At 39.3% G+C, this 72,089-nt stretch overlaps 1 protein-coding gene across 1 annotated transcript; it reads left to right on the forward strand.

Annotated features, from left to right (window-relative positions):
* Positions 1-270: 270 nt before the first annotated feature.
* On the forward strand, positions 271-8,483 carry ESM1 (endothelial cell specific molecule 1). The gene is made up of 3 exons (XM_004058839.4): positions 271-1,044; positions 4,113-4,262; positions 6,823-8,483. The coding sequence occupies exons 1-3, from the start codon at positions 447-449 to the stop codon at positions 6,924-6,926; spliced, it is 852 nt and encodes a 283-aa protein (XP_004058887.3). The 5' UTR covers positions 271-446; the 3' UTR covers positions 6,927-8,483.
* Positions 8,484-72,089: the final 63,606 nt, after the last annotated feature.

Genomic DNA, 72,089 nt, shown 5'->3' on the forward strand with positions numbered 1-72,089 from the left:
CCACATTGTACTGGAAGCACAGCTATATCCACAATAGACTTAGATATATGTGACATGAATTGCTTTAGAAATAACATTTGAGGAGGGGGTGAGAGGAAGGAAGAGAGGGTCTTAAAAAATATCCCTATCAAAATATTTTCTTTCTTCTAAGTATTGAAAAGACACAATATAACCCTTTCTTCTTTCAAATGATCTCATAGCTATTTGTTGAGGGGAAATACCAAATGTTTATTATTTTTTTTGAAGAAGCTTCTTCGGTCCTGATGATTCATGTTGATATCATTTTCCTCCTGACTACAGAGGCTCTGAGACAAAGCTACACCTCAAGTGATATGCCAGGGTCAGAACAATTCCCGTCCTGAAGGAGGGTGTGCAACCTTCTTTATCCCTCCTTCACAGACGTCCTTGAGCCCTTGAGACGGATGTGAGTGAGTTTTTCAGTCCTCATGCAAAACAACCATCTAAACATAACAGATGACATCAGCTTGGGCTTTTCAATTCCTGGATGGCAGCAGCGTGTTAATCCAGCCTTCATCCTGGATTTCATAAACCAAAACAAGAGAGCCTGGCAGGAGGACAGCGCTGCTGCTGGGTTGAGGAAATTGATGACGGGAAAGCATGCGGGCAACCCAGTGTATAAAACTCATAAACGTGTAGGCAGAGGCTCAGCTACCAGTTTGGACGGCTGCTTCCCACCAGCAAAGACCACGACTGGGGAGCCGAGCCGGAGGCAGCTGGGAAACATGAAGAGCGTCTTGCTGCTGACCACGCTCCTCGTGCCTGCACACCTGGTGGCCGCCTGGAGCAATAATTATGCGGTGGATTGCCCTCAACACTGTGACAGCAGTGAGTGCAAAAGCAGCCCGCGCTGCAAGAGGACAGTGCTCGACGACTGTGGCTGCTGCCGAGTGTGCGCTGCAGGGCGGGGAGAAACTTGCTACCGCACAGTCTCAGGCATGGATGGCATGAAGTGTGGCCCGGGGCTGAGGTGTCAGCCTTCTAATGGGGAGGATCCTTTTGGTGAAGAGTTTGGTATCTGCAAAGGTAAAGAGTGACCCCTTACCTCTCCCCTCCCGGGGCATGCTGAGAGCTTTTAGCCAGCTTGGGAGGTGAGGTGGCTTTGCTCCTCAAGAGTAAGAGGGAAAAGGCAGGTGGATTCTTGACAAGGCACCACACAGGTATTGTCATGGGTAGAGACTGAAGGATAGCTCCAAGTAGCAACTGAAACCAGTGTGCAGGAAGACACAGAAAGAAGTGTGGCATTTTACTCGTTGCCTTAGGAGATCTCAAAAAGAAAACTGCAATGGAAGATTGTGTTGGCTCCTTTTCTGGAAAACTTTAGAAACTTGACAGGTAATCTGTTAAGGATGGCTTAGGTGCTCTCTCCTCTGCGAGGCAGCGATTACAAAGGTCTGCACTAGATAACCTCTTGGGATGGTTTCTAGCCCCAGATTTAGTGATTCTTTGATCTTGAAAGGGTCCACAGGATGGAGGGCCACTCTCAAGATCAAATATTTCTGATAAACACAAATGCACTTTATGGAATAGAGTGAGCTTAAGTCATCTAACAAAATAACTCATTCTTCAAAGAGGGTCCCCTGAAGCATAAAACAAACCTCATCTGACTTTATAAAGGTTTTGGTCATCTGGAAAAATAGCAGATGGTGTTAAGACAAGGAAAAATAACAATAGAGAAAAATAAAAACTGGAAGTCTGTAAAGAATGAGGTTGACCACTTGTACACTTAAAGAAAAACTTCGTCAGGTTGAAATTTTAGCTAAATAATGTAGTTAAGTATTTGTAGAATTTATTTTAAACATAGTAACTAGTTTAAAATATTTAACATTTTAAAAATGTTTAGAATAAAAAGAATGATGATTTAAAAATACTCTACGTACAGATATCTCATGATCTTATTATGAAGAGCTATTATTAAGAAGCAACACATGCTATAACCCCATCCATCAGTTGTATAATACAAGGAAGCTTTCAAAATTATAAAAAGGACCGAGAAATTTCTAAATAATTATTATGTTTTATGTATTTAATACATTTTTTATGAATGATATTTATCCAGTATTGTGCTAATCTCATTAATTCTCCTACTTCTTAGACATATGATGTATAAATTAATCATCTTTTAATTTGCAAGACATACAAAATTAAAAAAACAAATTCTTAAAGTATTAGGAGAGTTTTATTTTTTGCTTAGTTTATTTTTGTTTATATACAATAAGAAATAGAATATTGAGAAAATATTTTGTTTGGTGAACACATATGCATGTCTCTTTCAACTGAATAGGATCTGTATATTTTGTAAATTACGGGGCTTATTGACCAAGAAAACAGTACTTCACATAAGGAAATTAGGGAGGAAGTGGTTAACACAATCATACTTATGATATAGCATGTATATGCAGTGGATTGCTTTTTCTCTTGGCATAATATGCCTTTGTACATGTGATTGTAAATGTACATTACATATGGGCAAAGAAACAAGCTGTGTGGCGTCTGGAGTCTAGCACTGTAGTATTCTACTGAATGATCAAGATACTAAAAAGATCTTTAAGATTGCTTCTTTTGGCTTTCTTCAGGTTGCTGATGAATCTAGTTTTAAGCATTTTTCTCTCTGCTGGAAATAGGAGACTTTGTGAGCCTTAGCAACTCGAGATAGAGATAATACATTTTGCAATCATCTCCCTTCTTCAGCTTTTTAAAAGAACATCCACATGAAAACTGTAAACTTCAGCTGCGTATCCAAATGTCTTCTAAATATTCAGATGTCTGTGAACATCTTGCCCAGATTAACAATCAGCAGCCAACACATATTTAATGAACACTTACTATCTGCCCAGCACTGTTCAGTACATCAGGGGATACGCTAGAAGTATCTCTGGGAATTTGGCTAAAGTTTTAGTTTTCAATATCACTGCAGGCACAGTCAAATCCTAATCCTGTGTGCTTTTCTGGAAGAGGGCTTTTCAGGATCCCTTTTTAAGATCTCTTCTTCCCAGCAAAGAGAACAGTGTTCAAAACCAGGTTCCTCTGTGATCTGAACCATATTGAAAAGAGCACTCATAGATCTCTTTAAAAAAAGATAGCTCATTGATGATCTACTTGGTCAGTCAGTGGAGTATTAGACTGCTAGAGACTCAGATGGCTCACAATTTGTTCTTTACCCACCTGTGATTGTACATTTACAAGGTATTTTCACAACAAGAGAATATTCTATATCTATTCTGCTGGCTTTTAAAGGTTGGTTAGTCTACTGAGATGCTGTTTATCCTAAAAACAGCATTTTAAATAATTTTATGCATTTTAAATAAATGACTTTGTCCTCTTTATTTCAATGTAGGATGTTTTGGCATAAGTGTAAGCACTGGAGCTCTAAAAGCTTCTAGTTCTTGGTAGGTGTACAAACCCTCAGGGTGTATAAGCCCTGAGCTTTCTTGCTCATTTAGCATCTTGCATGTTAGCCTTGCAGAGGATTTTACTAGGGAGTCCTCTTAACTACTGAGGGAGTCAGGCAAGTTGTATGACATGCCGTTTCGACAAATAAGGAACTTGATAAGGGTTGGAGCAGATGGAAGATTGATTGCTTCATGGTGAGCTAGGATGATAGCTCTCTCCCTGGTTAGTTTGAAACTCTTTCCTATACACTTAAAATAGTAAATTATCTGCGAATACAGTAGATTCAAAGATAACATCACATTTTAAAAACTCTTTGAGGAGCTGATGCATATATGTCTGTTCAATTTCCCACCTTTGCTGAGCTGTTACAGAGGTCATCTGTGAGAATTTATTGGTATCTAAGCAGAACATCACCAGAATGAAGACTGGTCCAAGGAGACTGGCTGTGTGTAGCTGTCTTCAACTTAACTTTACATCACAACACTAAGCCTGAGGCATCCATTATCTGTTCTTAATGTGTGATTTCATATTTATGACTCAAAGTTTCGACTTTCAAATCCTGGGTTTGGAGAATTGGATTTTACTTTACAGTCAAGATTCATGAGGTTGGTTCAAATCGGAAGGCTATGCACCCAGGGCTGTTAGGATGGAGACGTATTTACAACAAGCAGCGTCCTCTCCAACCTTTCCTTTGTCCCCAGACTGTCCCTACGGCACCTTCGGGATGGATTGCAGAGAGACCTGCAACTGCCAGTCGGGCATCTGTGACAGGGGGACGGGAAAATGCCTGAAATTCCCCTTCTTCCAATATTCAGTAACCAAGTCTTCCAACAGATTTGTTTCTCTCACAGGTAAGCACTGATTCTGGTATAAGCATTGGAAGAATAGTCTCATTTCAGTGCGAATAACTTAGAAAATATCTGTGAGTAGAATAAGATGTGGATTGGAATGATTTTATTTCCTTTGCTTTACACAGGGGAACGGTGGGTGGTAGCTGAGTTTGGTTGCTGTTGCTGTTTTCTGAAAAGAGCCCATCAATAATTTTGAGGTTTACATATAATTTCTCATAAAGTTTACCTGGTTTAAATATGATTTATAGGAGGATAAATATGATTGATTACCAAAAATCTGTAATAAAAAATAACCAACTGAGATATACAGAGTTCTTTAAATTCTTCAGTGATCTGTTATATATTTACTAGACAAAACTATTTATCTCCCAACTTCACATAGAAAAAGTACTGTGAGGAATTTATTGGATAAGCTTTAAGAGTCAAGATAGAAAATATAGAACGTTTCTTTTTTTTAACCAAATGAAAGCATTTAAGTGGAATAATTCCAAGTGTGTGTTTTTATGGATTTTGGAGAGGATAAGAAATAGTATGTGATTGAAATTTTGGAAATGAATGAAACTGTAGTAATACGTGTTGCTTGTTAGCCCGTGTGTATTTCTTATACAGGTGTTAGAATGTGAGGAATACACAACCTATGAGATGGTGCTATGTACATATTTGTTTGTTTTGTTGAATAGCTGGCCAGTACAGGAGAGTTCCATTAAACTGAAAGTAGCTCATTTAAAGCAACATGCATCACTAAAGCTTAGGCCTCCATTGCACAGAATGGCGATTGTAATTAATAATTCTTATATATTTCAAAATTGGTAAAATAATAAATTTTAAATGTTCCCATCACAAAAAAATAAGTATATGAGGTGATGGATATGCTACTTAGTTTGAGTTCATCATTCCACAGTGGAGATATATATCAAAGTATCATATTGTACCCTAAATATATACAATTATTATTTGTCAATTAAAAACTGTATTTAAAATTATAAAAAATAAATAAATAATAAGCCCAACATATAGTCACAGAGATGGCTAGTATCAACAAATGATATACTTTTTCCCGCCACAGCTATAAATAACAATTCAAGTCCATTTTACTTAGTTTTTGTTTTTGGTCTTTTGCATTTCGAGTTAATAAAATATAAACTATTTGGCAAAGGTGCTTGTTTTCTAATTTTACCTCCTTCTTACGTATGGGTCAACTAAACACATTAAAATGAAGCGGAAATATCGTGCTTTTAAGTGAATTATTAGTTTTAAGTATGGTGATGCCCATAACAATACTTACATTATAGGTTACACAAAAATATTTCCACATCAAAGTTAGGCATTGAGATTCTTATCAGAAATATTTGAAAAAAGCAGTCAGTTTCTCTCTTTTCTGACCTAGGGTATTTCCTTTCATTAGCTAAAGGTGCAACCAGCAAAAGATGATTTTTAGTGTGATCTTGGTAAACCTTAGTCAGGTTCAGGATGGAGAGCAGAAAACCCTAAGGACCTCTTGGAGAGGCTGCCTAGGGGTCTTTGTAGTCTACATGTGTCTTTGAGACTACATGAGACTTCCAGGTTCATGCACTGGAGTTTACAGGAGAGGGCTTGGGCTTCACTCCTGACACAGGCTTCACATCACCTCTGCACAAACCGGTTTGGGACCAGCCTTTGAGAGCAGGCTAAATGGCTGCAAGCTTCACCAGCACTAGGACCCCCAGAGCACGAGCTTGTCTTCTCCAACTTTCCACCTGCTGGCTACAGCACTCTTGTCAAATGTGCTTCCTGTCCACAGTGTTCCACTTGGTGTTCTTTTTTTTGGCAGTGAGCTTCCCAAGTTGGGAATTCACAAGTAAGTTTTTGTGTAGGAGGGTCTTGGGGGAGTAAGATCTGGAATGTTTCATGGACTTAGACACATTTGTCTGCTGGGCCACGCTAATCTTCTTAAAGCATTCCATATCAGAATGTGCACTGCCAAAACAAGCACACCTCACTACTCCTTGAAGTAGAAAATTTCATTTTAGCAAATTTCAAATATTACAAACTTTTCTCATATGTAGAGTGAGAAGTGTCTTTATGAACGTTCTACCCATTGGTCTGCCTTTTGCCTTCTGGATGCAGCAAAAGTTAATCTGTCTTTCATACCAGTTAGTGTAAGAATCTAACTTGAGACCTGTTTGTACAACATTTGCCTATTCCATAAGTATTTATTAAGTGCCTACTATGTGGCAAGCACTGTCCTAAGTGCTGGAGATATAGCAGTGAGCAAAATAAAGTCCCTACCTTTGTGAAACTGGAATTCTAGTGGTGGAGTGAAATAATACACAGGAAAAAAAGGCAAATGCATGTAGAAGATAATGTCAGGTGACGATAGGTATACAAAGATAAGTAATTCAAGGGGTGCTATTGTATATAGAGGTGCTCACTGATATAGAGCAGTGAATACAGTTAGCATGGAATCTTAAATTGATTAAAGATTTCATTGTAAATTCCATGTAAAACAAAAATAAAGCAAAACTGTGTTGTCTTTGAGCTATAGATGTTTGGACAAGATTTGTATTCCGTCTACTTTCAGAGCATGACATGGCATCTGGAGATGGCAATATTGTGAGAGAAGAAGTTGTGAAAGAGAATGCTGCTGGGTCTCCCGTAATGAGGAAATGGTTAAATCCACGCTGATCCCGGCTGCGATTTCTGAGAGAAGGCTCTATTTTCGTGATTGTTCAACACACAGCCAACATTTTAGGAACTTTCTAGATTATAGCATAAGGACATGTAATTTTTGAAGACCAAATGTGATGCATGGTGGATCCAGAAAACAAAAAGTAGGCTACTTACAATCCATAACATCCATATGACTGAACACTTGTATGTATTTGTTAAATATTTGAATGCATATAGATTTGTTAAATGTGTGTGTATAGTAACACTGAATAACTAAAAATGCAATTTAGGTAATCTTACATGGAGACAGGTCAACCAAAGAGGGAGCTAGGCAAAGCTGAAGACCGCAGTGAGTCAAATTAGTTCTTTGACTTTGATGTACATTAATGTTGGGATACGGAATGAAGACTTAAGAGCAGGAGAAGATGGGGAGGGGGTGGGAGTGGGAAATAAAATATTTAGCCCTTCCTTGGTTGGTAGCTTCTCTAGAATTTAATTGTGCTTTTTTTTTTTTTTTTTTGGCTTTGGGAAAAGTCAAAATAGAACAACCAGAAAACCCCTGAAGGAAGTAAGATGTTTGAAGATTATGGAAATTTGAGTAACAAACAGCTTTGAACTGAGAGCAATTTCAAAAGGCTGCTGATGTAGTTCCCGGGTTACCTGTATCTGAAGGACGGTTCTGGGGCAGAGGAAATACATACACTTCCATAAATAGCTTTAACGTATGCCACTTCAGAGATAAATCTGAGAAGTATTTTACCCACTGGTGGTTTGTGTGTGTATGAAGGTAAATATTTATATATTTTTATAAATAAATGTGTTAGTGCAAGTCATCCTCCCTACCCATATTTATCATCCTCTTGAGGAAAGAAATCTAGTATTATTTGTTGAAAATGGTTAGAATAAAGCTATGACTCTACAAGGTTTTCAAACATCTGAGGCATGATAAATTTATTATCTGTAATTATAGTAATAATAACCTTAATAAGCATAAGAAAAACAGAGTCACTCTGGATTTCAAAAATGTCAAAAAATGAGCAACAGAGGGTCCTTATTTAAACATAAGTGTTGTGACTTAGGTGAATTTTCAATTTAAGGTAGAAAATAAGTTTTTAGGAGGTTTGTAAAAGAAGAATCAATTTTCAGCAGAAAACATGTCAACTTTAAAATATAGTTTATTTTCATATTCTTTTCTTTTAAACTTGGTTGATAAGTGGAATTAGGAGTATATTTGAAAGAATCTTAGCACAAACAGGACTGTTGTACTAGATGTTGTTAGGAAATAACTCAGAAGTATTTTATTTGAAGTGAAGAACTTATTTAAGAATTATTTCAGTATTCGCCTGTATTTTATTCTTGAAGTTGGCCAACAGAGTTGTGAATGTGTGTGGGAAGGCCTTTGAATGTAAAGCTGCATAAGCTGTTAGGTTTTGTTTTAAAAGGACACGTTTATTATTGTTCAATAAAAAAGAACAAGATACAGCTTCTCTGTGTTGATTTGTGATTTTGTTAAATTGCTAAATGTTATTTTAACAATTCATTCAATAAATAAGAACTCTCATTCATATTAAAGGACAAGCTCTTCAACAGAATTTTCTGCTCTGGATAAGCCTCTTCTATCAAAACAGGGGGTCAGGATATTTGCTTCTCTGCCTCACATTTTTGGTCTACTGATTTTTTAGAGTTTCCTAAAAGTAGGTCCCAATATATTAACTCATTCTGCAAAACAACAACAAAAGGTAAACACTTCTGTTGGCATCATTAGTTAGATGCAGAGCTAAGGCTTGAAATAACCATTTCTATTTTGCTACCTGTATGGCTCTTGAGGTCCTAGACTTAGAGCATTTTTTCTTCTTTGTTTTGTGTTCTCTTCCTGGATTTTGACATTTTCAATGGTAGAAACTTTGCCGTTAAACAGCTACTGAGTACTCCTTTGCACTCTTCCATGTTCTGTGGGGAAACCCATTATAATTCAATCTCAATCAGTTGTTAGCTGTTTTACTGAAGATTACAGCTCTAAAAATGTCGAACAATTTTTACTTTTATCAGTTTAAGTTTCTCATTCATAATTAATAGTAGCATTTTATTTTCATTTATTTTCTAATATTTTTGAAGGGGGTTGCTTTTAGAAAACATAGCCAAAGACAAACCTTTCAGTACCTATGAAAGAAGAGAGTATTTTATAGCTTTGAAGCTTGAGTATCGTATTCAAGAACAGTCTATGTTCATTCTGCCTTGTGGGCAAATTATGGAAACATTTTAGGTGAATTGATAAAAATGCTAAAAAAAAGTCTACATAAGAAAAAATTCTGTTTGCTCGAATTAATATATTTTGTAAGATGATAGAAATTGGGTGTGAATGAGATACAAAGTTACATGAATGTCAGATATTTACATTTTTATTAACTGAAAATCTCTATTTTCACCTATGGGCAAGAAAGTTTGAGGCTACTCTGGTAGGGAGTGAGGTTATTTAAAGAACTACCCTCTTGGTTTGAACCCCGGGCCACAGTCCAAATGCTTCTTTGAGGAAGTGTGGAAAAAGAGCTAGACTGGAGCAGGACTGGCCTCTGTTTCTGGTGCTGCAGTAACCACCTGTGCAATCATGGGCAATAAAATCAGATGAAAGTGGGCCCATTTGCTCTGAGTGGCAGGCATGTTTTCTAGCTGCCCAGCTTTATGGTACTGGGGGCTCTTCATGGTTTTCACCCCAAAAGCTAGTACCTGTCTATCCCAAATTGCTCTGTAGTCTTACCACTAATCTTCATAGCCATGGTCTCCAAAATCTTTGGGTCTGTACACCCCTGACTGCACACTTTGCTAGTGCAAAATTTTTTTGAGCATGTAATTTCAAACTATATACACTCTATCGTATTAATATATTGCGTTCATTATAAAACATACACTCCAACTAGACATTTTTAAAATGAAGAGATAAGAGATATAAATAGAAGTTTTGAAATTTTCTTCCCACACTTCAATGTACCATTCCAGAAAACACTTGGGAAACAAGAAAATTCCATAGATCAATGGGCCTAATCTCATTTGATATTGGAGAGAAACTAAGCTGAGGCATAATAAATATTTCTGGAATGAATGGATGATTGGATGAATGAATGGGTGGATAGGTAGATAGATGAAGGTAGGGAAGATGGATGGGAAGAGGGATGGATGGCTATTGGATGAATGGATGACTGAAGGGATGGTTGGTGGAAGGATGGATGAATGAATGAAGGGATGGATGGATGAGTGAATGAATAAAAGGATGGATGGGTGAAGGAATTAATAAATAAAGCTTGTAACAGGCCCTGTGTCTTCACCAGAGCAGCAGCTGCTCAAGAAGAAGACAGCCTTTCCTTCCCTTTCACCTGTCAGATCCCCGTCTGCCCAACTACTTATCCATCCTGTTGGGTTGTGAGGTGATTGCAAATGTTGGGGGCCTACACAGTTAGTGAATCGGACAAATAGGGCTGTTCAAGACAACAAAGACAGGAAGTGCTTCTCCCTCAGGCACTGGGGATATCACCAGTGGTAGCAAAAACAGTAAGGTAATTCTCATAGTCAGACCAGGTTGTCATTTCCTGTGAAAGGCAATTTGGGAGGACTGACTTTGCATCCTGCATTTTATTCCCTCTTTCATCCTGGTCTCCCTAGGAGTAACGAATCTATAGATGTCATTCAACACCATACAGAAATTTAGAGGGAGAAGTGATTATTTCTGATTTCCCATCAGTTATCCTAGTCATTAAACTGAGAGCTAGCATTAAAAGGGTGTCTGACATAGGGTGGTGGTTCTCAAACTTTAGCATGCATCAGAATCACCTGAAAGCCCTGCTGAAACACATATTGCTGATTCAGTAGGTTTGAGGTGGGGTCCAAGCATTTCCCATTTTAACAAGTTCTCAGGTGGTGCAGATGCTGCTGGTCTAGGGATTTATATTTTGAGATATAAGAAAATCTAGATTTGTCTAGAAAGGAGATAAACTAAGGGGTGATCAAAACTAATCATTGTTGGCCTTATGAAGGAATGCATTGCAATGTATCATAACTAGCTGGTATACTTAATTTTTTTGAAAACTCTTATTTTAGAGGAGGAGGCAGGGTCTTGCTCTGTTGCCCAGGCTGGAGTACAGTGGCACAATAATAGCTCATGCTAACTTCAAACTCCTGAGTTCAAGTGATCCTTCCCCGTCAGCCTCCTGAGTAGATAGGACTACAGGCACACACCACCACACTCAGCTGATTAAAAAAAATTTTTTTTATAGAGACGGGGTCTTATTATGTTGCCCAGGCTAGTCTTGAATGCTTGGCTTCAAATGATCCTCTTGCCTCGATCTCCCAAATCACTGGGATTGCAGGCATGAACCACTATGTCTGGCCTGTTTGAAGATTCTTAACTGTTTAAGCTGCTGAGAAGTCAGAGAAACTTTAAGCTAAACTGTGGGAACTTTGTGAGGACAAATAGAGGAAGAACACAAAAGGAGGATGGAAGTAGAAGAACCAGAGACTTGGGAAGTAATGAAGTAATATAGTCTCATAGAAAAAAAGACATTCAAGAAGAGTGAATGGTGTCATGTGTCATGGAAAGAAAAGGCAGAACCAGAGTCCTTAGGTAGTCCCTTGTGACCACAGTGGAGCAGTGTCCATGGGGAGATTGGGTGAAAGCCAGACAAGGGTGTGAATGCTGCATGGGAAGTGAGCACTTTTTCAGAAGGTTGTCTGGGAAGGACAAAGGTTTAGTTTGCAATTAGAGAGAAAATGGAGTTACAAAGGGAGTTTCTTTCTGTTCACCCCAAAGCCCCACCCCCATGGTTAGAAAGACACCATTCTAAGGTCAGGACCATCAGTCAGAAATGAAGATAGAGACTTTCTGTAAGTGATGATATAGTTTGGTTTGCTTACTTGAATTGGTTTATAAAATTCCACTTATATTGACTTTTGAGACATAACACTCACAAAATAGATGCATTTATACACTTCCCAGCCCCTGAGAGAATATAGGCATGCATGGCAATGTCTTATTGGACTCCAGAAGGAGGCCTCAAGGCAATCTAGTCTAAACCTTTTATTTTACAGATGAAACACCTAGATCCAAATAAATTCAGTGATAAAATCTTGTGCATGGTGGTGAAAATTCTACTAATTAACATCGTCCCACATTTAGCCATTTAATTTTTAAAAATGAAAATACTAAACATTTTTAGTTTATGTATTCTATATCTTAAAATATACATATATATGTAGGTTTTAAAAAGTATACATTCTTTTTTTTTTTTTTTTTGAGACAGAGTCACACTCCATCACCCAGGCTGGAGTGCAGTGGCACGATCTTGGCTCACTGCAACCTCCGTCTCCTGGGTTCAAGCGATTCTCGTGCCTCAGCCTCCCAAGTAGCTGGGAATACAGGAATGTGACACCATGTCTGGCTAATTTTTGTATTTTTATAGAGATGGGGTTTTGCCATGTTGGTCAGGCTGGTCTTGAACTGCTGATCTCCAGTGATCTGCCCGTCTCGGTTTTTCAAAGGGCTGGGATTACAGGCATGAGCCACTACACTCAGCCCAAAAAGTATACATTCTTTTGTGTAGAAATTCCACTTCCATGATTTTATTCTAAGGAAATACTTTGTTAAAGTGTGCATAAGTGTATATAAAATAAAAGTTACAACATTTTTATAGTATTGGAAAATTGCTATTGGCAAATAATCTGAAAAGGTCATTGATACAGCATTGGTTAAAAAAAAGACAGTATAGCCAATAATTGAATATAATTTAGATATTGAAAATGATGAGGTACATATATCATGATTGATGATGTACAATGTGTTAATTCCAAAGCAGAGAGAGACCATATACTGAGTTCTGGTCATTGGTCAGGTAGTGTGGCTGCCAGAAGGAGTGCACATCATCTTTCTTGACTATACCACAATCAGAGTGTGGACTCCTAGATTTTCATGACTCCCCTCTCCGTAATTTGAGAGCAGCTGTTTTTTAAAGTAATATTTTTATCAGATTTCCCTAAAACATTCACCTTAATATTCATGGAAATAACAATTCTCTTGCATTGCTAGCTTACTGATGTATGTAATATTTAACTAAGTTATATAATACTGATAACTGCACAAACAGGTTTGAGAACAAATGCAGCAGACTCAGTATGCTTTTAAAATTTTTTTAATGGATACATAGTATTTGTACATTTTTATGAGGTGCATGTGATATTTTGCTACATGAGTAGGAAGTGCAATAATAAAGTCAGGGAATTTAGGGTATTCATGATCTTGAGTGTTGGGTGCATGTGATATTTGCTACATGCATAGAAAGTGTAATGATCGAGTCAGAGTATTTAGGGTATTCATCATCCTGAGTGTTTATCATATTTGTATGTTGGGAACATTTCAAATCCTCTCTTCTAGCTATTTTGAAATATACAATACATTATTGTTAACTGCCGTCACCCTACTCTGCTATCCAACATTAGGGCTTATTTATTCTGCCTAACTCTATGTTTGTACCCATTAACTGACCTCACTCTTTGTCCCTACCACTTGCTCCCAACCATTCTCCGTCTCTCATTCTACTGTCTACTTCCATGAGATCAACTTTTTTTTTTTTTTGCTCCCACTTGTGAGTCAGAACATGCAATATTTTTCTTTATGTGCCTGGTTTATTTCACTTAATATAATTTATAAGCTGTTGGTAGGAATATAAATTTGTATGCCCATTACAGAAAACAGCATGGACATTTCTCAAAAAACTGAAAATAGAACTACCATATGATCCAGCAATCCCACTACTGGGTATTTATTTATCCAAAGGAAAGGAAATCAAAGGAAAATATATCAAAGGGATACCTGCATCCCAATGTTTGTTACAGCACTGTTCACAATAGCAAAGATATGGAATTAACCTAAGTGTCCATCAATGAATGAATGGATAAATAAAATGTGATATATAATGTGTATACATAGTATATATAATGATACATATCATGATATATATGATGATATATATCATGGTATATCATGGTGTAGATCATGGTGTGTATATATATCATACATATATAATATATAATATATATGCATATATTATCCATATATATATATATAATGGAATACCACTCAGCTATACAAAGAATGAATTCTGTCATTAACATCGACATGGATGGAACTGGAGGACACTATATTAAGTGAAATAAGTCAGGAACAGAAAGACAGATATCACATGTTCTGATTCATATGTGGGAGCTAAAAAAAGTTGATCTCTTGGTATATTTTCAATTCAACAGTGGTAGTGCAAGTAACAGGTACATCCCAGGTGGGGCGGGGTTGGGGGGTGCTGCCAGCCTGGTCCATCAGTGCACTCCATGTTGATACTTTTGTGTTTTGGGGGAGAGAATGGACAAGGTTGGTGATTACAGTGAGATGATTAAGTGAAGTTTGCCTAAAAGCACTTCTACTGTATATTAAGCAAAAAAAGGTAAGTTACAATGCCATATGAATAGTCTTATTTTTGTGAAAAAATATTTAAATGGCTATAAATCCATGTGTTATCAGTGACACTTATTTTATTCTTTATATTTTTAGCTGTTTTCTGAAATTTTTGCAGTTACTTTTATAATTAGGAAAAAATGGAGCTCTGTCCAGTTTTTGAAAATGTAGATTGCAACGTCAAAACAAGTCAGTGGCTTACTACACAAAACGTGACTTAAGAACATGATCCTATATTTCAGTAGTTTTGAGACGTATTTTTTCATCTTGGCACATTGTTAGATATGGAAATAGAATTTCAAATTAAGCAAATGTAGAGAATTCTAGTTTTCTAGTAAATGCTAGAAAGGCTACAAAGCACATGAGCATACATTGCAATTCTCTTCTGGAAAATATCCTTGGTTCAACAGAAGCAATGCCTGCGAATCCTTAGATTATCTGGACCAAAGTACACATTTTAAATTACAATGTACCTTCTGCACCTATGCGCAGAAAAGCTATCTGCTTCAGTGGGCGACCCAGGCTACCAGGGTTTTAAAAGTATTTCCTGACACCTGTGAAGTTGGTAAATATTTCCTGTTTCTGTTGTGTCTAGAGAAAACAGGAATTAACAACTTGGAAGCAATTATTAAACACACATCGTGAATGACCTCTCCTAGACAGTTCCCACTATATGAGGTTCCCATTTTCTTAAAATCTATCGTAACATATTTCTCCTAAGGGAGAAAAATAATTGTCATAATAATCGAATAGTTGATTGGGTGGTGGAAGATGAACCTTATACCCAGGAGGAATGGTACCTATGTTAGTTATGAGATGTGTGGAATTTAAATGTAAATCCAATTGTAAGTTTTCCAAAGTAAGCAAAACAGACTTAGAGAGCAACAGATATCCTACTGATGGCTCTGAGCTAACTATACATAATTAGCCTATTTAAAAAATATTTTTGATCATCTTAAAGTACTGTGGAAGGACAAGGACTCTAGCGTTTTTGAGTCAGAGGGAGGCAGGATTCACCCACTACGCTACTCAGTAGCTATTGGCCTCAGATGGGTTATTCAACCACGATGCCTCTCAGTGTGTTGTGTGTGAAGTGTGGGTAATGGCTCATGTGCAAAGTTGTAAGAATCTTTGCACATGTTTTAGATATGCCAGTGAATTCTAACACTGTGTCTGCCATATCGTAAGCTTTCCAATAGATGGCAGATAATTTGTGTTATTATAAAAGCCAACCTCATTTTTTTTGTATTTTAAGTGTCCAATAATTTGCCACAAGACTGAAATATTTAAAATATTTTACATTTTCTATTCAAGAAGACTAGATAAAAAGATTGAAGAAAATCTACTAACTTCTTAGCAAACTTGAAGATATCCATAGAAAGAAAATTGCAATGAGTGAAATTCAATTAATATCATCTGAAACTCTCACAATCCTACAAAAGAAGTGACTATTTTTAAAGAACAAATAGTAGCGTTCTATTTAAATCTCCACACAATTATTAGCATGCTCTTGAGAAAAAAAAAGGCACAATGCTTCAGGAGAATGCAAGGGACCCCTACAGATGTGGCACACTTCCCTGTGTGTTATTTTTAGTCTTCTATTCCTGCCTTTTATTTTGGGACTTGGCCCGCTTCCTTTGTAGTTTCCCCTTAACTTGCTCATACCTTTCTTTCTTATATAATGCATTTTAAGCTACCCTTTTATTTTTTTTTCACCTCTCAAAGGAAATTCAAGGAATGTTGGCCAGTTCAGGAACTCCTGCTAGTCTTGGCACCAGTAAAGTTCTTGGTTTGAAAACAACCTAGGAAATCCAGGATCGTGGTTGACTTTCCAGTTATTTAATGCATCAGAGCTGCTGACAGATCTGAGACTGGAGACACGTAGATTTTGAATACCATTTCATGAAATTGTTTTATGGCTTATAGAAACTAGAGGAATTTGAAACTGGACTCTTTTCAATAGATTGATATAAAAGCAATATCCAGTTTTAAAAATTAGGAGAAAGTCGAGTAAGTCTAGTTCAGGGCTATTTAATCTTTTACCAATTAGCACTTAGTCAGACAGTCTTGGTGGAGGAACATTTATTCTGCACTATGTCAATGGAAGCAGAGTGAGAAGATGAAAAGTTATGGTTCTGTCTTTAAGAAGCCCTGTGGAGAAGCTGTGGAGATGGAACATAGAAAACTGGAATAGCTGTAGAGACAGAACAAAGAATACTGAAAGGCAAAGGTGCATAGTTTAATCATGTGTCGTAGTTTATGGTTCTTTGGATGCAAGTAAAACAAAACAAAAAAGTGAAGAAACTCTGACTAACTTCAACCACAATGTAATTTATGGGTAGGTATAGAATGCCTCACAAAATGGTAACAAAAACAAAAACAAACAAAAAAACCACCTGTTGAATCAACTGGTTCGGAGAGCACAGGGCAGCATGGGCGGTGCAGGTGCCAGAGGTAATAGATATTTTTGCCAGATTGTTGCCGCTGAGATAAAGAACTACAGTTGCTTTCTTTGTGTTCCAGTGCTGCTCCATTGCTCCAAGGCTCTTTGATGCTCCTCTTTGGGTTAACCTCAGGCCTGGTGGCCCATTTTAGTGAATAGCTCAACTGTGACAAATATTCTTCCTTGTAGATGGATTTCATTTTTGGATGTAGTCAAAACCACTTAGAGTCCTGTCTGGCCAATGAGATGTTCATTAACTTGGGCAGTACTGCTTTGGTGAAAACCAAGATGTATTTAGGAGAGGAAAAATAATTTTCTGTCTACCCTGTATAGTTCTTGGCTGGGACTCTCTGTTACAAAAGACAGATCAATAACAGAAAAACAAACAGCAGTTTAATAACATGTATACATGGGAGATAACCCAGAAAAATGAGCACATTTTTGGAGTAGATCTCAAAGAGGTGTCTTAGACTTCAGGCTGAAATACCATCATTTGCTGAAACAAGGAAAGAAGAGTGTGGGGAAAGACCCGGTGAAGATGAGATAGATGGCCAGCAAAAGCACTGTAAAATGAAGGCTTGTTTTGCAGAGGTAAATTGATGCCTTCTCCGTTGATTATGCATCTCTAATGATTTAGCTGTATTTCTCTTCCTGGCACAGAGACAGAAAGACACCCTAACAAATGCAGACTTTCCTTATAGATGTAAATTTCTCTTATAAAAATAGGGCAACTTTTCAGAGCTACTCCTGTGTCGGCAGTTTTCCAAAATAACCAGCTCAAAATAATCCTTGTGCCACAGAGGCATATTTAGGGTGACATATTCTGGTCTTCTACAGTAATCTTTTGGGGTGGCATGCCCTGAACCCCATCACATATATATATAAGATGATAATTAGGAGTAGAATTTAGGCAGGAAGGAGTGCCTTGGGGGACCAAGAAACTTGCCCTGTGGTTTTGTGGAGTTAGGAAATAGGGGCCCACCTGAAGTCACCTGTGTTAATGGCACTTTTGGAAGAAGCACCAGTGTGTTCCTCAAATGTCTTTGGAGTTGGATGAAGCTCCTCAATGGATGGAGCGGGGGCATAGATGGAACCAGTGTCGGGGGAAGGGCTGGGCCATCGGGGGATGGTTGGGGGAAGCAGTCACCCTTCGGCTGTCCCTTCACTTGTCTCAGTATCTGACCAGTGATTTTTTTAAACTGAAATGATTTATTTGGTGTCAAAGACAAAAACATTATTATTCACAATTGCCTTAAGACAAAATTGTCTTTTAAAAGATTTATTTAATATCTATGATTTTCTCTTCTTTCTCTTGAAGCATATTTTTAAAAACTCTCTTCCTGTCAAAGTCACCTAAATGGCTGCAACTTATGCTCAAACAGGACAGACAACATATAATATAAATATATACATATTGAGAAAGAGATTGATAAAATAAAGGTGATAAAACATTAAGATTTAAAGAATCCGTACAGAGGGTTTATGGGTCGTTTTTTCCTTTCTATTTTTGAAGCTTTTCTCTCTTTCTGTAATTAAGTCAAAATAAATGTTAGAAAATGATCGTTGATATTTTGTTCACCCATTCCATGTTGCTTCCTTTTCCTCCTTGTCTTTACTATAAGTATGTCGATATAACACCTGTGAAAAACTTTGGAAAGCTGCTACTCCTAGGAAATATGCTTGGAATGGTACTGCCCCCTTGCTCCATGCCCTGTAGTTTGAAGGAGGCCCTACATATGCTGTGCCCCATCCCTGAGTCTGCATGGGAGCAGTGACACCCAGAAGCAGCAGGAAAGGCCGAGGTCTGCCTCGTTAAGGTGCCAGAACACCTGCTTTTGCAGGTGGAAGTGAAGCAGTGCCTAGGAGGACCATGTCAAGACTGGAAACCATCATTCTCAGCAAACTATCACGAGGACAAAAAACCAAACACCGCATGTTCTCATTCATAGGTGGGAACTGAACAATGAGAACACATGGACACAGGAAGGGGAACATCATACACCGGGGACTGTTGTGGGGTGGGGGGAGGGGGGAGGGATAGCATTAGGAGATATACCTAATGTTAAATGATGAATTAATGGGTGCAGCACACCAACATGGCACGTGTATACATATGTAACAAACCTGCACGTTGTGCACATGTACCCTAAAACTTAAAGTATTTTAAAAAAAATACTGGCTCCGACTCCTGCAGCAAGTAAAGGCAATGATTAGAGGTGTCCACACCCAAGTGAGATAATATGCCAGGGATGCTGGGGAGGAGTTCCCAGGGTAGATGCAAGGCTCTTTTTAACCCTATGATCACTGTCACTTGTAAAGTACCACATCTAGTCAATGGTTATCTTCTTTTATGTGCAATTACTTTCCAGGCAGTAAAAAGAAGGAATTAGCTATGTTTATCTGTTTTGTTCCTATTCAAGCAAGATTAATAATCAATTTTCAGAGGAATACTGTAGTTGATAACTGTTATATTTCTATACAGATGGTTCTTTGATGATGGTTCGACTTATGATTTTTTGACTTTACAAACTTGTGAAAGCAATACCCATGCAGTAGAAACCATACTTTGAATACCCATACAGCCATTCTGTTTCTCACTTTCAGTACAGTATCCAATAAATTGCATAAGACATTCAACACTTTATTATGGAATGGGCTTTGTATAGATGATTTTGCTCTAATGTAAGTGTTGTGAGCACATTTAAGGTAGGCCAGGCTAAGCTGTGATGTCCAGCAGGTTAGATGCACCAAATGCATTTTCAACTTATGATATTTTCAACTTACAATAGGTTTACTGAGGTGTAACCCCACCATATGTACAGGAGAATTTGTGTTTCCATCTTTGTGGGTTGGTAGCAGTTACAGAGACTGTCCTGGTATGTCAAGGTTGTAATTCTGAAATTCTGGAATCTCAGGATGAGTGAGAATGTTTAGACCTGCCTTAATGAAGTTTGATAGCTTGATGGGTGAAAATTCAGATGGAAAAACAGGGTCAGAATTTTCACTTCTCCCAGAGGCTGTTTTCTTGTCCTTGAGTGTGGACTCAGCTGCCCTCATTTAGTCTTTTATGTGTTTTGAAGTAAGGAGAGAAAAGGTACGAGAAAGAGTCCGTTTCCTGGGGAGGAATTGGGCCCGGCATCGGGGTAAATCTTCTCAGACACATTGTTTACTGACCAGGAAGTCGGAATGTGTGTGGCTTTGGGATTTCTTTGTAGGGGGCGTTTTGTTTGTGAGTTTTGGAATGATGCACCTTGGGTATGATGAAGAGGACTTCACTCTATGCTGTGGGAAAAGTTTTGCCCTTAATGTCTTGAAAACATGAGCTTGTTTTTCTGAAAAAGCTGAGTACATCCTCATTCCTCATTGTCACAAACAATGTGACATGGACCTGGAGGCAGGCCAAGGTTTTCTATGAATAGAACTTAGCAAAGAGAGTGTTAGAAAGACTTTGGATTCACATGGCAATCCTGGATGCCTGATCCCTAGAGAGGAAATGATCTACCTGCCCGTCGAAGGTGGAAACTTCGAGGATCCCCTCTCATCCTCTTACAAGCCATGGCAACCACTGTGTTATGGCTGGCATAACATGCCTTCCACATGGCTGAGATGATGTTGGCTTTGCTGGGAGGCATTTGCTTTTGAGCTGTTTTTTGCAGAACTAAGATGGATTTTGAAGGAGAGAATACACATTAGAGAAAAGCTGGGGCACAGTTGATGGTGCGGAGCAGGGCAGTGCCATCTGGTTGGTCCTTCATCGTGCTGTGCAAATGCCATGCTTTCGTCTAGGCTTGTGTGATGGCAAGAAACAGAAAGCCACTCAGAGGGGCCAAAGTTAAAAAAAGAAAAGTGGGTCGATGGGTAGTTTTGAGGGTATAGAAAGCTTATGAAGTATGGCTGGTCCTATGGGAACTGGAGAAGTGACAACTCCTGTCTCTCCCTCTGTGGCCCAATGACCATATGACTGTTAGCTTCTTTATGCCAGGCCCACTCTCCTTTCTGTCCACTGGGCTTTTCTGCTTAACCATAATATTAATAACAATAATCACACAATACCTATAATAATAGCTAACACTTACTATTAAATCTGCACAAGCTCTGTTCTAATGCTTCACATGTATTCGTGTGTTTAGTCCTCACAACAACCCCATTGAGGCAGGCACTATTTTTATACCCTTCTCAGATGAGTACGGTGAAGCATGTGGAGGTAGAGAAGCTTACCCAGGATCATGTAGTTAGTGTGTGGCAGAGTTGGGTCTCAGACCCAGGCAATTTGGCTCTGTTTTGGTTTCCCATTACCTTAGCTTGGACAGGTGTTGCCTTGTTTCAGCAGTAATTTCTTTCTCAACTCCATATGACCTTTATATTTCTAGACTTCCCGCACATTGTTTGACTAAAGGACGACCACTGAGTATATCACTATAAATTTTTGAGAGAAAAATTCTACTTGGTAGCAGGTCAACTAATTCATCTTTCAAAAAAAAATTCATCTATTGCAGCTCTTTCACTGTGTATTCCAGTTATTTTTTGGTGCTATGGCGACAGAAACCCAGTATAAAAACCATTTGATATGGTTAGGTTCTCTGTCCCCACCCAAATCTCATCTTGAATTGTAATTCCCAGGTGTTGAGGGAGAAACCTGGTGGGAGGTGATTGGATCATGGGGTAGTTCCCCCCATGCTTTTCTCATGATAGTGAGTGAGTTCGCATGAGAGCTGATGGTTGTATAAGTGTTTGGTAGTTCTTGTCTTGATTGCTTCTATTTCCTGCCACCCTGTGAAAAGGTGCCTTCTGGTGTGATTGTAAGTTTCCTGAGACCTTCCCAGCCATGCGGAACTGTGAGTCAATTAAACCTCCTTTCTTTATAATTACCCAGTCTCAGGCAGTTCTTTATAGCGGTATGAGAATGAATTAATACACCACTTAAGTTTTAAAAAAGGAATGTATTGGCTCACATTACTAAAATAGGTACAGCTGGCTTCAGCTTTGGCTGAATCCACAGGCTTCACTTACCTTGTCTGATTCCCCATCTCTCAGGAGAAAGTGGGTCTACTCTGGTGACTGTAGAACTTTCTCAATAGCTACAGCAGAAAAGTCCTAGAAAGTACTCTGGTGGGATAGTCTGAGTGACTAGGCCAGGACTGGGAGTGGGGATGAAGAATTGTCCGTGGGAAAGAAGAGTTTAGATTCCAAAGAAACATGGAAAGAGTGATAGAATGAAGCATGGCAGAGACAATACCTGTTAATTCCAGAGCTCCCACTGTGACACAATCAGCTGTACCCGGGTATGAGGTAGGGCACAGTTCACATGGTACCAAATAAATTTAGGACAAGAAGGGCTATAGCCAGGAGGAAAAGTCGACCATAAGGGGGTATGGGTGGGGCAAATGTGTGAAAACATGCCTATCACAGCTGGCATGGATGTATCCAAATAGGTGAGTGCTGGGAAGTACATTGTGGCACCTGACCTTAGGAGGAAGAAATACATAGTTACTAAGAGGCAGAAATCTGGTCTGTGTTGCACAACTAACTAGGGGTGTGACATTGGGCAAGCAGCTCAATCATTTTGGGCCTCACTTTGGTTATCTGTAAAATGAGGGGCGTGGTTAATTGACCTCAGAGGACCCCTTCAGTTACAAAACTCTATTATTCTATCATGTAGGTCTTGAATTATACTTCGTTCCTCTGAGCTACAGTGATCATCTCATTATTCTGATTAAAAGGCTGAGTCCAGGGAGGACGTGCGGGGTGGGGTGGACTCAAGAGCATATCATGTAGTTGGCTTCACATGTGGCACAATTTGAGGACAACACAATCGTCACCTGTCCTTAAAATTTCTCCCTCTGTCTATCACAGTGCCTGAAGCCCCAGCATTGATACATTTTTAGGTTTTGAGTCACTGATCCAAGTTATTTCCCACTACACTTGTCTAGCTCTCTCTGATCTCACTGGCTTTAGTGAAGCTTGTTCTTTTGCTTATATTATCCTGACCCTGATCCATTGCTGAGTTCACTCTTAGCCATTCTTTAAATTTCAGTTCAGTTCTTCATTTTTAAAGGAACTGTTCCATGGTCTCTGGGACTCAGCTAAACCCCTCTCTGTTATGCTCTCCAAGCACCACGTTGCTTTTCTGCAGGCATCTATGAGAGATGCTATTATTTATCAATTGCTCACGCACTAGGTCTTCTCATAAGAGCATTAGCTCCAGGAAGATAGAAACTGCATCTGTTTTTGTTGACTGCTTGTCTCTAGGAAGTGGCACAGTACTTGGCATATAGTAGAGACTCAATAAATATTCATTTAATTTTTAGTTTTAAGGTGGCTTAAACACTATGGAATTTAGTTTTAAGGTAGTTTAAACATCAGGGAAAAAATAAATTTTATATAGGAATATTTCCCTTCTGTGGGTTTTTCCTCAACTTAAATTTCACAAGTGTGGTCTATGATTGGCTAAGAGCAATGATAGGTGATTGAAGAAGTTTCCAGAACTCACTCCCTTCCACTTAATCAAGAGCCAGCAGATGTGATCAGGCTTTTCTTCCTTGAGTTTCACTCCCTTCCTTACACACACACACACACACACACACACACACACATATTGGTTTACATCCACATTTCCTGGCTCATTACTCCCATAGCCCTTGTTCCAGTCTTTTGTTACACTGTTAGGTGTGTGAGGCCTCAGGGGCAGCCCTGGACCTTCTCCTGCCCTCCTTTCACCTTGCCTAAGGCAGGACTCTAATGTTCCCTGCCTTTCTGATTGTGGGCCTTAAGCCCCTCCCAAGAGAGGGTCCTTCCTTATACCTCAGGGGAAGGAATGCTGATGTCATGAAGCCTTCTTAAAAACCCAAGAGGACCAGGGTTCAGTGAGCTTCCAGATAGCTGAACATGTGGAGGTTCTTGAACCCAGGGCACCAGGTAGGCCCTACATGTGTCTTCATCTGTATCCCTTGTAATCCCCTTTATAATAAAGTGGTAAGTGTAAGTAATTATTTCCTTGAGTTCTGTGAGTCCTTTCAGCCAATTAATCGAACTCCAAGAAGGAGTTTTGGGAACCTCAACTTGAAGCCAGTTTGTCAGAAGTTTCAGAGGCCCAGACTTGCGACTGGTGTCTTGGGGGGGTGTGGGGAGCAATGTTGGGGACTGAGCCCCCAACAGGCCAGATCTGACACTATCTCTGGGTAGGTAGCATCAGAACTGAATTGGAGGACACCCAGCTGGAGTCTGCTGCTTGGTGTGTGGGGAAAAACTCCACACATTCTGTGTTGGGAAGTCTTCTGTGTTGATGATTGTTGTTGTGGTGGTGTAAGAGTAGAGGGAAAATGCAGTTAGAAAGAGAGTTTTTCCCCATACACCCTTCAGTAGAAACCCCTAGCTGTAAGCATATTGCAAGACCCAAAGACTCTCTTAAGAGACCCCATATCCAACCTTCCTTTGGCAAGATCTGAAAACCAACCTGCCTCTTCTGCAGAAGGCTAACTTTCACAGTACCAGGGCATGCTTCTGAATTAGCTAGTGCTCAGTGATCAGAGCTAGAGACTGGCTGTTGCTAATAGTAGCAATGAGAGGCAGAGCAGAGCCACCTTTTCATCCACACATCTTTGCACTACACAAAGACAAATCGCAACCTCCATGGATTCTTGAAACCTGTGACATGCCGTTTAAAGAACAGACACCAGAGAATATAATGGTGTCATTTGGGTTTGTCTCATTTCCTTCCATCCTCAGATCTAGGAGGATATCAGGGAGATTGCAGACCTCCAATGGTGAAGGCTAAGTGGGAACGTTAGTCCAGGGAATTCTCTTCTTACATGGAATGCATCCTTTTTTTTGGAATGCAGTAGTCAGTGTAAGCTTTGTGCTTATCCTGCTGAAATCACACATGAACCCTTTCAGTGAAAGCATGTCTACATATCCTGGTTTTATCCCTTGGAGTTCTCAGCTCTGTATTTGGGGTTTTTATAACTGAGAGGTAAGAACAAATATTTCCCCAGGTCTGGCCATGTGTTTGGATAGTAAATTATACTAAATGTGACTTTCAGGGGGTGTCCATGATTCATAAAATCCTATTTCTTCCAGGCCCTCATGTGCCTCTTAACACCTGAGCTGCTTCTCAGGCCTCCAAATGTGGCCCTACATGTCCAGTGTCACAGCCTACAGACTCAGTTTCTGAGCCACAAAGCCTTATTCTGGCCACAGGGCTGTAGTTCACATACATGGACAGAGCCTCTCTCCCTCAATGCCAGACACTATCTCTGAGGTATTTCTCTGTGTTAGGCACAAGGATTGAACCCAGGATATCCCCCTTTCAATGGCCAGGTAGACTTTCACCTTTTTTTCTTCTTTTTACCAGCTTAGTCTAGGAATCCTCTTGATTCCAGGATTAACCTGGCACTGACACTACCCAGAGCCCGCCTTAATGTAGGCCCCTTTCTTTTGGTCCCTGAGCTGCCATCCTTCTTGGCACCAGTTTAGTCCTTTGCCTCGTCCAATTCAGCCAGCAGCAGACAAAGCCCCTCCCCTTCCTCCGACTGCTTGAGTCAGCCCTGCCTCTTCCTTGGAATGGCTCTTCCCTTCTCTTTCCCAGAAAACTGAGAAGTCCCACTTTTCCTCAGAATTCCTTCTGTCCAACGGACTTGAGATTTGTGTTTCATTTCTCCTTAAAATTTCCTGGACACTTACGTTGCGATTTCTTTGTTTTGAATTCGTAGGTCAGGATCCCCAAATTCCAGCTATGGTTTCTCTGAGTGGTGCTTCTGTTGTGAGTCTTGGTATTCTCTCAGCATCGAGCAGGTTTGTGTTGAGGCTGTTCTGTGCTTGGTGTGGAGCTTACAAATCTAAAGTCATGGCTCTGGGAGGGGAAGAACATGCTAATGTGGACAGCACCAAGGCAGCACTGGAGGGCTGTCCAAAGCTAAAAAGGATGAATACGGTTGTGCAGGTGTGTGCAGTGGCAGTTCCGGCACATTGCCCAGAGGCCCCTTCAGGAATGAACGACTTACTTTCCTATTTGCTGGGAGAGCTTCCAGCAGGCAGATGCCCTCGGTTGTCCCTTGTAGGATTGCCACTGCTAAAGAGAGCCTTTCTGCTGGGGCTGACTGTGTCCAAAGACTAACCAACATGGGGATCTAAAGGGCCAGTCCCCTTGTTCCAACTTGGGACAGTTCTGAATGATTTTCTTATCTCAGAACTCTCAGTAGGGTCCCCTGAGGTCTCTGTGGAAACTGTATCACAGCTCAGCTTCTTCCCCCGCCCAATCCTGCTTCTTTCCTTTCCAGTCCCTTTCCTTCCACAGGTGTTACTCCAGGAGCACATCCTGATAAGCCACCTGCATGCTAATCTCCATCTCAGAATAGGAACCAGGGAACTGGCCTGGGGGCTGGTGGGGGTTTGGATACAACCCCGGTTTGCTTGAAAACCTGTATGCCAGTGGGGATGAACAGCTGCCCTTTTTGTAATCATTTGCCTGGAGTGGGTACCTTTTTTACAACTCCTCTGCCTGGAGGGGGCGCCTTTGTGTAATTCATCAGCTGGGAGGAACCACCTTTGTAATTTATCTGCTTAGCAGGTATTCTCTCTCAATTTGCATTAAGCTACTAGAAAGTGTCTCTTGCCAACTCAAGCTCCCTATCTCCAGGGAGCAGGCCTATTACTGAAGTTTGGATAAATTATTTTAAAAAAGATAAAAATATTTCTGGGAAAAAAATCAAGAAGGAAGTAAAAAATAGTGTCTTGAATTTGAGAGAAAAAAATAAACTCAAAGGAAATTCCATAGGTAGTTCATCAGAGCTCAGGTCCTTGGGTTTTTATTAATCTGGAAGAGAAAAAAGGCAAAACGGAAATCACTCTTCATATTTGAAGGCAGTTCCTGAGATGGCAGGGAAATGGCTGAGGAATCCATTGCTGTTTGCTATTTAGGCACAATCAAAAAATATTTTTCAGTGTTGTGTAGCATCTCCTGGATATTGTGATAGCTCACCACTATACCCATGGGCTCTTGGCAAACAATAGACAGGAACAAGAAAGGCACCACAATTCCACTGGGACTAGTTAAATTTAATTTTAGGCCAAGTAAAAGAAACTCTAGATGGAATATCCAAATTGTCCAAAGAGTAAAAATAGAAAAGTTACTTTTAAAGAGGACTTAAGACAGTGAGATAGGTTTGAAAATTTACCTTGAATGGTTACTTGTATGTGTTACCACCCTGAACAGAATATGAGATTCTTAAAGGCAGGAGAGGTTGTTTTATATCTTTGATAAACGTGATCTAGCATTTCATCCATGTTAGAAGAGAAATAAGTGTTTAGTTATGAATGAATGAACAAATGAGTCCTGCCCCTCCTTGATCAACCCTACTTTTTTTACAAGCTGGCTTTTCACTGATTTATTCATTCAATAAATTTACTAACTGCCTTCTGTGAACCAAATAATGGATCTACAAAAATGAAAAAAAGGGAGCTCACAGTTCAGGAGAAGGACAGACAGTCATAGAGAGAGGATAATAGAGTAGGATAAGCTCTGAAGTGAGGTGTGTGCAGGTCTACCAGGGACTCAGGGAAGCATCTTAGAGAAAGTGAACTGATATTTGCAGGGGTTTGACAAGGAATTGTGTAGGTCAAAGAAGTATGAGGCAGAGGGAACAGCAAAGGCAAAGTCATGGAGATTTGTGAGATTATGGCACATGTGGGGAATTTCAAGTCATCTGTATGATGCATGGGTCTAGGTGACAGAGAAATTTAAGATGAAACTGCAGAGGCAGATTCAAGACAAACTGTGGAAAGTCTATGGTGCTATATTAAGGAGGTGAATTTTCTTCCATAGCCAGCAGGAAGAAGCTGAGAATGAAACAGTGGTGATAATGGCCTATGTACAGGAAGAAGAGGTAGAAAGGAAGAAAGATGAACAGTTTTGAAGACCACTGATCTGACTTCGGTCCTTAAAAAAATTAGGAGATAGAATCAACAGGATTTGGTGAGCAATTGGATGTGGGTCAAAGGAGGGGGAAAAGCTGAGAATGGGTTTTTATCTTTGATTTTGGATGTCTGGGACGATGTGGAAGGAAAATGTTTGGGTGTTTGGGGAGGATGTAAGTTGGGGACTGAGAATGAAATCATATAAATTCTATTTTAGACATGATAAGCACCTACAGATCATGCAAATAGAGATGTTTAGAAACACAGCTCTGTAACTCAGTAGAGATTGGGGCTAGAAACCTGGATTTGCTACTGATCAGCGAAATTAGGGACTGATGCTTGGTAGTTTTATTTCTCCTTGTTTTTATGGATGAAAACTTTGGCAACTTAATAGACACCCTTAGCTGTCTACCCAGCAGCCATTTTCTTCTTATCATTTGCTAGTAAAAGTGCAGCATTGTTTAAGTAATTACCCTCAAGGAAGACTACCCTACCCTCAGTTCAGAGATAAAGCCTGATGCTTCTCCCACATCACTCATGATAATTGTGTTGTTCTACTTGCCGAGGATTAGTTGGGGGTGTCTAACTTGCCCAAGTCTACCAAATGAGACCTACTAGAAGTGTGGTGGTGTGGAATCCTGCAAATGATCACAAAGAAAGAAAAGCCCTTCTTCTCCATTGGATATAGTCGTGCTTGGGTGGCTTGGCAGCCATCTTGCTCCCAGCTGGAAGACAAGCAACACACAGAGGTGAGTAGGGCCAAAGAGGAGGTAGATGAAGGGAGCCAGCGCCTGCTCTGCCTTTGGGCTTTTAATCCTCAGTATAGCATAAAAGGTTATATTGTAATTCTAGATCATAGATTAAACCAGTTTAGTTGGGATTTTCTTTTTTTAAATTTCCTTTTATATTTTTATTTTTTCCATTTGCCCCAATCAGAAGGATAGTTGGGATTTTGTATTAATTGCAGCGAAAATCATCCTAACTGAATTATTGGTTTGCTCTGCATTAGGTAATGGGTAATCTCAGTCTCCTAAAACCTGATCATATCTCAGTGACAACAAAATCAAATGTCCAAGCCTTCAAAACTAAGAACTCTAAGTCCCGTGGAGCAGAGATTGCTCCAAAGGTTGCCCTCCTGTTGATATATGTCTCGGTGATGAGCTGCCTTACCCAGAAAGCATGAATTCTCTTTTCTGAATTACTGTGGACCTTCTTCAAACTGCATTTGGCTTTCACTACACAGTAGCTCTGTTTCAGCAGACACAAGGAAAATCCAGCTCTGTACATAATTGCATAATGATGAATTCAATTGTATATGTGTATAGTAGTGTAACAGACTCAGAATGACAGGTGAAAAATAATTCTCTTCACTTTGCCAAGGTACATATAATTCAGGACTAAAACAATGAGCATGATGAGTAGTAGGGCTGGAAATTTGAGCTGTCAGGCTATTTATTATGTGGTGAGATGGCCTCATATCCAGAGATGGATAACCACAGATAACAAAATAATACAGTCCTCAAAGCTCTTCTAAATATAATACCTTTGGGATTCTTACACAAGGCTGTCAGATAGGCTGGGACACAGATCTTTATCTAGACTCTCCAGTGGGGAGTTAAATGGCATGTCTGAAGCTATGTGGCAATTTGTGGCCTATACTGTCCCTCTGGAGAAACTTAGAGTTGCCAGAAGTGACCCATTTACTGGGAAGGCAGAGATCTACTGGTGGGCCTTTCTGCACTGTTAGTTAATAATATCTGTGGAGATGTGGCCCTGGGCTAGCCATTGAGGAAGAGGCCAGACAGGAGGTGTGCTGGGGTTAGGTGACCTGACATTTAGGAGTACTAAGGAGGTGTGAGCTGGGGGTGCTTCATGACTGCAGATGTGCCTGTTACTGATACCCACGTTCATCCTCTGCAGGCCACATTAGATTTGATCAGATCTGGACGAAGAAGCATAAAGTCATCTTTAGCAAGATTTCAGATTAGGAAGGAGAGTGTGTGTAGCCAGCCACAGCAAAGAAAGCAGTTATCTTGGTTAAGAATCAAATTCTTCATCAGAAAGGAAATCAGTGCATTGACTCCTAATTCTAATATTAGATTCAGAGACTTTATTATTTTTCAGCAGTTTGCAAAAAATGGAAGTAAAGTAAATATTTTTCATGTGTTTGGGATCAAATGTTAGGGTAAATTAAAACTTTGCACATTACTTTGAGTGTTTTTAATTTTTTTTCAAATGAGTTTTGCCAAAGGACTGATTGCATTAGAAAAAAGCTTGACCAAAAGATCCATAGATAGACGTATTTTGAATTTCCTATCCTATGGTTTAAACGGAGAATCTTGGCATATATTTTTGTGGTTCTCTAAACTAGTCATTAAATTTATATTTACTATCTGCAGTCTAGTATTTAGTCCATAAACAGTGTATTGCAAGAAGTTTTAAATTTTGTGTTTGAGTGTTTTTCTGAAAATAGAATATATTTATAACTTAATAGGCAAGAACCAAAATTGCTGTGTAATAACATTGCCACCAACATTTAAAAAATGTCTCCAGAGATATCAAAAACTTTAATCAAAGAAAAACATATTAAACATTTCAATTACAAAGATATCTTTAACAATTCAAATGAATTCTCATTTCATGTTAGTTTTTTTTCCAGTTGAGCTACATTTAAAAGGAATATGTTACTGTTAAAAATGTAAGTAGATTTTTCTTTATGTTGTTGAATACAAAAGTAGTAAATGACCCCTGTCAAAATGGCTTAATAAATCCACGTTCAAGTAATTCCAGCTGTTAACAACATATATTGAGAAAATAAAAAGATATTGTCAGATTGAAAAACAAGATAAATATCCCCATGAACAATCCTCATGAAATGGAAAAACTTAAATGTCATGAGCAGGGCTAAAGTCTGCTGAGTTCTGGGTGGAGCTTAAGGTTTGACTTCTGCAAAGATAAGGGGGACAAAAAGAATTGGTGCAAGACAGGGAACAGAAGTCAGACTCATTTGAAATTAAAGAATAGGGAAGACTTTCGCACATGTGAAAAAAGGTTGAAACCTCTGCCAGGGACTATTGTCCAAGAAAGTTTGGAATCCTATGAGCCAAGCTGCCCTTTGGCTGGCTGGCTGGATTTTCAGTTCCTTCAAAAATTGTCCCTGTGCTAGATTCCTGACCTGCCAGGCTCTGTGCAGGGTCAGTGGCACCTAAAGGAATCAATTACAAAACCACTAATAGAGAAGATTGCACAGAGAAGGAAGAGAGAGAAAGAGGAAACAAAACACACAAACAAAATCCCAAAGCTTTCCACTAAAAAATATGCCTATGGCTGAGCACGGTGGCTCATGTCTGTAATTCCAGCACTTTGGGAGGCCGAGGTGGGTGTATCACTTGAGGTCAGGAGTTTGAGAACAGCCTGGCCAACATGGTGAAACCCCATCTCTATTAAAAATGCAAAAATCAGCCGAGCATGGTGGCATAAGCTTGTAGTCCAAGCTACTAGGGAGGCTGAGGCTGGGGAATCGCTTGAACGTGGGAGGTGGAGGCTGCAGTAAGCCAAGGTTGTGCCACTGCACTCCAGCCTGGGCAACAGAGCAAGACTCCATCTCAAAAAAAAAAAAATGCCGTGCACCAGACTTTCAAAATAGATGCTATGAAAGACATCAAATACAATCAACAATTGAAACATAAATATGCTAAATATGGAATTAATTTTATAGAAGCTGAGGACCCTAATTAGACTTACTTAAATTTTTACACAGGAATATGTATATATGCATGTGAGTAGAACAGAAAAAAAAAGAAAAAATGTGTTAAGAATGGATGGTTATGAGAGAAAACCAGTTAGAAATCTTGAAAATATGAGATATAGTTGTTAAAATATTCAGTAGATGAGCTAAACCCTCAAGTGGATACAGAGATAGAATTATGAATTAGTACATAGTTCTGAGAAATTTAGCCATAATGAAGCATACGTAGACAGATAAAAACCTTAATGAGCAGTGAGGAGCCATATTGGAGGCTCTCAGCCTCTTCTTCATTGATATTCCTGAAGAAGAGATCAGGCAGGGTGCCGTGTCTCAGGCCTGTAATGCCAGCACTTTGGGAGGCCAAGACAAGTGGATCCCTTGAGGTCAGGAGTTCAAGGCCAACCTGGCCAACATGGCAAAACCCTGTCTGTACTAAAAATACAAAAATTAGCCAGGCACGGTGGCATGTGCCTGTAATTCCAGCTACTCCAGGATGCTGAGTCAGGAGAATTGTTTGAATCTGGGAGGCAGAGATTGCAGTGAGCTGAGATTGCACCACTGCACTCCAGCCTGGGTGACAGAGCAAGACCCTGTCTCAAAAAGAAAAAAAAAAAATACTGGGCGTGGTGGCTCACACCTGTAATCCCAGCACTTTGGGAGGCCAAGGTGGGCAGGTCATGAGGTTAAGAGATCGAGATAATCCTGGCCAACATGGTGACACCCCGTCTCTACTAAAAATATGAAAATTAGCTGGGCGTGGTGGCATGTGCCTGTAGTTCCAGCTACTCGGGAGGCTGAGGCAGGAGAATTGCTTGAACCTGGGAGGTGGAGGTTGCAGTGAGCTGAGATTGCGTCACTGCACTTCCGCCTGGCAACAGAGTAAGACTACGTCTAAAAAAAAAAAAGAAGAAGAGATAAAGGAGGATTGTAGAGAAGAAGTAAATAAAGAGTTAAAGGCTGAATCAAAAGGGATAGGAGTTCTCAGATGGAAAATGTATTCTAAAGGGTAAAAATAAAAATAAGTATATCTGCACTTAGATATAGTGTAATAAAACTGCAGAACATTGGAGAAAATAATTTTTAAGTTTCCAGAATGAAAAGACAGATTACACTGAAAAAAATAGCCATTGATATGAAATAGTTATTGGTCTGGCAGCAGATTTCTTATTGACAACAATATATTCTGTGGAAAACTGGAATAATACCTTCAATGTACAGGGAAAATGACTATCAACAAGACTTTTTATACCCAGACAAACTATCATTCAAGAATGAGGGCAAAATCATGGCATTTTTCAGACATACAAGACTAAAGGAATTTACCATCCATAGATCCTGAATGAAAGAAGTGCTACTTTACTTCAACCAAAGGAAAAGAAAACCCAAAGAAAACTCGTGGAGTTAAAGACACAATTGTAAACACAGAAATCAACTTTTAAAGTTTGTAAATTTGATTAAAAACTGACATAAAATAATCATGAATTGTATGTTTGTGTGTATACATATGTTTTAGAAAAGGTAAAACTAAAACTAAATTTTGACAACAATATTACAATAGGAGGTAATGTTCAAAGAGTAAACTATGTTCTTACATTTACTTAGGAGGATGGAGCAACTTTACACTCAGAATAATTCAGCTAGTTTTAAAAACACTAAACCATGAAAAATAAAAAACTTACCAAATAAAAAAGAGAATGGATAAAGGAAACGTTGTCATCCTTTTCAATTGTTTCTACCTTCTACTGAATTTGTAAGTAGAAAAAATTTTAAAAGATAGTGGGAGACATAAATTAAAATATATCAGTAATTATGAGAAACGTAAGTGGACTCACGAAGTCTGTAAAAGCCCCAGTTGCCTCTGCAGTGGCTGAAATACAGAGGGCAGAGACGATTTGAGATGGTGCACACGAGGTGTTAGATACAGATCTTGACATCGCATTTTCAGAGAAGTTATCTTCAACTTTCCATACAGCAGATGCAGATTAACCAAGTTGAAACAGAGGACCACTTTGATGGTTTTGATCACTGGATTATCCACCTACTTCATAAACCTACACCTTCTTGTCCCCTATTTGAATTGTGAGAGCCTACAGTAATGTATGCCTTTTAAGCAAACAGTGAAACATTTTAGAAAGAGGACAAGAGATTCAAGTTGCGAGTAGGAAAGGAAGTCAATAAATATGGGTAGATATTGCCAAAATTAAATTAAAACCATTTCAGAACATTCACTGTGTTTTGGTTGATTTTAGCATTCGATTGAGAAAAGAAAAGATTTGATTGGTGCTATAGTTTGAATATATGTATCTCCCCGAAATTCATATGTTGGAACCTAAGACTGAATGTTATAGTATTAAAAGGTGGGACTTTCAGGAGATGATCAAGTCATATGGGCTCTGTCCTCATGAATATCAGTATCTTTCTAAAGGGCTTGAGGGAACTAGCGAGGCCCCTTTGCCCTTCCATCTTTCCTGCCAACTGAAGACACTGTGTTTGCCCTTTCTGCATGAAAAGATGCAGCAATAAGGCACCCTCTTAGAAGCAGAGAGCAGCCCCCATCAGACACCAAATCTGCAGGTGCCTTAATCTTGGACTTCCTCCAGTACTGTAAGATAATACATTTCTGTTGTTTATAAATGACCCAGGTATTTTGTTATAGCAGCACAAACAGACTAAGACAATTGGGATAGTGTGCCACCACTCATTATGGAGGGCCCTCACTGCAGAGTTCATGTACATCCCTTCTTGGGAGACTGGCTTGCCTCTTACCTGTAGCCCATTCACACTTGCCTTTCATTGAGCATAAGCCTCTGGTCAAATCAGCTGTAGCAAAAGCAGCTAGCTTGGTTTCACTCAGTGGCAGTCGTAAACATTATAGCAACTTGGGCAGATAATTGACATTTGTAGCCTTTTTCCCTTAAAAAGGCAGAATGACTGACAGGCTTTCAAAGGCCTTGTGACCATTCTAGTATACCTTGGCTTCTCTCTAGTCCATGGCATGGCCTGAGCTTGCTGATTTCCTGTGCTGGAGGATTTCCCCCACTACATCTGATGCAAACCTGACTTGGATGAAAAAGTGGTAAGAGACAGTAAAGAGGAGGACTGGTGTAAAACACATTACTACTATTTTAACAGCTGACAGCAGAATTTCCCTTAGGGAAGAAGCAAAAAAGAGTGGATCCCCACAGCCTAGAGGTACTGACACTAAGGCTTTATGAAAGACAGAAGAAGAATTCTGCACGAAGAAGGAAGGGAATTTGTCTCTCTCTTGGGAAGAGAGAAGGTCATTTGATCTCAGCCTAGTGATACAGTGCTGTTTCTCCAGCTGTCTATACAGCCTGTTACTTCCGGTGTTCTGTTCTTCATGTGAACAGTTCCTACTTACACAATGACCTCTAGGCTAGAACTTCCTAGGTCAGTTATACACCAAGATCTAAGCATTTTAGAAATGGAGATGTTAGCAAGTTTATCTAGGCAATTAAAATAATGTTCCATTTCATAGACTGAATAGGGTGGGAAAGATGAGACAGCAGAGGAAGAGAGGAACTAGCAAGATGTAGCAAGGCTGGGTTCAGGTAATGTGACCAGTCATGAAGCTCAAACCACTCACTGGTGGGTTAGCTGGGAACATTTCAAAGACAGTTATGGTTGTGATTTAATTTGCAGTTGTTTGTGTTGTTCCATTGCAAATGTGTTTTCCATCACCTTCAAACAAACCCAAAAGCTTCAGCAAAGTCTACCTTGCTCTCAAGCGCCTAGGATGAGTGAGATTTTACTAGGTGGAACTCAGCAAAGGAGCTAATATGTCTGGGTGAACCCAGTACAACCAGAAGCAGTGTCCTAAAAAGCAAAGATGTGATTTTGAAAGGGCAGACTTCTTGGAGATTGATTTAAAATTCTACAGGTTGGGAAATATAGAGGTTCTAGGCACCTCTGATCTTGGCAATCTGATGCCAGAAAACACTCTTCTTCTGCTTGCAAAATGGGAGCAAAAACCCTGGGCCTTCAAGGTTCCTGTCATTCAACTATGCCACCATTTCTTCCTCCTACTGGTCACCTACCAGCCTCCGGCTCTCTTCCCCTCCACTGCTGATGACTTGGACTCTTGGTTCACAGGTATCCTGTTAAATTGTCACCCTGGGTCACTTTATAACCTTGTGGACAATCCATCCAACACTGGGACCTCTCACAGCCACCACCGTCTTATCTACAATGCCTTCTCTTCTTTTTACCCAGTAAATCCACAGTCTACTTTGGACCAAAATTGCTCATAACTGTGTTACCTTCCAAATCACAAATTCAGATAATTTGCTCTCTGACTACAGTCTGTCCTCCTTTCAATCTGCCCAATTAATCACATCATGGATACTCTTAAGCCATATCGGGACCTTCAGTTTCCAATCCACTGGTGTCTTCACATCTCCACTTCCTTCCTTACTCATCTGGGATTTCACGGTTCATCAATTTTGAAAATCACATCAAAACAAAACAAAACAAAACAGCTTTTGCCAATTTCTCAAATTTGTTGGACCTCTGGCTTTTTGCTGCATTCATCTGACAAAACCCTCACACAAGAAACACTCAACTGTCCTGCCCTTCAGGTTGTCAATTGAGGAATAACTCCTACTTGAGATCTTTCTGTACATGGACTTAGGTGTTGCTTTTAACTGATATAGTGTTGAAAATAGAGTCACACAATTGTGTGATCTAGGGTGGATGTTTAAATACCGCAATCCATATCAGTCATTATTTATATCCAAGCTGAATTTTTTTTTTTTTGAGATGGAGTCTTGCTCGGTCACCCAGGCTGGAGTCCAGTGGCATGATCTTGGCTCTCTGCAACCTCCGCCTCCTGGGTTCAAGTGATTCTTCTGCCTCAGCCTCCCAAGTAGCTGGGACGACAGGCACCTGCCACCACCCCTGGCTAATTTTTAGTAGAGGCAGAGTTTCACCATGTTGGCCAGGCTGGTCTTGAACTCCTGACCTCAAATGATCCACTCACCTCGGCCTCCCAAGTGCTGGGATTACAGGTGTGAGCCACCGTGCCAGGCTCTGATCTAATTTTTTGATCTCACTTCCCAAGCCAGGCATCTCTCACATTCTCCATCCCTTTTTTTCTTACTTCTCTTTCTCCCTCAACACATCAAATAATTATCAAATCTTGTTGATTCTAAGTCTAAAACCACTCTCAACTTTCAAACTTTCTTCTTCCCTGCTGCTACTGCCATCGTTCAATTCTCTCATTTCTGTTACAGACAATGGAAATCACTTCCCAACTGGCTTTACTGCTTCCCATCTCTAGCCTTTCCATTTCTTCTTCATTTTTACAAAATGCACAACAGATTATGCTATTTCTGCTGCTAAAGTCTCTGATGAACCACCAGTACTTGCAGTATTCTTAGTGAAGCTTAAAATCTTTTACATTCAGTCCCCTAGAAGTCTTTCCAGACCTACCTCCTACTCTCTTCCTCACACACTTTTCACCCTGGCTGCAACACATGATTCTGTGTTCCTAAAGTACACACTGGACATCACCACTCTCCTTGTCACTGCTCACATTGTTTCCTTGATGATGAAGTCTCATAGTCTTCATCTGTTCTCACTCTACTTAGCCATCAAAACATATATCTGTATATATACATATATGAATATGAAAAATATATATATATACACACACACATACCTAGATTCTCTGGTGTACACATGTGCATATACACTCAGTGTGTGCTGGTAAATGTCTAACAACCAGTTCTCAGGGGGAAAAGTCCCCAACTAGTTTTGTATGATGACTTCTATGGTATAAATATTCTACCATGGATGATTACAGCTACCTGTATGCCACTGGACTTAGGGCTGGGAAGAGACACATACCTTGGCCTTCTTGAGCCAGTAGAAGCTGCATCCAGCACACCATTATTATGTACATTTATATTGACATATATTTACATATATACATCCAAGCACATCTTTCTTTTGAGTTCAACTTTTAAATTCTTGTTATTTTTATTTTTTTTTAACTTTTATTTTAGTTTCCGGGGTACATGTGCAGGTTTGTTATGTAGGTAAACTCATATAATGGTGGTTTGTTGACAGATTATTTCATCACCCAGGTACTAAATCTAATATTGGATAGTTATCTTTTCTGTTCCTTTCCTTCCTCTCACCCTCCACCCTCAAGTAGACCCTAGTGTCTGTTGTGTCCTTCTTTGTGTTCATAAGTTCTTATCATTTAGTTCCCACGTATAAGTGAATTGGTTTTCAGTTTCTGCGTCAGTTTGCTAAGGATGGTAGCCTCCACCTCCATCCATGTTCCTGCAAAAGACATGATCTCTTTCTTTTTTATGGCTGCATACTATTCCATGGTGTATATGAACCACATTTTCATTATCCAGTCTACCATTGATGGGCATTTAGTTTGATTCCATGTATTTGCTATTGTGAATAGTGCTGCAGTGAACATACACATGTGTCATTATGATAGAATGATTTATATTCCTCTGGGTATATACCCAGTAATGGGATTGCTGGGTCAAATGCTATTTCTGTATTTAGCTCTTTGAGGAATTGCTATATTGCTTTCCACAATGATTGAACTAATTTACACTCCCACCAACAGTGTATAAGTGTTCCCTTTTATCCTCAACCTTGCCAGCATCTGTTATTTTTGGACTTTTTAGTAATAGCCATTCTAACTAGTGTGAGATGGCATCTCATTGTGGTTTTGATTTGCATTTCTCTAATGATTGATATTAAGTTTTTTAATATGCTTTTTTGCCACATGTATATCTTCTTTAGAAAAGTGTCTGTTCATGTCCTTTGCCTACTTTTAAGGGGGTCTTTTTTTCTTGTAAATTTGTTTAAGTTCCTTATAGATGCCAGATATTGAGCTTTGTCAGATGCATAGTTTGCAAAATTTTTCTCCCATTCTGTAGGTTGTCTGTTTACTCTGTTGATAGTTTACTTTGCTGTGCGGAAGCTCTTAAGTTTAATCAGATCCCATTTGTCAATTCGTGCTTCTGTTGCAATTGCTTTGGGCATCTTTGTTATGAAATCTTTGCCCATTCCTCAAGCATGTCTTTGTATTTATATCAAGTACATCTAGTAGTTTTGTTGTAATAACTTGACGACTCATATTTCATTCTTTTTTCTAGCAGTTCAGGCCTATTTAAAAATATCTTCAACTTCTGAGATAAAACAATGAAAGATGGCATTATCTAAGTAGGAATTGAAACTCCATCCACCAAAATAAGAGGGCAGGGGAGAGAGAGAGAGATAGAGAGAGAGAAAATGAGAGACAGGAGAGAGAGAGAATAAGAGAGAGGAGAGAGAGAGAATCCAAGAGAGAAATTATCATATCTATTTTTGATTTTTTCTGTATTAAATATTTTAACTTAGTTTTCATCATCTTCATTAAAGATGGCATAGAGACAAAAAATATCACTGTCTGCTTTATTTTAGAGTCCACCTCTGTTTTCTATCTCCTACTTATTAGATTCATGCATGACAGGTCTTTCTGTAAAGCACCAGTGGAGGTTAACATAAAGAAAGGCAAAATGACTGAAAAGTCATAGGGATTTTGGAAAAGGTTAGAACAGCCTGGCTAAGCACAGAGTTCCTCAACCCCTAAGTGGTTTGAAAAGCAAAACTTGGATGTTTCTTTCAGGCTTGATACAAGGCTTTTTCCTTCATAAATTTCAGTTTTGTGTATATATTTAAAATTTCTCTAAAGAGAAGTGTCAGAAAAATTGACAATATATGTTTCTGCCAAAACATCAAACTTAAGCAAAGATTTTGAAGTTAGGAAAAATTATTACCAAGTTTATTTCTGTAACTTTCTTATTCTGGAAGAGTGATAATTTGATTTAGGCCATTCAGATATAAATATGTTTTGATTTTACAAGTTGTGCATTTCCTACCAGGAAGCTAGAGATAAATTGTGTTTCTATGTATTAAGATATTATTAAGTCAGGCACCCTTATTTAAACAATTCACTTTGCAAATAGAAGGCCAAACAGAAGTCCAATGCACACTGATATCTTTTTCCCTGTAGATATCCATTACTTTCTGGACTTCAGCCATGACATATATACCCATGGTTTGGAATGTTGACAATTTAGTAGGAAGTTCTGGTATTGTAACATCTGTGTTCAAAAAGCCTCCCTTGGCCCCATTGCTTCGAGCAGAGATTCTACTCCTCTGCCCTGTGTGCCATGGGATCCAGGCATGCCACAAATTGGTTACAGATGTGCTGAGATATTGATCCCCTTGGCATTTGGGGCAGCTCCAAGCTATGGTGCAGCCAAAGGCAAGCTCATCCATTCACCCCAGTGTACTATACAGACATGGTTATTTTCTATGTGTGCCATGACAAGGAAAAGGCCGAGAGGCCCTGGCTCTGGATATAAGGTCTAAAGTGTGCACAGCATTCAATGTCGTTTCAATCTTGTCCATGCTCTTCTCTTCCAGCCCAACCTCTGGCAGCTCTCCTCATACATAGCCCTTTTCAAACTTCCAGGTCTACCCCTACCTCCATTTCCTAAAACCCTTTACTTTGCCTCCCATGGTTTTACTCCTTCTGTCCATCCAATGTTTCAAGCCCTTCTTCCCCATCTGCACCACAGATATCTAAGGACTCTTTAAAAGATAGGGCTGATGCCCCTCACTGCATGAAACCATCAGAAACTCCCCAGCCTGAAACACTTTCTCCTTCTTCTGTGCTTCCATACAGGTTTGCTTGTTACCCTCTTAGGCTCTTGTCACATTCTGCTTCAAGTGATAGTTGTGTGCTTGTTTTTTCTCCCTGTTAGAGTGTAAATGGCTCAAGAGTAAAGACCATTGTGTTTATCATTTCTCCCCTCCTCGTGCTAGCTGGATCTTGCACATTCAATCAATGCTTATTAAATTGAATTGACTATGCAAATGCAAGAAGGAGAAGAAAGTCATTTATATTTATTGTACCTCTACCACATGCCAAGCACCATGCTGGCACTCTAAATGGGACAATGCATGCAGTCTTCACTATATCCCTTTTGAGACAGACAATGTGCAGATGAAGAAATTGAGGAATAGTTAAGGTAATTACTTCCAAGAAATAAATTTCACACTGGAAAAAAGGAACTGTAGAGCAGTGCCCTGTTCAGGTGTCTAAGAACTTGGCTCTGTGAACTTCAGCCTGACCATGTAAATCTCCCAACAGTGGGAGGGAGCAACAGGGGCTTGCTGGAAGCCTGGTCAGAGATTTTGCTGTGTGAACTGCCTTGCTGGTAGAGTCCTGGCAAGAGTTTCATTTCACGAACTGGAAAATAAATCATTCTTTCATCAACAGGGAGATCCTTTTCCTAGAACCAAATCTGAGGTGACTAGTACAAAAGGAATAGAAGAAAGTTATTTTTCTTTTTGCTTGGAAAAGAATATCTTAGTGAAGCTTGAGTGGAAAAACAGAACGAATGTCTGTAAATGAGAAATGCTCTATTTGGATAAATGTTCCCTCTGTTCTTTCTTGCTATACTGTGATTTTATTTATCCTGTTATGTTTACATTTATTTATATTACTACTTATTTAACAGAGTTTTTTAAAAAAATAGACAATTTATGTCAATTATTCCTCAATAAAGCCAGAACAATGAAATAATGGCTGTTTGAAATAGCAAAAATAATAATACCTTATAGCATTTATAATATAAAAGAAGTACAAAATATAAAAACAGTAGCAAAAAGGAAGAAAAGGCTATAAATTTTTATAAAATTCTTAAGCCATAAAGGCAGCAATTTAGAGTAGACCGAAATAAGTAAGAATCATATTCAAATCTCTAGGATAACTACTAAAACATTTCAAAATATATAACTAAAGAGCTAGTAGAGAAGAAAAGATGAAAAAAAATTTAATTAATTTAAAAGGCGGCAAAAAGTCATGATGCTATGAAGGACTGAAACAGAACATTTTTCCTCCTAGTTCAAGCGATCCTCCTGCCTCAGCCTCCTGAGTAGCTGGCACCACAGGTGCATGCCACCATACCCACCACGCTCACCATGTTGAGCTCAAGCAATTTGCCTGCCTCATCCTCTCAGACTGTCAGGATTACAGGCATGAGCCCCCGTGCCCAGCTGAAACAGAACATTTCAACTCAGGTGCACAGACTTTTGAAAAAAATACCCAGATTAGATGATTTAAGTAATTAGATTACATCAGTTTTAATAAAGAGCTTCAGTGTGCAATGTTCAGAGACCCTTACTGGCTAAGATTTGTATGGTCTCGATCAAGCATTTGTTGATGTTCAGTATTACTTTATACATCTCTAAGCTGAAAATTGCATCCTACAGTTGATGATGAGTTGACGAGTCCAGTTTTCCTTGGGCTTTCCATACATTGAGAAAATCAGTGATTCAATTTGTCCTTTTATGGGACTCCCAGGTGCTGTGGCTATCAGAACCTCATGGTCAACAAAGAAAAGTAACTGAACTAGCGATAATAGCCACTTGCATTTGTGTTGTGCTCTGTGACTCACTTGGCGCTGTCACACCTGTCACCCCATTAGGCCTTCACAAGCAAGGCCTTGTAGAGTAGGTATTCTTAGCAGCACCCTACATGTTGTAGGAGTGAGAAGCTGTTGCTCAGAAAGGTGAAGTAGCTTCCCCAAGGTCATATGACTCAAGGTAAGTGGCAGATCCAGGACTCAAAATTTGAACTGGAGAATTTTTCTCGGTTTTCTCTTTAGTGTATTTAAGGAGTCACCAGGCTAGAGGTAAGTCTGGGAGTGGGAATGAAGGTAATAAAATTTGAGAGACTATAGAAGGACGGGGTTTGATGCCAAGGGTAAACATATCATAAAGGGAATTTTCAGACAACTGACTTCTATATTTACATGCTATAATATTCACCTAAACCTGTGCTTGTTTGACATTTTAAAGGAGGGAGGAAGAATGACATTATGACAAATACATTTGACAATTTGCATCAGGCAAATTGTCAGTCAGCCACGATGAGCACTATTCCTGCAGGATACACTGTTGCTTCACAATACCTTTTTATATTCTTGATTCATTTTCCAGGCTTACCAGCTCCACATACTTTATAAACTTCTGAAGGGAATAAAACCTGAGGAGAGGAGGTGTTAGGTTTAAGGGGGCCACTTTATTGAAAGTAAAAAATTTTCAAACATAAGAAAAGTTTAGCTGCAATTTCCGCCAGTAAATGTACTTCAAAAGGTATTAGCTTTCTACTTATTGCATGTTGAGTCTGCTTCTTAGAACAGGGCTGCCCAATAGAACTTTGTGTAATGATGAAGATGTTCAGTGATCTGTGCTGTCCCATATCATGGCCTCTAGCAAATTAATCAAATTAATTTGAATTTAAATAGCCACATGTGGCTGGTGGCTACCACCCAGGACAGCATAGTTTTAGAAAGTTGTTTGCTAATGTCAGTTTTCAGCTCACGTTTTATAGCATATTGATATAGAAGACAGGATTTAGAAAAACCACTACACTTTCTCGAATGTTTTTGAGGATAAGGATTCTCATTTCTTAATTAAAAGTAGACATTGAAAATCATGATGAATGTATATTTGAGTAATAATAAAGAGAGACTGAAAACTTAGGTACATTTAATATCTTTCCAGGTGTTGTAAAGTCTCAATTCAGTAATTAAGTACTACAATTTTCTACGTTAGTTGGCAAGAACACTTAGGCTCATGACAGTGTTAACTAACATAATTACTGCATAATTGAAAATCCAACCTTGGATTTCTGTACTTCAGAGCTTAGAAAAAGCAATGATTTCTTATCGATCCATCTCTTATAATTTTTTTTTCTATTTTCTTACAGTCTCTTTTGAGACTGTGGAATTTCTTCTACATAGTATAATGTGTATTTATTTACTAAGATAGCTATCTGAAGCATGTGGGAAGACTGAGAGAACGAATGAATGATAACCAATTGTCTGCTTATACAATTTGACAGTGTTTGGCCTTGCCAGAGGGGCCAGTCCCTGATGAAAACACATACGTGAGGTCCTCAGATGAGATCCCATGACTGTGATAATTGTCACATGCCTATTTATTTTTCCCTTGAGAAACTGAATGCTTAAAAAAAAGATCACAACTAAACAAAAGCATATCAATAACAGGAAACTGATGGTGAGAAATACCCTGACGTTCCTGTAAATTCACGTCACCAGATTCCCCAGGGACAAAGGTGCATGAACTGCATGGGTAAATAATTATGATTTAATACAGAGACCTTGCAATGCTGTTTATAGTAAAACAACAAAAAAGAATTGTTTCTGGAGGCGCAAATAAGCAAATAATAGAAACACATATCAATATAATCAGGAAGTGGTGATGTTATGTCTAGGTCAGCTACTGAAAACAATTTGTAATCTATCAAAGTATCTCCTTTGCAATTGCAAGCAGCAGGAGGTGGGACCTTAGGAGGAAGAGAATCCCCCATCCATAGGGTGATTATAAATGGTAGAGAAAGGACCGGGTGCTGTGGCTCACGCCTCTAATCCCAGCACTTTGGGAGGCTGAGGCGGGAGGATCATCTGAGGTCAGGAGTTCAAGACCAGCCTGGCCAACATAGTGAAACCTGTCTCCACTAAAAAAATACAAAAATTAGCCAGGTGTGGTGGCACATGCCTGTAATCCCAGCTACTTAGGAGGCTGAGGCAGGAGAATCGCTTGAACCCAGGAGGCAAAGGTTGCAGTGAGCCAAGATCACGCCACTGCACTCCAGCCTGGGCGACAAGAGTAAAACTCCATCTCAAAAAAAAAAAAAAAAAAAAAAAAGAAATGGTAGAGAAAATGGGATATTCATCCTGGGGAATTTCTGAAAAGGTTTCTGCATCATGACACCTGTCTGTTTGCAGGATTTTATTCCCAAGGATAATGAAAGGGAGATCAACAAGTTTCTCTTTCCTTCTTTAAGAGGATTTCCAATTAGAGGATAATGTCAGCCTTGTGAATGTGTGCCTATGGGTATATGCATGTCCCAACTAAGAAAAGAAATGAGTGGCAGTACTTCAACATATTTAAGGCCTTTTCCCCTCTTTAAAAAATTATAAATGATGTTTTTCTTGACAAAAATTGGAAAACCATATTTCTAATTTTCCCTAGAATTTACTTACTATAGAAAGCATTATGGCCTTTGTTAGGTAGCTGCATTTTATTGGGAATGGGGTTGGGGTGGGGGGTTTGGAGAAGGGAAACAGAGGGTAGCAGGGAAAGTTAACCAGAATTCTTACCTGAAATCTGCTTTTTTTTTTCAGGTGGTGGGATAAAACTCTGGGAGCCTCATTTTTGAGTTCTAGGCAGTTTTTAAAAATCTACCCATTTATGCAGCCAAAAGTGATCTCTGTTTGTCCTTACTGCTATTTCTCCAGTTCTTAAAAGATCCTGTGGTAGGAAGAATAACAGGCTCCCCAAAATGTCCACATCCTAATCCCAGAAGCTGTGAATACGTTACTTTACATGACAAAGGGGACTTTGCAGATGTGATTAAATTAAGGACTTTGAGATTGTCCTAGATTACCTGGATGGGCCCAGTGTAATCATAAGGATCTTTATAAGAATCACAGAAGAAATAGGACAATGGAAGCAGAGAAAGAGATTTGAAGATGTTATGCTGCCAGCTTTGAAGATGGAGAAAGGGATCATGAGCCCAAGTCAGGTGGCCTCTAGAAGCTGGAAAAGGTAAACCATTCTTCCCTAGAGCCTCCAGAAGGAAGACAGCATTACCACACCCTGATTTTAGCCTAGTAAGACTCATTTTGGACTTCTGACATCAGAACAATAAGATAATAAACTTGTGTTATTTTAAACCTCTAAGTTCATGATAATTTTTATAGCAGTGGTAGGAAACTAACACCGATCCAAAATGCTCTTTTATGTTAAACGGCAGTGTTAGATCTGTCAAATTATTTCTCAATTTTATAGTCCTAATATTAGAATATTAGGCTACACATTAGAGTCCTCTGGGGTGCTTACAAAATACCAATGCCAGAGCTCCAACCCCAGTGATTTAGATATAGTAGGTCTGGGGTGGAGGCAGTGAACTGGTATCTAAAAAGCTGCCACCTGGTGCAGTGGCTCATGCCTATAATCCCAGCACTTTGGGAGGCCAAGATGGGTGGATTGCTTGAGCCCAGATCATCCTGGACAACATGGTGAAATCCTGTCTCCACAAAAAATACAAAAATTAGCCAGGCGTGGTGGCGTGCGCCTATAGTCCCAGCTACTTGGGAGGCTGAGGTGGGAGGATTGCTTGAGCCCAGGAGGTAGAGGTGGCAGTGAGCCACGATTGCCCCACTGCACTCCAGTCTGGGTGACAGAGTGAGACCCTGTCTCAAAATCAATCAATCAATCAATCAATCAAATAAAATGAGATAAGATAAATAAAAATTTAAAAAGCTGCCAGATGATTCTAATGTTCAGCTAAGATTGAGAGGCCTCTTGTTAAGGGACTACCTCCTTTGTATATTCTCTTGGGTGTTCAAGTTCAGGGAATGTGACTTTGATCACTGTAAATGAAATTGATCATTTCACCTTTGCCAGGGCAGTAAAAATTGTAGTCTATTTTCTTTGATCTTTAACATTATGTTTGATTTTTGTCTCTATCTGAATACAGTATAATACATTTCCTGGGAGTAGATAGATACCTGGGAGGCAAAGCCTCCTCCGTCTTCCTTTCCTCCATATTCTTTGGGTCTCAGTTTCTACTCAGATGCAGCTGAAAATGACTCCCCCAGCCAGCATCCCTTGCAACAGGAGTATGACACTTATGTAAAAGAAGTGCTGAGTTACAGACACTAAGTAGCAGGAGTGGTGTCAAGGGTCAGGGAGTGATGCACAGAAAAGATCCCACCATCCCCTGAGCCGATGTAGTCCTTGAGAGAAAGATAGAATTGTTGCTTATAGTCCCTGCTGGCTCTGTTTCTGGTATCACAGCGGAAAGAGACTTGCACCAAGCACCAGGAAAACTGTTCTAACCCTGGCTCTGCTTCCTATTTTAATAGTAATAGCTCCTTAACACTGCCTACAGGTACTAGGCTGAGTGTTTCACGTAGTGATAATCTCATTTAGTCATTTCAATAACCTTGGAAAAAGGGTACCAATATTGTCAATTTTACATTGATACATTTGAGATTTTGCAGGTGCAAAAACTGAAGTCTAGAGAAGTTAAGGAACTCAAGGCCCCACAACTAGAAAATGGTGAAGCTGGCCGGGCGCGGTGGCTCACGCCTGTAATCCCAGCACTTTGGGAGGCCGAGACGGGCGGATCACGAGGTCAGGAGATTGAGACCATCCTGGCTAACACGGTGAAACCCCGTCTCTACTAAAAATTCAAAAAATTAGCCGGGCATGGTGGCGGGCGCCTGTAGTCCCAGCTACTCGGGAGGCTGAGGCAGGAGAATGGCGTGAACCCGGGAGGCGGAGCTTGCAGTGAGCTGAGATTGCGCCACTGCACTCCAGCCTGGGCGACAGAGCGAGACTCCATCTCGAAGAAAAAAAAAAAAAAAGAAAGTGGTGAATCTAGAGTTTGAATCTAAGCTTGTGTAATCCAAAGGTCATAGTCTCATAAAATTGGAGGAGGCAGTAGGTTGTAGTGCTGGAGTGATCCTGGACAAACCACTTTTCCTTTCAAAGCCCCACTTTCCTATCTTGTAACATGAGAGGCTTGTGAAATACTCAGCATAGTGCCCTAAGGCCTCTCCAACTTGGCCATTCTGGAAATCTGTGGATTAGGGCCACTTCTTTAGGGCCATACTCAGAGACAGGCAGACATTTTTTTCTCCTCCCCAGGAAGCTCTTCTAGGGGCATTATGGCAGGCACTCTTCCTACCCATGGCAAGACTGACTTCATGGTGTCCCCTGTCATGCTGAAAGGCTCTTTGCTACAAAGCCTCCAAGTGGGTTGAACTAAAGGGCTTGATAACTCAACCACATGTTGTGGTAACACAACTGGGATGGCCAACAGTTTGTGGAGTGGCTTCTCAGACAGCCAGAGCTGGACATGGGGGCCTTTGTAGGTTGCAATCACATAAAACTGAGCCTCTTTCTGGATGCTAGCACACTATTTTGGGGTCTTTATAATTGTTTAAAAGCAGCTGGAGAAGAAGACATTGCGATTTTTAAAAAATTACCAAGTAGAACAATACACAATAGGATTTTTTTTTAACCTTTGAATTTGATTTGTATTCTTGGTGAAATCCCCATCTGAACTTTACCAAGAATCAAAAGAATTCTTATAGGTATTAATAACAATAGTAGTAATAATAACCAAGGATCCATAATGAGAAAGGCATGGCTCATGTCTTTTGGAAAATCCTGATCCACAGTGACAAGAATCTTTAAAATACATTCCAAAAGATCTTGTTCTGAGATGATGTCTGATCACTTCCAAAAAGTTACATTAAGAGTGAGAGATTCTTAGTTTTTGCTGATATTTGTTTCATATACAGAATGTGCCCCAATTCTTTGGCATAAAATAGAAAACAAGTGGTATTTCCTGGTGGACCCTTGCGGCAGAGACTACAGTGGTTCATGAATATCGTGTTCTCCTTCTTTTCCTGGCACATGGCTGATTACATTCCCAGCCTCCCTCACTTTTAGGTATGGCCATGTGACTGAGTTCTAGCCAATTTAATGTGATTGGAAGTGATGGGTGCCACTTCTAGGCCTGGCCCAGAAAAGCCTGCTGCTACCTGTAAACCTTCTTTCTCTTTCCTCATGTGAATGCAAATGTCTATGAGACCTTTGAGGACAGAGCCATAAGATGGGAGACATCTTGATCTTTGAAGGACTGTGTGGAAGGCCACCTGCTGACCAGGAACTTCTGGTCTGCTAAGCCCCTGATATTTGGAGTTTATTTGGTCCAGCAGCTAGCATTACTTATTGTAAAGAGTTCCATCCTGAGTGAGCGAGGCACCTTCTTTGGGGAAAGGTTGAGAAACCTCTTCCAAGGAGTTGAGAATGGAAGAGACTGAGAAGACAACAAAACTGAAGTGATACATAAGTTTTCTCTGTTGATGTTTCATGTATTGATGACAATACCACCTCTCTCCCCAGTTCAAGTCAGGTTAAAACAGAAAACTCAGGGAGGGGAGTGTGTGATGGTCAAGAGACACAAAGGCCATTTTCTTAGTTTTCCTCAGTACTCTGGTTACGGCTTCGAAGACCCTGGCTTGCTCTCACTTGCTCTTGTTCTTTCTCTCCAGCCCCCCGTCTGACAACTGCAAGATCAGTTCAAGGGCGTGCAATTTTAGTCCATTAATTTGATAGAAATTGCTGAATGCACTACTGAAAGTGTGGCAGTCACTATCTAGTTGCTGCTGACAATCGCATGAGAAGGGAATGTCCAGCTTCCTTAGGTTAACTCCTGCCATTAATCTATAGCTCATGGACCAGGTGAAAGGATCATGGATGGGGAGATGTGGGTTTCAGCCTGAGGGAGAAGCCCTTGCCTTGAAAGTGCATAGCTATCAATAAGCCCAGGAGGAAGGAATAGGATTATGTGTCGATCAGTTCATATTATCTTCACAAGAATACCTTGTTCTAAGACAGACTCTCTGTGATTCACATGGCAGCACACTCCTGGACTCCTAGAGCCTTACCTTTTGGGCAGTCCTCTTTTGCCTGTGCCTACAAGCCACCCAATATTTTAAGGATCTGGATGGAATCTTATCTCCTAAATCGCTAATTTAGCCCTTGTTAGGAGTTGAATTGTGTCTTCCCTCCTCCATTCATATGTTGAAGCTTTAACACCCACTAACTCAGAATGTGACTGTATTTGGAGAAAGGGCCTTTAAAGAGGTGATGGCATTAAAAGAGGTCAGGTGGGTGGGCCTAATTCTATCTAACTGGTGCCCTTATAAAAAAAGGAGATTTAGGACCATAGAGAAACATCAGGAATGTGCACGCACAGAAGAAAGACTGTGCGAAGAACAGCAAAAGGTAACCATCTGCAAGTCAAGGAGATTGTCCTCAGAAGGAACCAAACATGCCTACACCTTGATCTTGGACTTTTAGCTTCCCAAACTGTGAGAAATAAATTTCTGTTGTTGAAGCCACCCAGTCTGTGGTGCTTTGTTATGGCAGCCCTAGCAAACGAATGCAGTCGTCCTGCACCGTACATCTCTTGGTGTATACGTAAGTATATGCAAACAATCACAAACAATCAGACAAACAAGAGCAGAGTAACCCATTCCACTGCTTTGTCTAGCATTTGATCCTGCTTGTTAGGCATGAGCTGGGTTGAGTTTAACAGACAAATTGAGGTTCTGGTTGTTTTAGCGTTCACTTCCTGAGAACATTGTTGACAATTTCATGGCTCACTGCCTTATCTAGTTAAAACAATTCAGGCTTTCCATCATCTCTATATTTAGAAATTATCTGATGTCAAAATATAATCATTTGCCTACTAGATTTCTAAAATTTGGAGTGGGAGGATAGGATCAACTTTTTCTTTTTTTTCTTATTTACTATGTATTGGAGACCTTGCAAGCATGTATTTTTGTGTTTGTTTTGTTTTGTTTTCTCTTCTCACGGCTGGCCATCCTGCTGTTACTGTCATTGTTTGGATGTTACCGGTAGGGAGAATGAGACTCAGGAAGGTTAACAACTTGAATTGGGGCATTATATAGTAATGACAACACTGGGTTTTGGACAGAAACTGTTTAGCTTCAGTGCTTTTGTCTGTGAGTGGCCACCTCAGTTGATAAGTGGCAAAACTTGGTTCGTGAAATTCTTTTAGATAACACTTGCTTTAAAAATAATCACTTTGTAAATTTCCAAAACATCCATGGCAGGTAGATAAGTAGCAAAGTGATCTTCATTCTACAGCTGAGAAAAAGTAAGGCAGAGAGAAGCCAAGTGAATTTGCTCTAATCACCTAAGAAATGTGTGATAGAGATGGGAATATAGATATCATCATGATGACTTCTAGTCTGGGTTTCCTAGTCCTTGAAGAGTATGGAATCCTTTGGTGTAGTGTGGGAGTCTTTATACCTTCTTTCAGTGTTCATAAGCAAAAGCAAAAAACCAAACCCAGATTATGTAAGGAAGCACAGGCTTCCAGAGCACTATACTCCCACGGTTTCCTCCTACCTCACTTTTTCTCCTTCTCAGGCTCTTTTGCCAGATTCTCCTCCTCTCTTAATGTTGGCGCATCCCTGGCTGTGTCCTTGCATGTCTCCTTGACCCACACTAACTCCCTTGGTCACTCCACCTAACCTCATGACTTTAAATACCATCTATATGCAACCAGTGAATTTCCAGCCCAGACTTCTTTCCCAAGAAAAGAGGATAACCTCACATCCTCCAGACTCATGCATCCAACTGCTCACCTGATATTAAATTTTGGATTTCTAACAGACTTCTCAAAATTACCATGTCCAAAACTGAAGTCCTAATTTTCCACCCCCATGCCGGTCAGGCCTGGTCAGAAACAACAGCAGCAGCAGCAACAACAACAACAACAACAACAACAACAACAACAACACTATGCATTTCAATACCGGGAAGTTTCATAGGTGTTGGAAGAGCTGGAAGTGCAAAAGGGAAAATGGAGGAGGTCTGGAAGTAATAAAGGAAGAAGGAACAATATCCAGAGGTCAGAAGCTGCGTGCACTCCCACACTGGAGCTCACAGGCTTGCCATGCTGGAGATGCTGTTGTGTCAGGTCTGGATCTTCAGGATCAGTGCTGAAGCTGCCAGAAATCTGCCGCCCCTGCCTGGGCTGTTGGCTTATGGAATCACCCCTACCCACCTTCATGTTAGCAACTACTGGTAACTACCACATTACCCCAGAAGTAGGAAGACTTTCTTTTCCTGTCACCTTCTGATCTCCCAGTAGTGACTCCTAACAAGAAGCCAAATTGCAAGGGAGCCTGGGAAATGCAGTTTGCAGACTCCTAACCCCAGAAGTACTGACAAGAGTATAGAAGGGCAAGTGCGGGGCTGAGAGACAACAGTTAATAACCAAGTGCGCTCTCCTAACCTGCTTTCTTCTCATTCTTCCCTGTCTCAGTGGAGGGTAATTCCAACCTTCCAGTTATCCACATCCAAGATTTTGGTGATATTCTTGACTTCTTTTTATCCGACACACAATATCCAATCCATTAGGAAATCCTATTGGTTACCCCTTTGAAATATATCCCTTCTGATAGATCCAATCTGATCATTTCCCATCACTTCCACTGCTGCTACCCTGGCTGAGCCCAACCTCTTCTTTTGTCCGGATTGTTGCAATAGCCTTTTAACTGGTCTCCTGGCTTTTCTTGACTCCTACAGCCTTCTTACCACAGCAAGCATAAATCAGACTATGACTCTACTCTGTCCCAAACCTTTCAATGGGTCCTATTTTCTCTGTGAATAAAAGCCGAAGTCTTTAACATGGTCTATAAGGTTCTATCATTTACCTTCCCCCTGCTGCCACCCCATCACTCCCCTGTCCACAGGGTTAATGTCCTGTTAATTTCAGCCTGACTGCTCTCAGCACTCCTGTTCCCCTTTCTTTTCTCTATGAGCATTTATCACTTTCTCACAAAGTATATAGTTTACTTATTAATTACATTTATTGATTATTGTCTTTATCCTCCTGATAGAATGTAATCTCCACAGTGGAAGGGATTTTTGTTTATTTTGTCCATGGATGTATCACAAGCACCTAGAATAGTGCCTGATACCACATAGTGAGTGCTCAATCAGTATTTGTCAAAATCAATATCAAGGGTTATAGAAAAACACACATATATGTATGTATATGTATATAAATTATAATCTATTATAATGCATAGATACAGATTATAAAGAGATGTTTGTAATACATGTTATCAAATATAATTATTGATGTCTATTCCAAAACCTCCCCTGAATGAGGAGGGAGAAGGAGAAGGGGAGAGGGGAGAAGGGGAGAAAGAAAGCAGGGAGAAGGAGAGAGTAGGAAAGAGAAGAGGAACAACCCCTTAAAGATACTACTCAAGGAATGTCCAATCTAATAACATCTGCCTTTCAAACCATATCTCCCACCCTTATAACTATTCTCCCTCATCCCCTGTCCTTGAACACTTTGGGCTTTCATATTCATCTGGACTTTGGTTGGGTCAGATCTTCAGATGATGGACACAACTGATCCTCTAGGGCTTCTCTTGGTGTGCTGGTCATAGATAGAAGCCATAATTTTAGATAACTTAAAATCTTCATGATGAATTTGCACAGACAGTATAATTTTCTATGCTGTACCATCCCCTGAGTTGCACACTAGTTACTAACTGACACTTTAAAATAGTTACTGATATCTGTCGGGTGTTGTACTTGTTTGGGTGTATGTCCTATCTCCTTGGGGAGGAAAGTGTTGAAGCAGCTGGCCTGTGATCCATTTTCTCTCCCCATTACTGGGGGATTCTCCCAAGGGAAAGAGAAGAAGGCAGGAAGCTCACTGAATCTCCTTGTCAACATGATAGACTAATGCTATTTCCTAGGAGGAGAGTCTTTTTCTGTGGATTGTTCTTAATAGGATGTCTTTGGTTTGCTTAGGAAAACACACCTAGGATCTACAGCTTTATGAAGCAACATTGCTTGGAGATTGTCTTGTAAGCTATACAATTCTCTTGGATATAAAATGGAGCTATATCACTTCTCTTTTTTCTGTTGTGTCAGGCAACCTGTGGCTCTCACTGACAGGCATCGTCTATGTTAGGCAAAAATGCACATGTCTAATGTGGAAAGAGAACCCAGGGAGCCATGCGGGATGCCTCAGATCTCTTTCGGCTTTGCTTCCTGAATCCTTATATCCTTGAATTATTAATAAAGCTTGATGTTGGGTAAGATCTCTGATTCGTGTAAATTTGGTTTGAAGACTCACTCCCCCTTTGTGTTAGCTCACTCTCCTACTAGAACATAAACCCTTGGAGAGCCAGAACTCTACACAACTCATCTCTATGTTATGTGAGGCTGGCATTGTGTCTTTAATATGGAAGCTGCTCAATAAATAAATACAACACAATAGGCTAAAGGATTGATGGGGTATAAAAAACTCAGAAGGTAAAAAACTGATGGGAAATGTAGGAAAATAAATTTATGCAAAGACAAATGACACACTTGCCAATACACTGACCATTTCTGTACCATTCTCCCTACTCGGGTATAATGTATTTTAAATAAAAATGTGGTTTATCTGCACATTAAATTTGACATTGATGTATATGAGAGCAATGAAAACTAGAAGATGGTTTTGGCTTTTAAAAGTTCTTCCATTTAAATTTAATTGTAAGCCTCATGGACATAATTTGTTTGCTGCTTAACTATTTTGGTTCATAGCAGGTCATCAATCAATGGTTGTATCTAGTAGTAGCAATTTTGGCTTTCCTCAGCCTTTACCACATTCATCATTTGCAGTTCAAATTGATTTCCATAGAGAAAAAGTAGTTTATATTTTCCCCCAACAAACAAAGCAGCTTGTCCAGGCAAGAAACCTCAGTTTCAATTTTTTCCATTGTGGTTGTGAACGTAAGTATGATAGGGCATATTCTCACCTTTCTTTACACAGGGCAAAAAACTCATAGGTGTGGGTTTCGTTAGTAGTTTTATTTATTTTATTTTATTTTATTTTTTTAAAATAGGTGCCGTGTGTCTCTAAGTATCTCCTGTATTGGTCTACAGTTGTGTCCTGAATCAAAATCACCAACTCTACTGTCACTCCTTTGTACTAAAAGGCTGTTTTCCCTCTAGAAGGGTATCTGTAAGCACTCAAGTATAATCCAAAAAGGGCAAACAAATAATACGATGACCTGTTAACAGGTAGACTGGGCAATGTCTCTTTCGGGTTCCCCCAAAGTCAGGCCCTTTGGGGACTCTAAAGCTGACATTTTATTTAAGAAGAGATTCCAGGGAAGAGGTAGGGGAAGAGGAGGAAGTCAGACAGTGAAGGGAGAAAAGCCAATAAAAGTTGTACTAAAGAGAGAATTACTGCTGTTGGCAACGGGGCCTTCCTCCAGCTGAAGATCCTTCAGGAAATGTAAAAAAATGCACTTCAGGACTATTCCATTGAAAGCTGGGTACTTATCACCTGATATTCACTCCTCACTGGTTGAGGGTTGCCCTTGGGGCAAGATGCTGTGTGCATGGGCTAAGCAATATCCTATGGCAAAGGAGAAAGTCCCAGGCAGAGGACAAAGGATGGGGGTACTCAACATGGACATAATGAGTGGGACCGTTCACCAATGCAGCTGTGGGTAAACTTGAGGAGGGTTGAGAGGATAGGGGTTTGGGCATCAGCAGTGTCTGCATCAGTTGGTTTATCTTGTGATCTAGAGCAAAAGTGTGGAAGACCAGAGCAGAGATCAACTATGAGTTGATTTAGGGAGAGGGGACAGGATAAGGAAGAGAAAAGTGAACAAAGTTTGGAATAAGGTTTCTTGAAGAGAGAGAGTTGAGGTGAGCTGTCAGTGTTGGAAGCTCTGAGTCTGAGAGCCCCTGAAGATAGAAAGAAACTGTGGAGGACACACTTCATAGGTGGTCTGGTAGCTGCTCTGACCCTTTTCGTCTTCCTGAACTTCGGAGATTCCTTGAACATAATGGGAGAGTGGATTGTGTGTAATGCAGAGCTTTGTGAAGTCTCCCTCCCAACTTCATCATGGTGGATTTCTCTCTTTGATTGGTCACCTTGGCCAGTCCCTTGATTCATCCCTCATCCTGAGCTTGCTTGGTTCCTTAGCTCTCTCTCTGGTGGGCTGTTTTGGCACATCTGTGTGGGTGTGGAGTCAAGGGGATGAGACCTACCTTTCCATACCATGACTGGGTGGGAGGCACAGCACCAAAGCTGGTTAACACTTCATACCCAACTTATGTTTTTTCACCCAGCTCTTGAACTTTCAGGATGACTTGGGCTCGTTGAATGCTTTTTTTTTTTTCCAACAAAAGTGTAGTGTTTTCTTTATACTGATACATCTACTTTTCAGTGTGCCTTGCCCCTCCTTTCTCCTGAATGCCTGTTTTAAGGTTTGACACAAATTCCACCCAGCCTTCATGATTCCTTACCTACAATATAGCTGTAGCTTCTTAAGTCTCTCTGCCTTTCATCCTTCTTCATTCCTCCCGCTTCTATTTATTCTTTATGCCATCACCAGATTAATTTTTTTTCTAGCAGAGCTCATATCACTCCATTTTCTTGCTCCAAATTACTCATTAGTTTTCCAGTGCAAGCCAATTTAAGCACAAATCCCCAAGCCTGGAAATCAAGTTTGTTCATAATATGGCTCCAGCTCAACCTTCTTAAATGTTTCCCACCATGTCCCACTGTTACATTACATCAGTTATTGCAACTATCCTGTGGGCCGTTTATCCCCAATCTGTAGACTTTTTTTGGTTAGCAGACTTCTTTTCTTAAATTATTAATTAGTTGCTAATATTTAAACACTGAGGCATTACACACACACACACACACACACACACACAAATTTGGATTTCCAGCTTCTTTTGAAACATTGAGAGATCTGGTGACACTGGGTCCACATCTTCACACTCAACTGAATATGAGTAGTGGCTAGACTGTCATGAGAACCTGCATGCTGGTCCCTTGCCCAATCACATCAGTTATTTACATAACCTTCTAATACTCTAAAGACACTTGCAGCCCACTTCTCTAAATGCCCCAATTTATGCCCAACTCTATAGCTCATTGTCCTGAAAATATGCCCTAATTTTTTTAGCAGATGCAGTCAGTGCCCAGCTTATATACCCAGGACACTCACCATTTCCTTGACTATGAGTGGCTTTCCATTAAAATCATCTGTGACTTTGCTGAGGAATTCTCTACCCAGGAGCATGACTGTCTCACACAACAGGTAGGCCAGAATACAAGAGAGTTGATGACCCTAAAGGCAGCCTACAATCAATGACAATGGTGGCAAATAGACAAATACTCCAACTCGTTCACCCCCAAGTCAACAAGCAGTCTCCCAGAGGTCTTCCCTGGGATCAAGCATTATCTGCCTACAGCAGTAACCTGCTAGTATAACATACATTATTTTGTATATTAATTATTAATTAATTAATTAATTAATTTTGAGACAGAGTCTCACTCTCTCGCCCAGGCTGGAGTACAGTGGCACTATCTCGGCTCACTGCAAACTCCACCTCCTGGGTTCAAGCAATTCTCATGCCTCAGTCTCCCAAGTTGCTGGAATTACAGGTGTGTGCCACCATGTCTGACTAATTTTTGTATTTTTAGTAGAGACAGAGTTTTGCCATGTTGGCCAGGCTGGTCTCAAACTCCTGACATCAAGCGATCCACCTGCCTTGGACTCCCAAGTGCTGGGATTACAGGCTTGAGCCACTGCACCCAGCCTTATGTGACATACATTAAATTGACTTCTTTCCTTCTCCTGTCTCACTTCCTCACTCCTCTACTGAGCTTCTTGGGCTCACCTCTCAAATTAACTATTGTACTCAAATCCTTGTCTCAAGTTTGGCTTCTGGAGGAATGCTGCTACTACACTGGAGCTAAACCAGCAATCACCCTGTTCCCTGATACAATGTCCTCCTCCTTTCTCTTACCCTGCAACCTTCTGTCCACAGTCCCTTCTGTCCCTCTGAATAGAACCCAAATATTTCCCAGTTATGGAAGTTTTCCTGATCACTCTCACATGTGGATTTGCTTAAGCATGGAACGCTGATGAGCCCTGCCTAATAATGACACATGCACAACCCAGGAGTGAGGAAAGTGGACCTTTATCAAATGGGACATGAGAGCCAGTGGAACATTAACTACTTTTCAGCTACGTTTCCCTCCAGGATGAACTGTTTTGAGAGGTTATTAGGGTTTGCATAGGATAATTCTGTGGGATTGCTCATCAGTCACATTCAGTAGGAGCGAATTTGATAACCTATATTATGTGTTGGCTCTTCCTTCCCTGCGTAACAACCCATGCCCCTTGCTGCTGCTCTCTAGGATTGTGCTCCTTAATATTGTAGTAATACACAAGGCTTTGCTTTAAAGTCTGATTTCTGAACCCCCAGGCTAAGACATCTATTATATAATTGACAAAAACAGTTCTTTGAGTGACACAATTATGTGCAATTAATTTTTGCACCTAACATTGTGCCTACTACTGTGTCTTAATATTTAATAATATTAGTTGAATTCTCCCGTTAAAAAGTATTCATTTGCTGCACATCAATCAACAAGTGGATAAACTGTGATATATATATGTGTGTGTGTGCGTAGATATGTGTATATGTGTGTGTAGATATATGTGTGTGTGTATATACGTATATATGATGGAATACTACTCAGCCATAAAAAGGAATGAATTAATGGCATTCGCAGCAACCTGGATGGGATTGGAGACTATTATACTAAGTGAAGTAACTCAGGAATGGAAATCCAAACATCGGATATTCTCACTGATAAGTAGGAGCTAAGCTGTGAGGATGCAAAGGCATAAGAAAGACACAATGGACTTTGGGGACTCAAGGGGAATGGGTGGGAAGGGGGTGAGGGATAAAAGACTACAAATTGGGTTCAGTGTATACTGCTCACAGATTACCACTAAAGAACTTGCTCATGTAACCAAACACCGCCTATTCCCCAAAAACCTATGGGAAAAAAAAGTATTCATTTGCTGGAGCATTGGTGATACTGCATACAATGAGCTGGGTTCTTATGCCTGGGAGGATATGAAAGCCATAATCTTGGTCTCATGGACAGATAATCCAATAAGCTCAACCAATAACCCACTTATCATGTGTTTGTTCCATGTTAAGAACTATTTTGGGGTTGGGGAAAGAGAAGAAGGGAATTGGGGAAGGGGCAGATTGTCATTAAATAGAGAAAGAAAGTAAAGAATTGTTAGATTCCCAGACACTTGTTCTCCATTATTATATTAACTTTTTTCTTGTGACCATATTTTCTTTTCCAATTTTCCCAGGAACTATACTTCCTTTTGGAGTTCTGTATAGAGACATTGTAATTTACCTAGAGGGAATGTGGTGATTAATCTACTGTAAAAGTGCAAGAAGTAGCACTACAGAGTGTATAAAAATAACAGAATTTGAATATCTTATTCTAATCCCTGAAAACAATTGAATGTGTTTATATTCTCTGGCTTAGACCTCAGGATCTCAGTAAAATTCAAATGTAGTAAAATGCATCATTGATTGGAATGGGTGAGTGTAAACCACTCTGACTTGAACACCAAAAGTGATATCCCCAGCTTAATAAGGCCTATATGGGGTATATTGTCACAGAATAATGCATGATTGATAAATTTTTAGTATCTATATTTATTCATATTATCTTGAAAGTAAACATGAAGTTTCTGGGGCAGAAACAGATTATTATTACAGTAAGAACCATATCATGGTGGAATGTCTACAAAAATGCCAGAGTAACGACCTCTGAAAATTTGCCCCTCCATAAAGGCTTTGAAAAAACTGGCAAAGAGATCTGAATCAAATTTTTTAGAACTTTGGAAATTAATCAAAGGCTTGCAGACACTTGGGGAGCATTTTGTAGAGAAAAATGCCTGATTCCCAGTAAGGCAAGTGAGTTTTGTATCATTTTAACATGTTCTCTTCTCATTCCCTGCTCCCAGCTCAGTGGTAGCCTTGAAAAATAACAGCCTGCGTGCCTGGTACTGGAGAAAGTAGAATGAAGCTTGAGTTATTTCAAAGCCTCATTTCCAAAGAACAGTTATTATTTGACTCATCTGGTGTTTCTTGGAAGGCCCCACTTGAAAGGTTTGCCTTTATTTGACCTGACTCAAGTTTTCATAGTGCTAAGAGCCTTTTTCTGGGGTGATTTGTCAAAAACATTTACAGGCAAATATAGGCAGGCACTCACGTCTGCCTGAGGTGATGGGTAACAATTAGGGTAAGCAATAGACAAACCAAAAGCTTAAAAGTAAATGTTGAAGGATGAATTGTCCATATGGGCTTTAAAAAGCACCAACATATTCCTGGGACTTTAGAAGGCCATGTGCATATATAGGGCTGTGTATATGCTCATAAGAGGCCTGAAAAGGCCCACAGTTCTCACTTCTGTCTCACTTTGAGGCTCTGCATAAGTAGGATATAAAAACTAAGGCAGAATTATAAACTGCTTGATTGAATGTTGAAGGCATGCCCTAATATGCACACAGAGCCCCTCAGCAAATATTGAGAGATTTATTAGTCTAGCCATTTAATAAAATCTCTGTTCAATCATTAGCTGATCAAAAAGCTAATTGAATAAAAACTTCAGTGGCAACACATGACAATACAGATTTTACAAATTTATTTAAGAAAAGTCACTGATTTTTCTAAAATAATTTTGTTGTCACAAACAACAACTACAATAAGTTGTGACAATATACAATAAGTTTATATTTTAAACCCTGAGGAGAAGGGAGAATCTGATTTCTAGAGTTGCCACATTATATTATTTAAATGTTAAGAATGCAAGAAAAGTTATGAGACATACAAAGAAGCAAGAATGTATGACCAATACACCAAAAAATCAATCAATTGAAGCTATGCTTAAGAATCCTAGACATTGGACTTACTAGACAAAGACTTTAAATTAGGTATTTAATATATGTTCAAAGAGCTAAAGGAAACCATATCAAGGAACTAAAGGAAAACATGAGAAGAATGTCTCAGCAAATACAGAATATTAATAAGGAGATAGAAATTATAAGAAGAAATTAAATAGAAACTCTAGAGTTGAAAAGCACAATAACCAAAATAAAAAATTCACTTACAGGAACTCAATAGCAGAATTCAGGAGGCAGAAGAAAGAATCAGTGAACTTGAAGATAGGTCTTTTGAGAGTATGCAGTCTGAGGAACAAGAAAGAAAAAATAATTTAAAAAAATGAACAGACCTAAGAGACTTGTGAGACTCTGCATACCAATATATGCTCAATAGGGTCCTAGAACAAGAAAAGAGAGAAAAAGGAGCAGAAAACTATTTGAAGAAATAATGGCTGAAAACTTTCCAAATTTGATGAAAAACATTCATCTATACACCCAAAAAGGTCAACAAATTTTAAGTAGAATAAACTTGTAGAAATCCATGCCTATGCATATCATAGTCAAACTGTTGAAAGTCAAAGACCAAGGGGGATCTTGAAAGAAGCAAAAGAGAAGAGGCTTATTACATATGTTACAGTTTGAATGTGTGCCTCACCCCCAGTGTGAGAATATTAGAAGATGGGGCCATTGGGAGATAGTACAGTTTAGATGAGGTCATGAGAGTGGAGACCCCATGACAGAATTAGTGCTGTTATGAGAAGAGGAAGAGACACTGGAGCTTCCGCTATCCACCATGTGAGAATACAGCAGGAAGCTGGCCACCTGCAAGCAAAAAAAAAAAAAAAAAAAAAAAGCCCTCACCAAACTCTGGTCACACTGGCACTCTGATCTCAGACTTCTCAGCTTCCAGAACTGTGAGAAATAGATGTCTTCTGTTTAAGCCACTTACTCAATGGTATTTTGTTACAGTGGCTTGAGCTAAGACATTGTGCAGGAATCTTTGATAAGATTAGCAGTGACTTTCTTACGAAAGACCAGGGAGGACAGAAGGCAAGATGATGATACTAAAAAGTTCTGAAAGAAAGAAAGGAATGAAGGAAGGAAGGAAGGAAGGAAGGAAGGAAGGGAGGAAGGAACTGTCAACCGAGAATTTTATCTTCTGCAAACTATCCTTCAAAAATAAAAAAAAAACTAAGATATTCTCAGATAAAAACTGAGAGAGGTAGTTTATAGCAGACCTGCTCTACAAGAAATCTAAAAATAGTCATTCAAAATAAAAAGACACTTCACATAACTCAAATCCACCTGAGATAATAAAGAGCACCAGTAAAGGTAACTACAGAAGTAAATGTAAAAGATAGTATAAATGTATATTTTGCATGTAACTCATTTTCCTCCATCTGATTTAAAAGACAACTACATAATGCAGTAATTATAAATTTATGTTGATGGGCACACAATGTATGAAAATGTAATCTGTAACAATAACAGCATAAAGGAGGAGGGGGACATAGAGATAGAAGCAAATTTCTTGCATACTATTGAAACTGAGTGTTTGGACAAGGTTGTTATAAATTAAGATATTAATGTTAATTCATAGGCAACCACTAAGAAAACAACTAAAATATATATAGTAAAAGAAATAACAATTCCAGCACTTTAGGAGGCCAAGGTGGGCAGATCACTTGAGGCCCGGAGTTTGAGACCAGCATGGGCGACATGGTGAAACCCTGTGTCTACAAAAAATACAAAAAATTAGCCGGCTGTGGTGGCATACACCTGTATTCCCAGCTACTCAGGAGACTGAGGTGGGAGGATCAATTGAGATCAGGAGTTCGAGGCTGCAGTAAGCTGTGATTGTGCCACTGCACTCCAGCTTGAGTGACAGAGCAAGACCCTGTCTCAGGAAAAAAAAAAGAAAAAAAAGAAAAGAAAAAGGAAATCATAACTGAGTTAAAATGGTACACCACAAGAAAACATCTATTTAACACAAAAGAAAGCAGTAATAAAGAGAGGAACAAAGATTAAGGCATATAGAAAACAAATAGCAAAATGGCAGGCATAAATCCTACTTTATCAGTAATTACATTAAATGTAAATGGGTTAAACTCTTCAATTAAAAGCCAGAAATAAATGAATCTTAAGAAAAATACATATTTTATGCTGCCCAAAAGACACTTATTTTGGATTCAAAGACACAAATATGTTAAAAGTAAAAAGATGATAAAAGATAAATGATACAAACAGTAACCAAAAGAGACAAGTGGCTTTACCAATATCAGACAAAATTGACTTTAAAATAAAAATTGTTACTAGAGACAAAGAGAGGTCAATCTATTAAGAAAATATAACAATTACAAATATATATGCACCTAGCAACAGAGCCCCAAATTACATGAAGCAAAAACTGACACACTTGAGAAAAGAAATAGACAGTTCAACCATAACAGTTGAAGACTTCAGAACCCTATTTTCTTATTTATTTATTTTGCAGAAACTTATTGCCCAGAGCTGACAGTACCCTACTTTCAATAATGGTTTATCCAAAGTAGAAAGATCAACAAAAATTAGAAGATTTGAACAACACTATAAAGCAACTAGACCTGACATCTGTAGAACACTCTACCCAGCAATGGCATAATACACATTATTGTTTTTTATTATTATTATACTTTAAGATTCTGGGTTACATGTGCAGAACATGCAGTTTTGTTACATAGGTATACATGTGCCTTGGTGGTTTGCTGCACCCATCAGCCCATCTCCTACATTAGATATTTTTCCTGATGTTATCCCTCCCATAGGCCCTGACCACACCACAGGCTCCGGTGTGTGATGTTCCCCCTCCCTGTGTCCATGTGTTATCATTGTTCAACTCCCACTTATGAGTGAGAACATGTGGTGTTTTCTGATCTTGTGATAGCTTGCTGAGAATGATGGTTTCCAGCTTCACCCATGTTCCTACAAAGGACATGAGCTCATCCTTTTTTAATGGCTGCATAGTATTCCATGGTGTATATGTGCCACATTTTCTTAATCCAGTCTATCATTGATGGACATTTCGGTTGGTTCCAAGTCTTTGCTATTGTGAATAGTGCTGCAATAAGCATATATGTGCATGTGTCTTTATCACAGAATGATTTATAATCCTTAGGGTATATGCCCAGTAATGGGATGGCCGGGTCAAATGGTATTTCTAGTTCTAGATCCTCGAAGAATCACCACACTGTCTTCCACAATGGTTGAACTAATTTACACTCCCACCAACAGTGTAAAAGCATTCCTATTTTTCCACAACCTCTCCAGCATCTGTTGTTTCCTGACTTTTTAATGATTGCCATTCTAACTGGTGTGAGATGATATCTCATTGTGGTTTTGATTTGCATTTCTCTAATGACCAGTGATCATGAGCTTTTTTTTCATATGTCTGTTGGCTGCATAAATGTCTTCTTTTGAGAAGTGTCTGTTCATAACCTTTGCCCTTTTTGATGGGGTTGTTTGATTTTTTCTTGTAAATTTGTTTAAGTTCTTTGTAGATTCTGGATATTAGCCCTTTGTCAGATGGATAGATTGCAAAAATTTTCTTCCATTCTGTAGGTTGCCTGTTCACTCTGATGGTAGTTTCTTTTGCTGTGCAGAAGCTCTTTAGTTTAATTAAATCCCATTTGTCTATTTTGACTTTTGTTGCCATAGGTTTTTGTGTTTTAGACATGAAGTCTTTGCCCATGCCTATGTCCTGAATGGTATTGTCCATGTCGTCTTCTAGGATTTTTATGGTCCTAGGTCTTACGTTTAGGTCTTTGATCCATCTTGAGTTGATTTTTGTATAAGGTGTAAGGAAGGAGTCCAGTTTCAGTTTTCTGCATATGGTTAGCCAGTTTTCCCAACACCATTTATTAAATAGGGAATCATTTCCCCATTGCTTGTGTGCATCAGATTTGTCAAAGATCAGACAGTTGTACCTGTGTGGTGTTATTTCTGAGGCCTCCATTCTGTTCTCCTTCATCTATATATCTGCTTTTGTACCAGTACCATGCTGTTTTGGTTACTCTAGCCTTGTAGTATAGTTTGAAGTCAGGTAGTGTGATGCCTCCAGCTTTGTTCTTCTTGCCCAGGATTGTCTTGGCTATGTGGGCTCTTTTTTGGCTCCATATGAAGTTTAAAGTAGTTTTTTTCCAATTCTGTGAAGAAGTCATTGGTCGCTTGATGGGGATAGCATTGAATCTATAAATTACTTTGGGCAGTATGGCCATTTTCACAATATTGATTCTTTCTATCCACAAGCATGGAATGTTTTTCCATTTGTTTGTGTCCTCTCTTATTTCTTCGAGCAGTGCTTTGTAGTTCTCCTTGAAGAGGTCCTTCACATCCCTTGGAGGTTTTATTCCTAGGTATTTTATTCTCTTAGCAGCAATTATGAATGGGAGTTCCCTCATGATTTGGCTCTCTGTTTGTCTGTTCTTAGTGTATAGGAATGCTTGTGATGCACATTGATTTTGTATCCTGAGACTTTGCTGACATTGCTTATCAGCTTAAGGAGATTTTGGGCTGAGATGATGGGGTTTTCTAAATATACAATCATGTCATCTGCAAACAGAGACAATTTGACTTCGTCTCTTCCTATTTGAATACCCTTTATTGCTTTCTTTTGCCGATTGCTCTGGCCAGAACTTCCAATACTATGTTGAATAGGAGTGGTGAGAGAGGGCATCCTTTTCTTTTGCTGGTTTTCAAAGGGAATGCTTCCAGTTTTTGTCCATTCAGTATGATATTGGCTGTGGGTTTGTCATAAATAGCTCTTATTATTTTGAGATATGTTCCATGGATACCCAGTTTATTGAGACTTCTTAGCATGAAGTGGTGTTGAATTTTATCGAAGGCCTTTTCTGCATCTATTGAGAGGGCCATGTAGCTTTTGTCATTGGTTCTGTTTTTGTGATGGATTACGTTTATTGATTTGAGTATGTTGAACCAGTCTTGCATCCCAGGTATGAAGCCAACTTGATCGCGGTGGATAAGCTTTTTGATGTGCTGCTGGTTTTGGTTTGCCACTATTTTATTGAGGATTTTCACATCCATGTTCATCAGGGATATTGGCCTGAAATTTTCTTTTTTTGTTGTGTCTCTGCCAGGTTATGGTATCAGGATGATGCAGGCCTCATAAAATGAGTTAGGGAGGATTCCCTCTTTTTCTATTGTTTGGAGTAGTTTCAGAAGGAATGGTACCAGCTCCTCTTTGTACCTCTGGTAGAATTCGGCTGTGAATCCGTCTGGTCCTGGACTTTTTTGATTGGTAGGCTATTAATTACTGCCTCAATTTCAGAACTTGTTATTGGTTTATTCGGGATTCGACTTTTTCCTGGCTTAGACTTGGGAAGTTGTATGTGTCCAGGAATTTATCCGTTTCTTCTAGGCTTTCTAGTTTATTTGTAGAGGTGTTTATAGTATTCTCTGATGGTAGTTTGTGTTTCCGTGGGATCGGTGGTGACATCCCCTATATCTTTTTTTGTTCCATCTATTTGATTCTTCTCTCTTTGCTTCTTTATTAGTCTGGCTAGTGGTCTATCTATTTTGTTGATTTTTTCAAAAAGCCAGCTCCTGGCTTCATTGATTTTTTTGAAGGGTTTTTTTTGTGTCTCTATCTCCTTCAGTTCTGCTCTGATCTTAGTTATTTCATGTCTTCTGCTAGCTTTTGAATTTGTTTGCTGTTGCTTCTCTAGTTCTTTTAATCTTGATGTTAGGGTGTCAATTTTAGATCTTTCCTGCTTTCTCTTGTGGGCATTTAGTGCTATAAATTTCCCTCTACACACCACTTTAAATGTTTCCCAGAGATTCTGGTATGTTATGTCTTTGTTCTCATTGGTTATTTCTGTCTTCATTTCGTTATGTACCCAGTAGTCACTCAGGAGGAGGTTGTTCAGTTTCCATGTAGTTGTTTGGTTCTGAGTGAGTTTCTTAATCCTGAGTTCTAATTTGATTGCACTGTGGTCTGAGAGACTGTTTGTTATGATTTCCATTCTTTTGCATTTGCTGAGGAGTGCTTTACTTCCAATTATGTGGTCAATTTTAGAATAAGTGCAATGAGGTGCAGAGAAGAATGTATATTCTACTGATTTGGGGTGGAGAGTTTTGTAGAGGTCTATTAGGTCCTCTTGGTACAGAGTTGAGTTCAAGTCCTGAATATCCTTGTTAATTTTCTGTCTGTTGATCTGTCTAATATTGACAGTGGGGTGTTAAAGTCTCCCACTATTATTGTGTGAGAGTTTAAGTCTCTTTGTAGATCTCTAAGAACTTGCTTTATGAATCTGGGTGCTCCTGTATTGGGTGTATATACATTTAGGATAGTTAGTTCTTCTTGCTGCATTGTTCCCTTTATCATTATGTAATGCCCTTCTTTGTCCCTTTTGATCTTTGTTGCTTTAAAGTCTATTTTTATCAGAGATTAGGATTGCAACTCCTGTTCTTTTTTTTTTTTTTTTGCTTTCCATTTGCTTGGTAAATATCCTCCATCCATTTATTTTGAGCCTATGTGTGTCTTTTCATGTGAGATGGGTCACTTGAATACAGCACACTGCTGGGTCTTGACTCTACTTGCCAGTCTGTGTCTCTTAATTGGGGTGTTTAACCTGTTTACATTTAAGGTTAACATTTTTATGTGTGAATTTGATCCTATCATTATGATGCTAGCTGGTTGTTTTGCCACTAGTTAATGCAGTTTCTTCATAGTGTCAATGTTATTTAAAATTTGGTATGTTTTTGCAGTGGCTGGTACCTGTTGTTCCTTTCCATGTTTAGTGCTTCCTTCAGGAGCTCTTGTAAGGCAGGTCTGGTGGTGACAAAATCACTCAGCATTTGCTTATCTGTAAAGAATTTTATTTCTCCTTTGTTTATGAAGCTTAGTTTGGCTGGATATGAAATTCTAGGTTGAAAATTCTTTTCTTTAAGAATGTTGAATATTGGCCCCCACTCTCCTCTGGCTTGTAGGGTTTCTGCAGAGAGATCCACTGTTAGTCTGATGGGCTTCCCCTTGTGGGTAACTCGACCTTTCTCTCTGGCTGCCCTTAACATTTTTTTCTTCATTTCAACCTTGGTGAATCTGACGATTATGTGTCTTGGGTTGCTCTTCTCAAGGAGTATCTTTGTGGTGTTCTCTGTATTTCTCCTGGATAATATCCTGAAGAGTGTTTTCTAATTTGGATCCATTCTCCCCATCACTTTCAGGAACACCAATCAAATGTAGATTTGGTCTTTTCACATAGTCCCATATTTCTTGGAGGCTTTGTTTGTTTCTTTTCACCCTTTTTTCTCTAATCTTGTCTTCTCACTTTATTTCATTAATTTGATCTTCAGTCACTGATATCCTTTCTTCCACTCTCAGATCACTGCTGTGCTGGCAGTGAGAATTTCAAGCCAGTGGATCTTAGTTTCCTGGGTTCCATGGGAGTGGGACCCGCCAAGCCAGACCACTTGGCTCCCTGGCTTCAGCATCCCTGTCCAGGGGAGTGAACGGTTTTGTCTTGCTGGCATTCCAGGCACCACTGGGGTATGGAAAAAAAAAATGAGCTCCTGCAGCTAGTTCAGTGTCTGCCCAATTGGCCACCCAGTTTTGTGCTTGAAACCCAGAGCCCTGGTGGGGTAGACACTGGAGGGAATCTCCTGGTTTGCAGGTTGTGAAGACCATGGCATAAGTGCAGTATCTATGCTGGAGTTCCTCAGGCTCAGAACCTCATGGCTTCCCTTGGGCAGGGGAGAAAATTCCCTGACCCCTTGTGCTTCCCAGATGAGGCGATGCCTCACCCTGCTTCAGCTCACCCTCCGTGGGCTGCACCCACTGCCCAACCAGTCCCAGTGAGATGAACCAGGTACCTCAGTTGGAAACGCAGAAATCACCTGCCTTCTGCATTGATCTCGCTGGGAGCTGCAGACCAGAGCTGTTCCTATTTGGCCATCTTGAATCCTCCAACCTACACATTATTCTTTTTTTTTTGGATTCTGTCAGATTTCTTTCTTTCTATTTATTTATTTATTTATTTATTATTTTACTTTAAGTTCTAGGGTACATGTGCACAACATGCAGGTTTGTTACATATGTATACATGTGCCATATTGGTGTGCTAAACCCGTTAACTTATCATTTACATTAGGTATATCTCCTAATGCTATCCCTCCCCCCTCTCCCCACCCCCCGGCAGGCCCTGGTGTGTGATGTTCCCCACCCTGTGTCCATGTGTTCTCATTGTTCAATTCCTACCTATGAGTGAGAACATGCAGTGTTTGGTTTTCTGTCCTTGTGATAGTTTGCTGAGAATGAAGGGTTCCAGCTTCATCCACGTCCCTATAAAGGACATGAACTCATCCTTTTTTATGGCTGCATAGTATTCCATGGTGTATATGTGCCACATTTTCTTAATCCAGTCTATCATTGATGGACCTTTGGGTTGGTTCCAAGTTTTTGCTATTGTGAATAGTGCCACAATAAACATACATGTGCATGTGTCTTTATAGCAGCATGATTTATAATCCTTAGGGTATGTGCCCAGTAATGGGATGGCTGGGTCAAATGGTATTTCTAGTTCTAGATCCTTGAGGAATTGCCACACTGTCTTCCACAATGGTTGAACTAGTTTGCACTCCCACCAACAGTGTAAAAGCATTCCTATTTCTCCACATCCTCTCCAGCACCTGTTGTTTCCTGACTTTTTAATGATTGCCATTCTAACTGGTTTGAGATGGTATCTCATTGTGCTTTTCATTTGCATTTCTCTGATGGACATGATGATGAGATGTGTCTGTTGGCTGCATAAATGTCTTCTTTTCAGAAGTGTCTGTTCATATGCTTTGCCCATTTTTTGATGGGATTATTTGATTTTTTCTTATAAATTTGTTTAAGTTCTTTGTAGATTCTGGATATTAGCCCTTTGTCAGATGGGTCCAACCTAAGGCACATTATTCTTAAGTGCACATGGAAAATTATCCAGAATAGAACATCTTTTACAACATAAAATCATCTCAATAATTTAAAAAGAATTGAAATAATACCAAGTCTGTTTTCCAATGACAATAGAATGAAATTAAACATCAATAAAATAAAATATTCTGGGAAACTTATACATGTGTGGAAATTAAGAGCAGTTTTACATTACCAGTTGGTCAAAGAAGAAATCAAAAGAGCAATTCGAAAATTATTTGAGATGAATGAAAATAAAAACACAAAACACCCAAATTTATGGAATTCAGCAAAAAAATAATGCTCAGAAGGAAATTTATACTTGTAAATATCTACATTTAAAAGAAGAAAAATCTTGAGTCAATAATGTAAACTATTAATGTAAAAAGCCAAAACTAGGGGACATTACTGAAATACAAAGTATTATAAGAGAATACTAATAACAAGTGTATGCCAACAAATTAGATAACCTAGGTAAAATGAACAAATTCCTATAAAGACACAAACTACCAACATTGACTCAAGAAGACACAGAAAATCTAAATAGGCCTATAACAAGTAAAGAGATTGTGTTATTCATTTTTTTTAACTCACAAATTAAAGTTCAGGACCAGATGGCTTTACTGGTGAATTCTACCACATATTTAAACAAGAATTAACACCAATCCTTCGCAAGCTTTTCCCAAAAAATGGAAGAGGTGGGAATTATTCCCAATTAATTTGATGAGGTCAGATTACCATGATTTCAAAATCAGATAAGGACATCACAAAAAAGGAAACTACCTGCCAATATTACCAATTAATAGAGATGCAAAAATCCTCTACAACATACTAGCAAGCTGAATCTAGCAATATATAAAAAGAATCATACACCACAACCAAGTGAAATTTATCCCAGGAAAACAAGGTTGGCTCACCACATGAAAATCAATCAATGTAATACACTACATTAATAGAAAAAAAAGAAAGAAAACCATGATAATCTCAATAGATACCAAAAAATACTCCAACAAAATTTAACACCATTTTATGATTTAAGAAAAATTACTCAGCAAACTGGGAAAGAAGAGAATTTGCTCAATTTGATGAAGGGCACCTGTGAAAAACCCACAGCTAATACACTTAAAAGTGAAAGACTTAAAGCTTTCCCCTATGATCAGGAAGAAGAGGAGGATGTTTGCTCTTACCACTTCTGTTTAGCATCATGCTAGAGGTTCTAGCCAACACAATTTGCTCTCACCACTTCTGTTCAGCATTATACTAAAGATTCTAGCCAGTCTGATTAGGTAAGAAAAGAAACAAGATGCATTCAGGTTGGAAGAGAAGGAATAAAATCAATTTAAGAGAAATAAAACCAATCTTTATTTGAAGATGACATGGTCTTACAGATTTAAAAAAAGCTCTAAAGAATTCACCAAAAACCTGAGCCAATAACTGAGTTCATTCAGCAAGTTTTCAGGATTTAAAATTGATGTACAAAAATGGGTGTATTTTTGTACAGCCAATAATGTACAACTCAAGAAGGAAATTATGAAAACAACTCCAGTTGCAATAATATCAAAAATAATAAAATACTTAGAAATATATTTAACCAAGGAAGAGCAAGACTTATGTACACTGAAAACTAGAAAACATTGCTGAAATAAATTAAAGACCTAAATAATTAGAAAGACATCTCATGTTCATGGATTGCGATACTTAATATAGTTAAGATGACAATACTTCCCAAATTGACTTACAGATTCAATATAATCCCCATCAAAATCCCCATGCATGTACAAAAGAGGCTTTTTGTACCACAGAAGAGGAACCCCCAAATTATGAATCTGTCTGTTTCTGTAGGAGCATGATGGCTGTTTTTCCCTCCCTCTTTCTTAGAGAAGGAGAAAAATCTGTGCTTCCTAGTCATTTATAGTCTTTTGAATGTAAATAAATTCTTACAGGAAGAGAAAGGGGAAAGTTCCTACCCTGGAATGTAAATATTTGGCTCCTGAAGATATAAATTTTATTTATCCTGTTAATGGGAACAGATGGCTTCAGATCTAACACCCTTTAACTTCTAAGGTTTGTCCTCTAAACCAGGTTTTAGTTTCCTTTGCTTGGAAAGCCTTATCTGTGCATAAAAATGAAAATATACTCTGTACAGTCCTACAGTTTGTCTGACCTGCTGAACCAGGGCCTTGGCTCACTGGGCCAGATGACGGCCATTACAAGAATGCTTCAGGATATGCAATAATTAAATAGCTTTACACCTTGATTTGTCCAGGGCAGTACCAGTTTACACCTGCTGGAGCTCAATTAATGCTTATTAATTATTTTAGTGCTTTCTTTCTCTCTCAAAAGTGTCCCAGTGTGGTGCGTAATTATGCCATCAACCAACACAACATTCTAATGGCATCTGTTTATATGCAGAAGGTTAAAGGAATGAAGGAGGGAAGGTTATGGACCCTGCACCCTGGCTAAACAATTGTCAGCTACAGTGAGTCACATTTTCAGAGACCCTGAAGTTTCATTCATACAGCCAATATTTCAAACTTGATCCCATACTTTGATTACAATTAATAAAATGAACCGCTTATAATTGCCATTTTCTATTGAATAAGTCATCTGGTAGGGAAAGTCTAAACTTCAGAAAATTGTAGGATAAGGTAGACAACTTCAGCCAAAGAGAATAGCAAAGGTAATAGCTTGAAATAGAGAAAAAAATGAATCAGCACTGAATCACAGGTGAAAAAAAAAGTGCCCTTGGTCCATTTCAGGGATGTAAAACAGGAGAAAAAAGAAGGAAATTGTCCCTGAAGTGTTTGACATTTGGGAAAGCCCAAAAGCCAGTGGATGCTGACTCTGATTTGTGCTTTTCCTTAGGAAACACTTTGATATTAATGATGTATCTGAGATAATATTAGATTCTTTGTAGTATCTGAGTTAAGCTCTGCTACTGTTGCATCTGAAGGAGGAACAAACCTTTTGCTGTTCAGCAGCAGAATGGTGAGACATTGAGGAGCTTATCCTAGAGGCTTTTTTAATCCATAGATTTCCTTCATAAACCCATGAAAGGGCTTATTTGTGGCAACATCTTTCTGAGTCTCTCATCAATCTCATTTGCCTCTTGGTTTCTCAAGCGGTTTACCTAGACTT

This window comes from Gorilla gorilla, chromosome 19, assembly GCF_029281585.2.
Source record: "Gorilla gorilla gorilla isolate KB3781 chromosome 19, NHGRI_mGorGor1-v2.1_pri, whole genome shotgun sequence".
Taxonomy (NCBI): Eukaryota; Metazoa; Chordata; class Mammalia; order Primates; family Hominidae; genus Gorilla; species Gorilla gorilla.

Coding starts and splice junctions, on each gene's coding strand:
- ESM1 (XM_004058839.4), top strand. CDS start 447: ATGCAAAACAACCATCTAAACATAACAGATGACATCAGCTTGGGCTTT. Junction 1,045..4,112: donor AGAGTTTGGTATCTGCAAAG/GTAAAGAGTGAC, acceptor CTTTGTCCCCAG/ACTGTCCCTACGGCACCTTC. Junction 4,263..6,822: donor CAGATTTGTTTCTCTCACAG/GTAAGCACTGAT, acceptor GTCTACTTTCAG/AGCATGACATGGCATCTGGA.